The sequence below is a fragment of the Tauraco erythrolophus genome, chromosome 24 (genome assembly GCF_009769465.1).
Source record: "Tauraco erythrolophus isolate bTauEry1 chromosome 24, bTauEry1.pri, whole genome shotgun sequence".
NCBI lineage: Eukaryota > Metazoa > Chordata > Aves > Musophagiformes > Musophagidae > Tauraco > Tauraco erythrolophus.
Window position 1 is genome coordinate 103,894 of NC_141488.1, and position 72,089 is coordinate 175,982.

Here is a 72,089-nt window from a genome sequence, read left to right on the forward strand (position 1 = left end):
AGATAGGATTTTTTTTTTTTAAATAATTAAAAGAGAATGCCACAAATAAAAGAGGCCACAATGTGAAACTTAAAGCAACCAGTATTTCAAATACAGTACCAGCTATGTTGTCATAAAAGCATTTTTCAGTGATGTTTTTCTTGTACTTGTTAAGCCAGTCAGTTCCCTCTCTAAGATGCATTCAGCATCTTTTGTCCCATAAAACCAAGGAATTGACATTTGCAATTACAATTGCAGCAGAGCCTGCTGAAGTAGGACACTCCTGCTCACCTGCTCCCTACAGAAGGGCAGGCGGTGCTGCTGCGTTTGTAGTGAGCAGGAAGCTCTGTTCTGAACTGAACACCTTCACGTCACGGGAACACACCAAACGTTTGCGTGTAGATCCCCTCGATAAAGGCATTGCACAACGGGGATCATCTCCCATATCCTGGTCATTAAAATGACTCACTCTTGCGTTCAGCATCCTCTCAGATACTGCACTTCCAGCCGAAGCCCAGTGTCCCTGCAATCTGTATCCAAGGTTACGGTATTTTCTACAGTGCGTCGTAGCAGACGACGTTCCCCTGCTCCCTTTGCGTCCAGGCTGACGGACATGCCGCCTTTCCCTTCGGTTGTGTGGAATTTCAGAAATGAGACTCCTTTTTCTGCATGTATGTTTCGCTAGAAAAAGCGAGAAACATAGTTTTCTTTTTTATTTAATATATGTGTTCTCTGGAGCTGCCTTGGGATTACCTATGGGAAGTGATTTTTCTATATATCTGTGCATATTTGGAATTCTAACAGATGATTCGCTTGGTTATTTAATGTATATATGACTTTACCCAGTTGTACTCCCAGTGCTTCTGTGCTGTCTTTGTGTGTTGCAGCTTTCCCGTGGTGCTGGCCGTGCTGGGAGCACCCGGGCTGCTCCAGCCTATTCCCCTGCCCATGCGGCGCCGTGGTTTGGTTTGAGTGTCTCCCCAGCCTTGCTGACCCGTGTCGGCCGTAGCTGCTTGGAGGTTATTTGTGGTGTGGGAATTGTTACGTTCTGCACTTGACCATTCCACTGGCATTTCCTCTCTGGCAGCAGCTTCTCTCCACCTGGGTTTGTTCTGAGCAGCTCCTTCCTTGAAATTTGTGCAGGATATAGTGATAGTGAAGTTCAACCTAATGTCGAGAAGCAGCTCAGGAAAACCCAAGGAATGCTCCGATTCCTAGCTAGCCGTGTGTCAGATTAATTAAACTTTCCTTTTCAATATAAACTCCTATTGTACAATCTACTTCTTCTGAAAGATTTTTGGGTTTTGCTTTCTGGACCTGTATTTAATTCCAATATTAAAATATAAATGTCGTAATTTTATGAAGAAAAGTGATCAGAAAACTTCTCTTTATATTGTGATTCTTTACTCTGCCCTCTGGGTGAACAGTATTTCTCTTCCAGAAGTTGTTTTGTGATGAGTAGTTGGAGCTGTTTCGGTTTGCGCTATGCTGGAGACACTGCTGGTATTTTACATCCAATGAGAATCGGTGTTACTAACTGGCTTTAGTACATTGTTCACTCCCTTGATTCTTGCAGTGATTTATAAATCCTTTGTTGAGATTCAAACCTTGTATTCAATAAAGAGCTCATTTCATATCTGACCAACCCGTGAAGTGGCTCGTTCCAGGACGCAGCTAGAAAAAAAAAGTTGCTTTAAGGTTGGCCAAAAGGGCCTTAAACATAGTGAAGCTGTAAGAGCGAAACCATCTCCATGGCGAGTGTTTGAAAGATGTCTCACCAAATAACTTATAAAACGTTCCTCAAACAATTAAGGGATCGCCCATTTGGAAGAGCCTATGGGGAGCAGGAATCTCCCCCTCAAATCCAGCTGTGTGCTCACAGCAATCTGAAGTTAAACTGTGGCTCTCTCTCATTTTTGGTTTCTATGGATTTGAGGATGCCTGAAAAACTGGATTTTGAGGGGGAAAAACCACTCACATGAAATATCTTTTGTTGGAACGAACACAGGAGGAACTTGAAGTACCTACAAGTATTAAAAGCATTGGATTTCTCCGTGAGATAATCTCTAATGAGTATTTCAGGTGAATTCTTTATTTCTTAATGTGCTTTATTAGGCAATTACGTTTTTAATAGGTCCAACTTTCCTTTTTCTTTAAAAGTCAGTCTTGATACTTTCTTGGCTGAACGTTACCATCTTCCTCACCCATAGGTAGGAGGGCTGTGTGTGTATAAAGTACAGATAATTATCCAAAATAGAGAATTTTTACCTTCCAGTTTTTATATAGAAAATGCTGTTAAAGTATACATAGTCCATTTTTAGGTAAAGTTTAATTTCGAAAGCGGATTTCAGGTTTTAGTATTTTTTTCCCCTTTGAAATGTCATGCTTTCAGAATGTCTTCAGACTAATGATCAGTCTTGATTTTTAATCCCCAAGGTCCTTTTCTTACCATTTCCCTCGTTGCGGTTTAACTCCTGATAAAAATAGTGAGATGAGTAGAATGTATTTTTTTAAAAACACAGTCAGTCTCCTACATCTTGTTTGCCACCGAAACCGGGACACAACCGTGAACAGCACGCTGCTGGGGGCAAAACTCACCTTTTATTTCAGACGGCCAAAACTTCATTCCTGCTCATCTGCAAAAGCAGGAGGAGACCTGGGGCTGCGCTTTGTCCTTGTGACGCTGAAGGACACCGGGATCCATGTGTTGGTATTGTTGGAAAAAAACAGTGGTGAAGTATTTTGGGTTTTTCATGGACAGTTTTGTTTAAGTGCATCCTGGCTAACAGATAAAAGATGGGTTTGCAGAGGGAATGGGCTGTGTGTAAGTGCATCCAGGAAATGTCTTTTAGCCTTTGGATGCCTTTCCGACGTTGAGGGATTTGCGGTGACTCATTTCACAGCCGTGTCGCCGGGCGCAGGTGTGGCATCGATGCAGTTGAAGCCGTGGCCAACCTCGTGACTCCGTGTCGGAGTGCAGATCCTTGAAGAGACTGCACGAAGAAAATCCTGTGTAAATAAGGACTGGAGCTCTAAAGTTAGGCCTCAAGGGCAGAATGCCCTTGAAGCTAAGGATAAGAAAACTATGCTGTATGATAAGGGAGTAGTGTTTGCTTAGAGCAGAGCTTCGCTAGGCGGGTGTCTGTTTGAAATAAGCTGTTAAATATGACAAGCATATGTATCATCCAATAATGGTGTAGAAAAGGTGTGGTCTCGGGATTATTGGCAAATACTGTCTATATAAGCAATAAGAACTGCGCAATAAACGAGACTTCCTGCAGCTAACTCATATTGAGTCGTCTCAGTACTTCTCCAAATCCCTTCTCCGCAACTCCGTGCCATGGGGCTTTGGAGCGCTCTCGCGTGCCCGTGTGCCACCAAGCCCCCCCCGAAAGTGGCCCTGGGCCTAATTTAAATCTGTGAACTCCCTCAGTGGTCCTCACTGGCCCTGCTGGACCTCTGACTGGAGCCTGGAAATTACCAAGCACTGTTTCCATCCCCTGGTGAGTAACTTTAAGTGAGTGGCATTTGCCCACCCTGGTAAAAGGCTCGTCTGCAGTAGATTTGAAACCTGACTTCTGGGTCGGAGCTAACAAAGCCTCCGTATCGGATTCACTCCAATCTAGACTTTGATTCCAACCGGGTCTGGTTTTGCTCCTGATCCGAATGAGGCTGAGGCTGTCTGCGCAGTTCCATATCAGCCGTAACCGTATTTCAGCCCCAGTGCCTTTTGGTCTGGGAAACCAGAAACCTCCTGGTGCTGCAGTCTGCACGCAGTGGGTCAGTCTGGAGAAAACCTTGAACTGCATCTGCTGTTCCTTAAAGCCTCAGCTGTTCAGCAAGGACTTTGGAAGATAAAAATTTGGAAACAGTCAAATTAATTGCCTGGCTTTTGTGATGAGGCTCAGGAATTGCGGGACACCTGGATGGACTGATGTAAACCGATTTTATTTTTTTTAAAAGTATAGAATCTCATTTAAATCAGATAGCTATCGGCATCCAGCAATCTGCGTATTCCTCCTTCAGAGATGAAACAGAGGACACAAACGTCTCGTCGAGGAACGGACTTGCCTTGCTCTCCTGCTGTTCCAGTTACACTTCGACATCAGTCCCTTCCTGTCCGCAGGGAGGGGAGCGACGGCTGGGAGGCAGCGCCCCGGGAAGGCTTCTCCCACATCTCGCGTTGGAATCATTCTCATCACACACAGAACAAGGCAAAGCCTTCTCCCTAAAGCCATCCTTGTCCGAGAGGTTGAACAGATCGCAGAAGAATTCTAGAAAGCAACATAACCTTGAGGACATAATGAAGTGATTTAGAAATGGGCTAAGGCAGATCACAACTGTACTTAGAGCTGAGTAATCAAGCAGATTTACCTACTTCCAATTTACTGGTTGACTGCATATTAGAAAACACAGCTCGGCCCCTCTGGAAGGTGGCCACACACACGCAGTCTCCTAAACGTTTCTTTGGCTGTCCGGCGCGGGGAGGGTTAACCTCTCGCTTCTGTCTTGAGCCACATTTGGACAAGATATCTGTTTACCTTCCACTCACAAAAAACACCAGCGCTTTTCAGTAGTGTGAGGGTAGTCCAGGACTATTGCCCCGGCATGGAATGAGTGAAAAAGGATCTTGTATTTCTTTGATTTGAATAATCCAAATTTTATTTTACTTGTGGCTGACACGGACTGATTTCACTCCTTTTTTTTTTTTATTTTTAAACTTTTAATACAGATTAAGAGCTGACTAAAAAATCTCAAACACTATATACTGAGAGTCACTACGGATGTTAAAAGAAAACACCAGCACTAGCACCATGACCCTGCACACCTGCCTTCCCGGCTTTTGGAAAAAAACCCTGCCTTAGCGTAGGACCTCGCTCGATCCATGCTAGTGCCACTCCCTAAGCCGCTACAGGATTTTGCAAGGAAGCAAACAAGCTATTAACGAAATATCCAGGCTACCACATCACAAAGCGCACTTTATTCATTAACTCTGCCAAACGCCTTTTGGGCCTTTCCTCGTAGGATACTCATAAACCGACTGAAAAAGGGAGGGAGGCTTTACGAAAGGAAGAAACTGATAAGGAGAACTCATGCTGCTAACCCAGAGAAATGCGGATGGGGGAATCTCTGTAGAGAGAAATGCTTTGAAGGGAATCGTTGGCCTTGCAGGTTAGTGAGGTGAGAATTAGTTGAGATTCTGCTGTATGGTAAAGAACCAAAGTTGGCTGTAGAAGGAGAAGGGGATGTCTCCAGTCTGGTCAACTCAGAACAGCGTGTCCCTTCTGTTATGCTTCCTGTCTGCAGTCACATTAAATTCCCCAGTAAGGCATCAGGGGTCTCCTTTCTCGCTCATAAACATCTGGGATGCTGCCATATGGTGTCTGTACCATTTTAACCATTGTCTTCCCAAAGAGCTTCCTCTCGTAGTCTATCAGTTGCCTCCAGAAGCCCACGTTGGGGCGTATAATGGGGCGTCTCGATTTGACCCAGTTGTATGCCTCAAAGAGGGTCACCTTGTGGTACTTCATCAGGTAGGCGATGCAGAGGGTGGCCGACCTGCTCACGCCCGCGGCACAATGGACTAAGGTGGCCCCGTGCTTCTGCACCACGCTGTTGATCTTGTCGGTGACACTGTCAAAGTACAGGGAGATGGGGATGTTACTGATACTTAGAATTTTAGTAATTAGAATTTAATCAATAGTTTGTAATTAATATAGTTTGCAATTGATTTTAATAATATAAAGCTTTAAGAAATATTTCAATGAAAAGTAAGCTCGTAGAGTAACCAGACGCTGCTATGAAATTCCTTGTATAATCCTGTACCAAGACCGAAGGGATAAGTTAGAATCATGTAGAAATTAGATAACAAGTACAAGTTGACCTACCAATTGATTTATGATACTTACATAGAACTAGAAGAATGCACGTAGCTATCAAGGTTTGGGTTAATGAGAATGAAGAAGGCCAGCCGTAACGATTTATGGGTACCTGCCAAAAAACCAAAAGGTAACTACCAGAAACCGCGAACTTAAGCGAAAGGTAATTCCGGCAGGGGGAGATCACGACCACTGACTCACAGACCACCTACCCATATTACACCCCAGACTGATTTCCAGATGATTCTAACTTTTATTGCGCAGAATCGGAAATAGGGGAAGAATATGCTAATGATTTTTGGGAAATAATTGGCTTATGTATATGTAAGCTCTATATAAGAAGTTTAATTTCAGTGCAAGGTGTGCACGCTAGGAGGAGATATCCCCCGTGCACCCTGCACCGCAATAAAGAAGTGTCTGCTTGTGGAATCATACACACAGTTACCGTTGGGGCCTGACCTTGATGATTTAAGCCTGTGTTCTTGAGGAAGCTGGAAAACACCGATAAAGAGGGTAAAAGAGAAAAGGGAGTGTGAACAGCTGGTGCAGGGAGTGTGAGAAGCTAGTGCAGGAGTGTGAGAAGCTGACATGGGGAGTATGGGAAGATGATATAGAGTGTGTGAGAAAATGATGTTTAGTTTAGCAGGTGGAAAATAGCTCCTTTTAGGCATAGCCAATAGTAAAGTTAAAAAGGGGGGATGCAGGATGAGCCCCTGCAAAACAGGCTTAACAAAGCTATATACACCTTGAATTACCTAAATTTGCACGATCGTGATGCAGATCCTCCTATTGTAAGACATTTTCACTCTCTCCCAAACAAAGGGGAAGAAGGTAACGAGCAAAAGTAGGGGTAAAATCATTATTAACACAGAGATGGAAGGGACCATTTGAGTTATTAACCTGGGGTCGAGGATATGCTTGTGTTTCCACAGATAACGGCGTTAAGTGGGTCCCTGCGAGATGCGTGCGACCAGCCTTGAACTGCAATGATGAGACCACCTCGGACAACGTCAGGTAGACGCGGAAGAGTCTAGTGGATGCCAACAACCCTGTGATTCGGAATAATCATCTGGAACATAGCATCACCAGCATTGGACTGGGAACATCACAGACCAGAAAGTTTGGCACTGAAAGGACAAGTGGGAGATTGGGTTGCTTGTTTGATCTGGGGGACAGGGTTTGAGATTAATTGGGAAAGAACTAAGATACAGTGAGAAGAGAACTTGGCTGAAGGCGACAATGAATGTTTATTATCTGTTGCTGGGAATAATTAGCTTAGAAATATGCTCCACAGCTGGAGCTGTATGGGTCTCAGTTTCACAGGGAAGGAACGTATGGGTGACAATGGCTAATGCCATAGGTCAGGACACTATCTGCTTGTCAATATCCTCAGCAGGTAACCCTTTCCACACTTGCCTGATCGGACTGCCTACAGTTAAGGTAAAGTTGGTATGTATTAACACCATGCCAGGCAGCTTAAGCGACAAGTTATGTTCTTCATGGCACAATAACTGGGATAAACGGGTTAAACACCTACTCTTGCTTGGATCAGAGCCGCAAGAGCTAGAGCTCCTAGGATCGGTAAAAATGGATTATTGCCTGTACTTTAACTACTCAGGACCAGATCAAGCAGGAGTAGTTAGTGTAAATGCCACCACAGATGTGTATTGGAGTGCGGCTGCATGGTGCAATATTACCAGTCGCACTATCTCCAAATCTGCTAATGCACGTGCTAATGCACGCCTGCCACAAGGATTGTTCTTGATATGTGGGGATAGAGCTTGGCAAGATATTCCTTCGCATATAAGGGGAGGTCCGTGTACTATGGGGACTTTAGGAATGTATTTACCTAATACCACCATGATGCTAAGTCATAGGCACACCCGAAATAAGTGAGTGCAGTTCTGGAGCTGAATTTTGGAATCCAGCAAAAATGGTTGCAGCTTCAATACTTGCACCCGGAGTTGGAGTGGCACAGGTGATAACTACACTGAATAAATTAGGTTGTTGGCTTGTGAAACAGACTAATGCTACAGCTTCTGCTTTAGACATGCTCTTAACTGATGTGAGTTCAATCAGACACGCTACACTGCAAAATAGAGCTGCCATAGATTTCTTATTGCTAATTGCAGGGGCATGGTTGTGAGATACTAGAAGGAATGTGTTGTATGAACTTGTCTGATCACTCAGAATCAATTCATGACACAATACAGAAATTGAAAGATCGGGTGAATGCATTTCAGGTTCATCAGGATTGGTTGGGTAGCTTGTTCAAGAGTTGGGGAATTACAGGTTGGTTAAAATCTTTAGTAAAAGCAGGCATTATATTATTAGTAGTTCTTTTATGCGTAGTAATAATCATCCCCTGCCTATTGTCATGCTTCCAACGGATGGTACAGAGTACGGTTCATCGAGTAATGATCATAGAAAAACGAAAAGGAATTGTGGAATCATACACACAGTTACAGTTGGGGCCCGGCCTTGATGATTTAAGCCTGTGTTCTTGAGGAAGCTGGAAAACACCGATAAAGAGGGTAAAAGAGAAAAGGGAGTGTGAACAGCTGGTGCAGGGAGTGTGAGAAGCTAGTGCAGGAGTGTGAGAAGCTGACATGGGGAGTATGGGAAGATGATATAGAGTGTGTGAGAAAATGATGTTTAGTTTAGCAGGTGGAAAATAGCTCCTTTTAGGCATAGCCAATAGTAAAGTTAAAATAGGTGTGTGCACTATTGTTTGTAACCAATCACAGCTGGGTGAGGGGCGCGTGGGCACATCGTGGCTAGAGTGGTAATCTATAAAAGCTGTCTGTATAATAATAAAAAAGGTGTCTCTGCTATCACATCTACGGAGTCCGTGCATTCAGCCGTCGCATCTGCTTATCTACATCCCATTGGTGTTGGTAAGTTTCTTATTCCGGATTTTCGGCAACAGTTTTGGCGACCCAGATGGGACCTCGCTGAAGGAGACCGGAGGAGTCGGGGACCTGATCGGTTCCAGCCGGCACCGAGGATTTCTTGGGGACACCCATCGATCCCCGATCCATAAGGCTCTTAGCGACGTCCCCTGGATTTTGGGTAAGACACTTCTTTTGTCTTAAACGAGTGTGTTAGAGTCCTATGACATAGAGGGGTTCGAGTCCCGTCTCTGGAAAGTGGGTTCGAGTCCCACTGCGAGTGGATTCGAGTGCCCTCGCTGTACCTGCCTGTCAGTCGCGGCGAAAGCTGCGCAGGGTTGGGCAGAGGATCCTCGTGGAGTGGAAGCCTGGGCGTCTGCCCGTGAGCCATAAGCGAAAGCTATTGCAGGGTTGGACATAGCGGAGACTTGGAACCCATATGCTACCTATAGTGTTCTATAAGTCGTGCCTCTAATGTAAGTTAGAAGTTTTCTTGTGTGCTATACTGTGGAATTGTTTGTCTTGACTGGGTACTGAGGCGCTGAGTTTAGTGTTTATTGTGTTACATACTTGTATTCTAGGTGATAATTGCAGAACTGTGCGAGTGTGACCGTGAGAGAGAGACGTGCAATTGAACACGAAGCGAGTGCAGAGTTGTCCTAGTTTTAGCTGGGACAGAGTTTTTAACAGCTAAAAGAGCTCCATGTTTTGGTTTTACTCAGAGGCTCACTCTGAGAAGAATGTTGATAGCAAGACTCCAAGGACTTTTCAGTGTGCCAGAGTGCAGAAGCACGGCAGGATAAGGAGGGAGCAGAGCTGGGACAAGGGGGACACGATTCCCCTTGTGATTTGTGGTGGAACTTAAGATTGAGGGCCAAACTGGCCAATTAGTATTCCATATCATGCAGCGTCATGCCCAGCATAAAAGTGAGGGTCAGCCGGGAAGAAGGGCTTTGGCTCTTTTGCGCTTGCTGCACTGTTGCTCTGTTGTTTTTCTTTCTTTTTTCCTCTCTCTGCCCCCTCTATTTCGGGGCCTCGCATTCGTCCAGGATTGCAGCTTTGGGACGAGATGGGCTTCGCATACGAGAGGGTGGTGAGCACCTACACTGTGTGTTAAATCATCTGTATTAAATTGTTCTTATCTCAACCCACGGGTTTCCCGTTTAGCCTTTAATTCTCTTCCTCATTCCTGGGGGTGGGGGAGGGGGAGTGACCGGCTGTGTGTGGGGAGGGGGTCAACCTAACCCACGACAGTCTTAATTGGTGCCCAACGTGGGGCCCAAAGGGATTGAGATAACGACGTTGCTGGCTGGAATGCTGTTTGTTATGTTCGCATACATGTTACCGGACATTCATAATTTATTGCCCTATCTACCCTATATGATGTTAGGTGGAATGTTTATGTGGTTTTCTGGCTCTGGGTGTTGGACCGGCGTGAAAAGTCTGTTATCGGTAATTAAGGGTCTTGCTATACTGTAGGGTGTAACTCTGATAAGATCATTGGTGCTGGGACCGGCTCAGTCTTTGTATTCAGCGGTGCAGAGGGGGATGGTGATGTGGAGCTCGTTTATTAATTTTGAGCGTCACCTGGTGGATGTCATCGCCAATTATACCGGGGAATTTTCATTCACAAAAGCTTATGTTGATTTTGATAATGCCGAACATCATTGGAATAATTTAACCGGTTTGATTGTCCTGCAAGATTTCCTGAATATATATTTATTTATCTATATATTCAAAGGGGTGCATACCAATTTATTCCTCGGGTTATTGTGCTTGCCTTCTCGACTCCCATGACAAGCACTATAGCTACTCAGACTAGTACGGTATCAGTTGCCCCCGTAAGGAAAAGAAAATGTATACAAAAGTTAGAAGATGAAGAAGAGCAATCAGGGCCATCAGAGCAACCAAACAAAGAAGAGCAACCATGTCCATCACAACAATTGGAAAAAAGAGCAACCGAAGAAATGTGTACGAAAGTCAGAACGCAGAGGAGAGGATGATGATGATGAAGAGCAACCAGGGCCATCATAAGAGATGAAGCAGGAACATTCTGGTTCGCCCCAGAGAAAATTTCAATGGAGGAGAAGTGACATCATAGATGAGACGATAACCACCCGATCTCTAAAAATGAGCGAGCTGCAAGATATTAGAAAAGATTATGGCCGTCTTAGAGGTGAGCCCATTGTCACTTGGTTGCTCAGATGCTGGGACATGGGAGCCAATAGTATGGAGTTAGATGGTAACGAAGCCAGGCAGCTGGGAGCCCTTGCCATGGATGGAGGCATTGATAAAGCAATTGGAAGGCAGACACGAGTCCGCAGCCTCTGGAGACAGCTCCTGGCAGCTATAAAGGAAAGGTAACCCTACAAGGACGAGGTGCCATGTAATGTAAGCAAGTGACCCAACATAGAAAAAGCTATTCAGTACCTGAGAGAACTGGCTGTGCGAGAGTTGATTTATCTTGACTCAAGGAGGGGACCAAGACTCGAAGATCCAGATGACGTCCGGTGCACACGACCAATGTGGCGGAAGATTATACGGAGTGCACCACCAGCATATTCCACCTCATTGGCAATAATGGACTTCGGAGACGATGATACACCACTATCCGTAGGTAATCTGGTCACTTACCTCCGACAATATGATGATAATACTTCTATACGAACCTGTGTTGCAGCTGTGGAAGAACTGTCTGAACAGGTCAGAGACTTAAGAGAAAAAGTAGATTTCCCACCACCTGAACGTTCTAGAATTTCAGCTGTCAGAACCAGGCATTACCCTCCTCGAGAGAGACAAGAGGGATGGTACAGGTCGTGGGGTGAGCTGTGGTTCTACCTCCATGATCATGGAGAAGACATGAGAAGGTGGGATGGAAAACCCACCTCCGCTTTAGAGGCCAGGGTACGCCAGTTGGAAGGAAGAACCAACAGAAATAGAACTTTCTCCAATTCCTCCATGACAGCTGTTGCCCCGGTCTACAGTGAGCAGTCCACTAGTCAAAATGGAAGGGCTGATCGTCCTAGCCACCCTGTCTCTAATCCTGCTGATTCCTATGATGAATACGGTAACAGGCATTAGAGGGGCCCTGCCTCCAGCCAGGTGGAGGAGAGGGATAATCGAGTGTACTGGACTGTGTGGATTCGGTGGCCTGGCACATCATACCCCAGAAAGTATAAGGCTCTAGTGGACACTGGTGCCAAATGCACCTTGATACCATCGAACTTTAGAGGGGCAGAATCCATCTGTATTTCTGGAGTGACGGGGGTCTCAACAACTGACTGTGTTAGAGACTGAAGTGAGCCTAACTGGAGAGCAGTGGCAAAAACACCCTATTGTAACTGGCCCAGAAGCCCCGTGCATCCTTGGCATAGATTATCTGAAGAGAGGGTATTTCAAGGACCCAAAAGGGTATCGGTGGGCTTTTGGCATAGCTGCAGTAGAGACAGAAGGCGGCAGGCAGCTGTCTACTTTGCCTGGTCTCTCAACGGACCCTTCTGCTGTGAGATTACTGAGGGTCGAAGAAGAACAGGTGCCAATTGCTACTACAACAGTGCACCGACAGCAGTATCGTACCAACCAAGATTCTCTGATTCCTATCCATAAGTTGATTTGTCAGCTGGGGAGTCAAGGAGTCATCACAAAGACGCGCTCACCTTTTAACAGCCCTATATGGCCTGTACGTATGTCCAATGGCGAGTGGAGGCTGACAGTAGACTATCGTGGCTTGAATGAAGTCACACCACCATTGAGTGCTGCCGTGCCAGATACGCTGGAACTTCAGTATGAACTGGAGTCAAAGGCAGCCAGGTGGTACGCTACAATTGATATCGCTAATGCGTTTTTCTCAATTCCTTTGGCACCGGAATGCAGGCCACAGTTTGCTTTCACTTGGAGGGGCATCCAGTATACCTGGAATCAACTGCCCCAGGAGCGGAAACACAGCCCCACTATTTGCCACGGACTGATCCAGACCACACTGGAACAGGGTGATGCCCCAGAACATTTGCAATACATTGATGACATCATTGTATGGGGCAACACGGCAGAAGAAGTTTTTGAGAAAGGTGAAAAGATAATCCAAATCCTTCTGAAAGCAGGCTTTGCCATAAACCAGAGTAAAGTCAAGGGACCTGCACAGGAGATTCAGTTTTTGGGAATAAAATGGCAAGATGGTCGTCGTCAGATTCCGATGGACGTGATTAATAAAATAACAGCTATGTCCCCACCAACCAACAAAAAGGAAGCACAAGCTTTCTTAGGCATTGTGGGTTTCTGGCGAATGCATATTCCCGATTACAGCCAGATTGTAAAACCCCTCTATCAAGTAACCTGAAAGAAGAACAATTTTGAACGGGGCCCAGAGCAAAAACAAGCCTTTGAACAAATTGAACAAGAAATAGTCCGTGCGGTAGCCCTAGGACCAGTCCGGACAGGACAAGATGTCAGAAACGTGCTCTACACTGCAGCCGGGGAGAATGGTCCCACCTGGAGTCTCTGGCAAAAAGCGCCAGGGGAGACGCGAGGTCGACCTCTTGGGTTTTGGAGTCGAGGATACAAAGGATCCGAAGCCAACTATACTCCAACTGAAAAAGAGATCCCGGCAGCATATGAAGGAGTCCGAGCTGCTTCTGAAGTGATTGGTAATGGAAGCACAGTTGCTCCTGGCACCCCGATTGCCAGTGCTCGGCTGGATGTTCAAAGGGAGCGTCCTGTCTACACACCATGCAACTGATGCTACGTGGAGCAAGTGGATCGCGCTGATCACACAAAGAGCTCGGATAGGAAACCTCAATCGCCCAGGAATTTTGGAAGTGATCACTAACTGGACTGAAGGTAAAGACTTTGGAATGTCACCAGAGGAAGAGGAGGTGACACGTGCTGAGGAAGCTCCACCTTATAATGAACTATCAGACAATGAGAAGAAATACGCTCTGTTTACTGACGGATCCTGTCACCTTGTAGGAAAACACCAAAAATGGAAAGCTGCTGTATGGAGCCCTACTCGACGGGTCGCAGAAGCTACTGAAGGAGAAGGCGAATCAAGTCAGTTTGCAGAGGTAAAAGCCATCCAACTGGCTTTAGACATCGCTGAACGAGAGAAGTGGCCAATGCTCTATCTTTATACCGACTCTTGGATGGTAGCAAATGCCCTGTGGGGATGGCTACGACAATGGAAGCAGAGCAGCTGGCAACGCAGAGGTAAACCCATCTGGGCTGCCCCATTGTGGAAAGACATTGCTGCTCGAGTAGAGAAGCTGGTTGTAAAAGTACGACATGTAGATGCCCATGTGCCCAAGAGTCGGGTCACTGAAGAACATCAAAACAATCAACAGGTGGATCAGGCCGCCAAGATTATAAGTGGCTGAGGTGGATCTTGATTGGCAACATAAAGGAGGAAAATTTCTAGCTCGTTGGGCCCACGATGCCTCAGGCCATCAAGGAAGGGATGCAACATACAAATGGGCTCACGATTGAGGGGTGGACCTAACTATGGACACTATTGCAGAGATGATCCATGAATGTGAAACATGCTGCAATCAAGCAAGCCAAGCGGTTGAAACCTCTTTGGTATGGAGGGCGTTGGTTGAAATATCAATATGGAGAGGCTTGGCTAATTGACTATGTCACACTTCTACAAACTCGCAGTGGCAAGCGTTACGTGCTCACAATGGTGGAAGCAACCACTGGATGGCTGGAAACCTATGCCGTGCCCCATGCCCCTGCTCGGAACACTATCTTGGGCCTTGAAAAGCAAGTGTTGTGGCGGCATGGCACCCCAGAAAGAATTGAGTCAAACAACGGGACTCATTTCCGTAACAATCTTATAGACACCTGGGCCAAAGAGCATGGCATCGAGTGGGTATATCACATCTCCTATCATGCACCAGCTTCTGGGAAGATTGAACGATATAATGGATTGCTAAAAACCACACTGAAAGCAGTGGATGGTGGAACCTTCAAACAGTGGGATACGCAATTAGCAAAAGCCACCTGGTTAGTCAACACTAGAGGATCTGCCAATCGAACTGGTCCTGTCCAATCAGAACTTCTACGTACTGTAGAAGGAGATAAAGTCCCTGTAGTGCACATGAGAAATATAGTCGGGAAGACAGTGTGCTCTATTCCTGCCTCGGGTAAAGGTAAACTCATTCGTGGGATTGCTTTTGCTCAGGGACCTGGGTGCACTTGGTGGGTGCTGCAGAAGGACGGAGAAGTCCGATGTGTACCTCAAGGGCATTTGATGTTGGGTGAAAATAGAGGATAAAATGAATTGAATTGCATGATATTAATTGCTGAATAACCCTGTCCCTGCATACCGTCATTGCTATGGTTGTCACATTGTACTAATGTCATTATATTAAGAATCATCCAGGTTAATGAAGAAAGAACTTCGTCAGAATCAGAACTGATTCCAAACACCCAGCAACTTCATCTAGATCAACATCTTCAACCTGCAGACGGCAGCTGGATACACCAACTATGAGCTCCTAGTGCCACACGCGAGAAAGACTACATGTCATTCGTTCTACTGACTGAGCGAATTCCACGTCATCTTTCCTGCCCTGAGAGACTGCTGTAACAGATGAAGACACATTTTGGAAGGCTGACCCATGGCTAAGGGAATAGTATATATGTAAGGTTTGAGCATGTCATGCATGGTATGGAATAAGGGGTGGATACTGTCCTAGTTTTAGCTGGGACAGAGTTTTTAACAGCTAGAAGGGCTCCGTGTTTTGGTTTTACTCAGAGGCTCATTCTGAGAAGAATGTTGATAGCAAGACTACAAGGACTTTTAAGTGTGCCGGAGTGCAGATACACAGCGGGATAAGGGGGGGAAGCATAGCTGGAACAAGGGGGACACGATTCCCCTTGTGATTTGTGGTGGAACTTAAGATTGAGGGCCAAACTGGCCAATTAGTATTCCATATCATGCAGCATCATGCCCAGTATAAAAGTGAGGGTCAGCCAGGAAGAAGGGCTTTTGCGCTTTGGCTCATTTGTGCTTTGGCTCTTTTGCACTTGCTGCGCTGTTGCTCTGTTGTTTTTCTTTCTCTTTTCCTCTCTCCCTCTCTGCCCCTCTCTATTTCAGGGCCTCACGTTCGTCCGGGATTACAGCTTCGGGACAAGACAGGCTTAGCACATGAGGGGGTGGTGAGCACCTACACTGTATTAAATCATTGTTATCTCAACCCCCGGGTTTCCGGTTTATCCTTTAATTCTCTTCCTCATTCCTGGGGGTGGGGGAGTGACCGGCTGTGTGTGGGGGGGGGTTTACAACCTAACCCACGACAGACTGGAATAAACACACTCGATAGCATCCAAACACTCATGTTCCAGTTGTCCTTCTTCCTGTGTGGAGCTTAAAAGCAGGATTTACCAGGTTAGTTGTTTTTAGAATCACACGTTTGTCTTTCCCAAAGTCAATTTGTGAGCTTCCTGTATCAGCAGCACTGTTGCTGCCACCGCTCGCAGGCAACTTGGCCATCCTTTACTCACTGTGTCCAGTTGTTTGGAGAAGTATCCAACGGGTGGCTTCCAACTGCCCATCTTCTGGGTCAACACTCCCAATGCTATGCGTTGCCTTTCATGGACAAAAAACTGAAAGTCCTTAGTCAAGTCTGGAAGTCCTAAAGCAGATGCTGACATCAAAGCACGTTTTAATTCGAAAAAAGCCTTTTGTTGATCTGGTCCCCACACAAAAAGAGAAATCTTCTGGGCTTCATACAAAGGTTTAGCAATCAGCCCGTAATTCATGATCCAAAGGCGACACCACCCGGCCATTTCCAAAAATGCTCTGAGTTCGTGAATATTTTCTGGTTCAGGTATATTGCAAATAGCTTCTTTTCGACTTTTTCCCAATTGTTGCTGCCCTTTAGAAATTCCAAAGCCCAGATATATCACAGTCTGGCAAGCTATTTGGGCCTTTTTCCTGGATACCTTGTACCCATTTAGTCCCAGAAAGTTCAAAAGATCTTTTGTTACCTGGATACAAGTTGACTTCTCCTCTGTAGCAATCAGTATATCATCCACATAATGTAGCAGTAGATGTCCAGGTCTTGATTTCTCTTGTTTCCATATCTCGAGTTCTCTCGCCAACTGATTCCCAAAGATCGTGGGACTGTTTTTAAATCCTTGGGGTAGCCTTGTCCATGTTAACTGCATCTTTCGTCCAGTCTGTGGATTCTCCCACTCAAAAGCAAACAGTTTTCTACTTTCTTTTACAAGGGTATACAAAAGACAGCATCTTTTAAATCAAGCACTGTAGTAATGTGTACGGGTTTGCTACGACTGGGTAAATACCTTTGACTATTTGATTCACCACTCCCTCGTATGCGAAGCCTGTCTCGTCCCGAAGCTGCAATCCCAGATCAACGCGAGGCCCCGAAATAGAGAGGGGCAGAGAGACAGAGAAAAGGAAAGAAAAGCAACAGCGCGAAAGCACAGCAAGCGCAGAAGAGCCAAAGCACAAAAGAGCCAAAGCGCAAAAGCCCTTCTTCCCGGCTGAACCTCACTTTTATACTGGGCATGATGCTGCATGATATAGAATACTAATTGGCCAGTTTGACCCTCAATCTTAAGTTCCACTACAAGTCACAAGGGGAGTCGTGTCCCCCTTGTCCCAGCTATGCTCCCCCCTTATCCCGCCGTGCTTCTGCACTCCGGCCAGAACACGGCACACTGAAAAGTCCTTGGAGTCTCACGTCAAACCACAAACATCAGCTTGCTATCAACATTCTTCTCAGAGTGAGCCTCTGAGTAAAACCAAAACATGGAGCTCTTCTGGCTGTTAAAAAAAAATTCTGTCCCAGCTAAAACTAGGACACAGTCCTGAAGAATTGAAGGATGTACCACTGGAGCAACCAGACTGGGAATTGTATACAGATGGCAGCAGTTCAGAAACTAGAAAAAGTAGCAATCATGAGCTATAAAGCACACCAAATTGGAAGCACAAAAGAAATTGTTGGAAATACTTTAGCAGATAGGACAGCAAAGAAAGTAGCAAAAAAACCAAGCATTCCAAATGGCATTAATTCCCTCCAAAACAGTAGCCCTTCCTAGGGAAAAGCCAAAATATTCAGAGGAAGATGATAAGTTAGGCCAGTTATTAAATGCTGAAAAAAACTTAGCTGGATGGTGGGTAAACCCTAGTGGACAAGTAGTGATTCCACCTCTTTCGATGAGAGAAATAATTCGAACAAAGCATCAGGAATGTCACTGTGGAGTAGAAGCTTTAGTGACTTCTTTACTGAAGCAGGTGATATCAATTAAAATTCTAGGATTAGCTACAACGATAACAGCAAAATGTGAAATATGTTTGAAAAATAATCCAGTAATCAAGAAAAGAGCCCAAATGGGTAAGTTAAAATCTGGTACAGAACCTGGAGATTATTGGCAAGTAGTTTTCTCAGAATTACCTAGACAGAATGGGTACCGGTACATCCTGGTGGGGGTTGATACTTTTACAGGATGGCCTGAAGCCCTTCCCTGTTGCACCACACAAGCAAAAGAAGTAGTAAAGTAACAACTTTAAGAAACTACTGCAAGAAATAATTCCAAGATTTGGAATTCCAATTGGAATTTCATCTGACAGAGGTCCATACTTTGTTGCTGAAGTAGTCCAAAGCATTAGCAAAGTATTGGGCATTGCCTGGTACTTACATGCATCCGGAGGCCACAATCCAGTGGAAAGAAAGAGTCAGAGTCTAAAGAGACAAATAAGTAAAATTTGTCAAGAAACAAATTTAAAATTGCCTCAAGCATTACCTTTGGCATTACTTCGAATCAGAGTACAGCTAAAGAGTGGAACCCCTATCAGTCCTTATGAATTGGACTGGATAGTCGCACTCAAAGAGCTGTGCTCAATGGTTCAATGTCCACGTGGAGGCCAGTGATGAGTGGTTTTCGTCAGGGGTCGGTACTGGGACCAGTGCTATTTAACTTCTTTGTTGGTGACATGGACAGTGGGATCGAGTGCACCCTCAGCAAGTTTGCAGATGACACCAAGTTGTGTGGTGTTGTGGACACGCTGGAGGGAAGGGACTTTGACAGGCTGGAGAGGTGGGCCTGTGAGAACCTCATGAAGTTCAACAAGGCCAAGTGCAAGGTCCTGCACGTGGGTCGGGGCAATCCCAAGCACAAGTACAGGCTGGGTGGAGAATGGATTGAGAGCAGCCCTGAGTAAAAGGGCTTGGGAGTGCTGGTGGATGAGAAGCTCAACATGAGCCAGCACCGTGGGCTGGCAGCTCAGAAAACCAACAGTATCGAAAAAACCAACCGTATCGAAAGCAGCGTGGGCAGCAGGTTGAGGGAGGGGATTCTGCCCCCCTACTCTGCTCTCGTGAGACCCCACCTGCAATACTGTGTTCAGCTCTGGAGTCCCCAACACAAGAAGGACACAGAGCTACTGGAACGAGTCCAGAGGAGGGCCATGAAGATGATCAGAGGGCTGGAGCACCTCTGCTATGAAGACAGGCTGAGAGAGTTGGGGCTGTTCAGCCTGGAGAAGAGAAGGCTCTGGGGTGATCTTATAGCAGCTTTCCAGTACCTCAAGGGAGCCTACAGGAAAACTGGAGAGGGACTTTTTAGAAGGGTGTGTAGTTATAGGACAAGGGGCAATGGATTTAAAATGAAAGAGGGCAGATTTAGGTTAGATATAAGAAAGAAATTTTTCACTCTGAGAGTGGTGAGGTACTGGAACAGGTTGCCCAGAGAAGCTGTGGATGCCCCATCCCTGGCAGTGTTCGTGGCCAGGTTGGACGAGGCTTTGGGCAACTTGGTGTAGTGGAGGGTTTCCCTGCCCACGGCAGGGGGGTTAGAACTAGATGATCTTTGAGGTCCCTTCCAACCCAAACCATTCTGTGATTCTATGAATTGTTATATGCATGTAAAAGGAAAACAAAATGTATATAACTATTTGCTTTCTCTAGGGAAAACCTTGGTTGCAATTCGGAGTGCTGTGATTTGGAATCGACCTTTATCTTTAGACACGCCAGTGCATGATTTCCAACCAGGAGATTATGTAAACACGTGGACTTCTGAACCTCTGCAGGAGCGCTTGAAAGGACCTTTCCAGATACTGTTGACAACCTTCACAGCAGTCAAGATCGCAGAATCTACAGCCTGGATACATTACACTCGAGTGAAGAAAGCACCAACACCCTGGAAAACTGTGAATCGTGACCCAGAGACTTTGAAACTGACTCTGAAACATGTTTAATTTCTCATATCTGTTTTTGATTGTTCTTTGGATCTTATGCTGGAAGGTAGCACTGGTGAAACCGTGGGCTGACTTGGTGAGTAGGAACAAAAGACAATTAGAAAGAGAACAAGTGATTGAACTTCCAAAAAAAACACCTGAGGAAAATTTGATATTAGTATTAATTAAAGGATTTGCCTATTTACAGAATGTTACACAGATTACTGCTTGTTTACCAATACCAAGGGCAGCAGGTGAATCTAATCCCTGGGGAATCTTAACTATGAATTTGACTAATCCGGAACGTAAAAATGAGACCATTCACTGTGAACAAAGACCAGTGACTCAATGGTATGAACAAGTGAAATATATTAGAAAAAAATGGAAGTTCCCAGGAAGTAGGGCTGAGTGTACAATATTATTGAATTTAAACTTTGTAGGTATTAATGGAGGTTTGACAGGACTAGATTCAGGATATGATTATGGATGGTGTTCTTATGATGAAACAATAAGGAAAAATACAAGCTGCATAATAATGGAATGGGAATGTAAAGAAAATATTCAAACTTCACAAAAGGAACAACTCACTTGGGAATCAATTTAGTCCATGGCTATATTCTCCCAATTTCAATACATGGCAAAAGCCCCTTCGTGTTTTACATGGGTAGGGTCAGTTAATTCAGTTTGGCCAACAGTGACACATAGAGGAACTACGTCACTAGAAAAAGGGAGTTCAATATCCTGGTGGAAATGTGAAAAAGTTTACAGTTGTAGTACTGTAAGTAAAGTAATACAAGAAATTCCCCCTTAGAAGTTAAACAAATTACCTTAAGCATGCCAACATTGTGTCCAATTTGGAAAATATCACCATTTAAAGGACCCTTAGAAAAGCTAAACCTAAAACGAACTAAAAGGTCCGAGACAGATGACACTTGGAACGAACCATCAACAGGACTGAAAATCAGCTGGACTCTTGAGTCTCTTCTAAATCCTATAGCCTCATATAGAAACAGAGAATGACTGTATCATTTAACAAGTCAAGTAGAGAAGTTAGCAAATGTTAAAAGAAAGGGTTCAAAGAATTGAACATTCAATTGCAGGCAACATCTAGAATGGCACTTCAAAATAGAATGCCTTTAGACACGTTTCTACTCAAAGAACATGGAGTATGTGGATATATCAAGGATAAATTAGACCACTGCTGTATACACATGCCAAATGTTACTCAGAATGTAGAGCATGACTTGGATTTGTTAGGAAAAATTGAAAAAGAAACAGAATCAATCCGAGAAGACGTGTCGGAAGATAGGATAGGAAAAATTTTCAAAGGGAAATCTAAGCTCTTGGATCCAATCTTTGATTAAAACGCTGTTTCTGTTGCTAATTGTCTTCCTGGTGATCATGCTGTTATATACTTGCTTGAAGAAACAGTTTGCTAATAGAATTGCAGTCGCAGAATCATGAGAGTGTTACCTATTATTCCACCAGACTAAAGTTCATCACCAAAATATGCTGAAAAGAATCGTAGCTTTGAAAATGATAATGAATAAGTGCTAAGCAGTAAAGAATAGTTTTCAACACTTTCAAAGGGGGAAATGTTACTGATACTTAGAATTTTAGTAATTAGAATTTAATCAATAGTTTGTAATTAATATAGTTTGCAATTGATTTTAATAATATAAAGCTTTAAGAAATATTTCAATGAAAAGTAAGCTCGTAGAGTAACCAGACGCTGCTATGAAATTCCTTGTATAATCCTGTATCAAGACCGAAGGGGTAAGTTAGAATCATGTAGAAAGTAGATAACGAGTACAAGTTGACCTACCAATTGATTTATGATACTTACATAGAACTAGAAGAATGCACGTAGCTATCAAGGTTTGGGTTAATGAGAATGAAGAAGGCCAGCCGTAACGGTTTATGGGTACCTGCCAAAAAACCACAAGGTAACTACCAGAAACCGCGAACTTAAGCGAAAGGTAATTCCGACAGGGGGAGATCGCGACCACAGACTACCTACCCATATTACACCCCAGACTGATTTCCAGATGATTCTTTTATTGCGCAGAATCGGAAATAGGGGAAGAATATGCTAATGATTTTCGGGAAATAATTTGTTTATGCATGTGTAAGCTCTATATAAGAAGTTTAATTTCAGTGCAAGGTGTGCACGCTAGGAGGCGATATCCCCCGTGCACTGGCACCGCAATAAAGAAGTGTCTGCTTATCTACATCCCATTGGTGTTGATAAGTTTCTTATCCCGGATTTTTGGCATCAGGGACATTGGTCCTGTCAGCCAAAGGCACTTTCACATATTCAAACCGGGGCCAGTTGAAATTGGGAATCTCGATGGTGGTGTTGATGACGCAGGTGATTCCCTGGGAGAGGAGCAGGTGCTGGTTGGAGGTGACACTGCCCCAGCTCAGGTACAGCGAGGGGGTGATTTGGGCGAAGCACCCGAGGGCACCTTCGGAAAGGAATCGTGGAGCCCTGAGAGTCCTCGGTAAGGAGTTGTGGCTTCTGGAGGTCATGGAGGAACTTGGCACTCACACTTCCATCATGGGAAGAGATCCAGCAGGATCTTCAGCCAAGGGAAGGATTGTCTGGCCTGGTGATGCTAGGACAGCAAGAGCTTCCTCCTCTCACTCACTGCATAACACAAGCAACGCCACATGAGTGGGGCAGCTGTCCGAGGAGACCACGTCTACGCAGGAGAACAGGGAAACCCAACTCACCCCCGCCTTGGCCTGGGCAACCTCCTACTGGGCAACCTCCTACTGGCAAACCTCCACGGGGCAAGGTGGTTCTGGGTTTGCATGGTGCTCATTACTGTGGGGCCCCCAGGCATTGTCCAGACCGATATTAATGAAAAAAGTCTCCCAGCCTAATTAGCTCCAATTTCTCGTCGAGGGTTTGGGCAGCCTACCCGTGGGCCTGGACCATGTTTCACCCGGACTAGCTCGTGGAAGATTAGCTACACCTTTTCCACGCTCAGAAGCAGCAACTTCACAACTGGCCCAAGCCCGAGGGGGTGGTGAGAAACAGCTCACCGGGGCTGGATGCAGATGCTAGCAATTTAGATCACCCTGCCCTCTCCCACCCGTCTCCTTTTTTAGGTGTATGCAAGGCCCCGCCAAAGCACATAAAAAGATGAAATTTGCTCATTAGAAAAGGCAGTGAGTCATGTCCATCCAGATCGGTAATCGGCTCCCATCTAGGCTGGGGAAGTGTGGAAAGAGTGACCTGGTTATGTCAGAAGCCGAGAGTCAATCCTAAGCAGAGGCTGGGACTAGGGAGGCTCTTTTCCTGCTGCTTTTATAACGGACGAAGGCGTTGGAGAAAAACACACTCTGCAAAGGCTCGGCTTCGCCCGTGCGAGCCATGCGTTTCCACCTCCTTCTGCTGGGCTCCCCAGCAAGGACCCCGCTTTTCTTTCCTCCACTCCTTCAGGATTTCTCCGAAGCCAGTGGAGAAGCCACAAGCAAGGGGACGAGCCCTGGAGCATTAATAATTTGCAAGTCCCTTTTAGTTTTGCAGTCTCCAGCTGGAGACATGCCATGGGAGAGGCTCCGGTCAGCGTGGGCTGGGAGTCCCTTCTCTGCCCAGGTCCGTCTGAGTCCACCAAAGTGTCCCCGGGCTTCGCACGGAGGGGATCGGGGGTGCTCAGCACCTCGGGTGACGGTACGTCTGGCCCTCGGGCAGCGAACCCTCTGGGTCAGAGCGTCCTCGAAGGGCTGAGAGACCCCGACTGCAGCCATCCGCCTCCATCCCGCACCCCGGGAAACACCTGCAGGTCTCGGCAGTGGCTGGAAATGCTGCCAGTGGATTTTTGGCACGGCTCTGCGGTACGGTAACTTAATGAGCATAACGTGGCTCCTCTGTGCTCGTTCCCTGCTGGCAGCTGCTGGAGCAGCTCCTGCAGCCACGGGCCCAACGTGCCGGCACTGCAAGATTTCATGCCCCAACAAGATTTTTGCCGCAGCTGTGAGTGCTCGGCTTCCCCTGTGGACAGCCCCACCACAGCCACCCAGCTGGAGTGGCAAGGAAAGGCACGGTTTTCAAAGGACTAAAGTCCTTTGAGGAGGGGAAATCCCTGCTCTCAACTGGGTGTTACTGACAAGGCAAAGGATTCGGGCACTTGCACTTGATAACGATCTGTCCTGCTCCGAATCACCGGCCGGCACATGGACACTGTGCACTGCTGGAGCTGAGACGTCTCATAGAGCGTGTCCAACGCTGAGCTGGGGAGAGAAGAGAGTGTGGGGTTTACTGGGATCTGTGCCGGACCCAACCGGGACACCGGGCAGTCCCCCTGCTGCGGTAGGCATAAGCCACCCAGTTCAGGTGTTGTCCGAGGACCAGAAGGGAGGACTACGGCTCCATGGGGAGAGACAAAGGCTATGGGCACAGCGTACCCTCCCTGGAGCTCATTCATCTGCCTCTGGCACCGTGGGGCCACAGCCAGGGGCTGCCGGTTGCTCTGTGTGCCTTTCCCATGCCAGCGGAGAGGCCGGTGGGTGCCACGGCATGTCGCCCCTGCTGGTGCCCCGGCCTCACCGGGAGCACGACAGCAGCATCCCTGCTTCGCTCCCACAGACCGGGGCACCCGGATCTCTGCCCCAGCGGGACCCTGACATGTTGCCTGGGTTGAGCATGCTTGCCTGCCCTGCCCGCCCCATGGCCAGGCTGCTGCCCCCCACACTCCGAGTGCTCCCCAGGGAGATTGGGAGCCCTGCGGGAAGGGCTTTGCTGCTTTCTACAAGGTGGTTCCCGTTTGCAGGCAGCAACTTATCCTGACATTTGCATGCAACAGGCTCAGCTCGCTCTGCCAACGCTGCCGGGCTGGCAGCAAACCACCTGCACGCCGTGTGTGGCCCGCTCCCGAGCAGTCCCGCGTCCTAGTTACGTGCCACTGCCCCGGGGCTCCAAATGGCAGCACGGCTGCTGCTCTGGCCAGAGCAGCTCCTATCAAGGAGGAGTTAATGTTTCGGACAGGAGTTCATGCCACAAGCGAGAGATAAGGCTGCCGTGCTCCGTCAGACCCAACGCCAGTAGCTGAGATGGCTGTGGCAGGAGCAGATCCCAGGGGACGGGCACAAAGGGCATGTTTCGTGGCACTGGCAGCAGGAGCTGGCTGGGATGCCACCGACTGCGACGTGCTGTCTCCGGCGGGTGCCGAAGCCGCAGTGCCACTGCTCACGCGCGCTGGGCTGAGCAGCTGCTGGCGCACGGGGAGCTGCAGACGGAAAGGGCCTCAGATGGCAGAGGCTGCGTGCCAGGCGCGGCGCCTTCAGCTGACGATGAGGAGCTACCGCCGGGCTGGCGGATGCCAGTCCTGGTAGCTGCATCTTCTCGCAACCGCCTGCCTGGCCCCAGCCAGCTCCTGACAAAGGTTTCCCTAAAGTCTGCCGTTCCACTCCTGTGAAACTCCATTTGCCTCCCTCAGCACAGCCGGGTTATCCTGCCGTGTCCCTGCTGTAATCCTAACCCTAATGCTCTTCGTGCAGGAGTTCCCGTCATTGTGCTGGGAACCTCAAAAAGAGAGGAAAGCCTCTTCCCAGCCATTGCTGCGTGCAAGAAGTTAATCTACCCTGACCTCAATCTCTGCCTTTAGCTCTTTTAGGACACTTGTACTCAATACTCGAGACAGGGGATTGGATGGGCCAGTACATATTATACAAGCTGGAGACTATATATATGTTGTCTCTTACAGGAAAAACTTTGGAACCACAGTGGGAAGGACCTTTCCAGGTACTGCTTACTTTGTACACTGCTATCAAGGTTAAAGAGAAAACTGCATGGATTCATCATACCCAAGTTAAGAAAGCCTGTAAAACACCATGGAAAGTCATGCAAGTACAACCTACCAAATTGCAATTATCTTGATTATAATTACGCAAATTCCAGGATGGCAGACGAACACACATCTAAGTGTGACACAAGGAATTGCAACATCATTAAATAGAACCGATTGTTGGATCTGTGCTCGGATGCTTAGAGACGGAGAGCCTCCCATATCTCTTATAGGAATACTGATAAATAGCAAAAAGAATAATCCAGATTTATGGGTCAACACTAACTGGGAAAAAAGTATAGATCAGCAGATTAAGATAGTTATGACGAATCAACTAACAAATGCTACATGTTACCGGAGATGTAATCTCCGTACTGTGGAGAAATCTTTTGACTGCTCCAGCATGGGCCTAACTTCCCAGCTCCCGTCTTTATTCACACAGGATTTTCTTCGTGCAGTCTCTTCAAAGATCTACACTCCAACAAAAAGGCTTCAGAAGAAATTTTGATTTAGACCATCAGGTCTGAAACAAAACACATATGCGATTTCCACAACCCTTGAGCTGGCTGGCTGAGAAACATGACGTAGTGATGCAGCACAGCTTTAATCTGGGTAAATTTGGGATAGCAGTGCGCATTAGTCCAACTTTGACGGCACGAAGCACAAAGGGAGCTACAATTGCTTTAAAGGTTTGCAATTGCTTCTTTAGGCACAGATTTCACATCTACAGTGCCTTATAATTTGTTCTTCCAAAATTGGAGGTACAATGACTGTCTCCTGAAGCGTGATTTCCAGCTTCAGAGACAAATGTCCTTTTACTGGAGCAAAGGCAAGAGATGGACTGTAAACTTCAACCCTGGGAGCAAGACGAAGGAATTTTCCCATGACAGCTTAGATTTTAAAAATGAGTTAACTCCTAAGTTTGAAATGCTCCTGACAGAATCAGAGAAATCAGCACTCAAAAAACACGTAAGGTATTTAAAAGCACATGCCAAATACGTTTGTCACAGGTTTCGGCAAATGTCATGTGGGGATTCGATAAACACCTGACTTTTGGAAATGAAAAGAGATTATCAAAGTTGGGCTTGTCAAGGTCAGGTTGGAATTTGCTCTGTAAAATCCATTACATTTTCTTTAGTGTATATAGAATATCCCTGTCCCATGTAGAGAAGACTTTCTGAGAGCGACATCAGCATTTTTGTGTCATTTTCCAGATTTTTGTCCCATCCTGCTGTGGAGACTTTACAAAAACTGACACTGACTTCAGTTATGACACTTTCTTTTAGTATGACATGATTTTTCAGAATGGAAATTATACAACATAAATTTTTTTATTTATGAATGACAAAGAACCAGGTCAATAGGTACCAACTCTTACCTGCAATTCAGCAGAACTATGTTGTATTGTGAGAAGGAATGCAGGAGTCTTACTCCAAATTACTAATTCTTCCAGCAGGGATACAGCAAGATACAATTTTAAATATTGAACAAAGTATTTGAAAGTTATAATAAAATTGAATTTAATTAATAGATTGAGTCATTCTAAAAAGCTGTTGAAAGAACTGAATAAATTATTCAAACTCACGTCAGCAATATAGTTATCTTCATTACACATTTTGGAAAATTAACTTGTGGACCACTAAGAATTAAAAATAATGACGCAAATATTTTGATGGAGAAAGTGGAGATCTAGCAATCAGTAACACACTGACAGCTTTTGGTTTTTCCTCCTAAAGCAGAAAATGAATATGCGCAGTCCTTCAGCACTACATGGGGAACAAAAAGATTTGCCTTTTTCTGGCTCCGAGCTCTAGATCCGTGAGTGGCTTCCCAGATATTATTTCAGCTTTGCATTCTGCAAAACAGCTACACAATCTCATAAGGTGTGCTGGAAGCATAGTTATTTATGTGTAACTGGATTTGGGATAGTAATATGGAGAGAAATGCGTACGTAATTTTCATGCACTAAAGAGGACTGGACAACAGACTTTTCACAATTAATAACTTGTGTTATGACAAATATGGTGTGTAGAGGTCCTTTGTCAGTCATGGGTACAAATAAGTATCAGGGTCTGTTAATCTGTGTTTTCTGGGCTGGAAGCATTCCTAAAGCCATGTGTCTGATCCTAACCTGTGCAGAGGAGAACCACGCATCCAAGATGAAGCCTGTCATGCAAATCTCGGAGCAGAAGGTCTCTGTGCATGGGAATCATCTGGAAGGATAGTACAGGAAATCAATTATGTTTAGTATTAGGACAACACTGGGGAGCAAAACATGGTAATAAAGCAAAGGAACACCATTATTGCTTGCAAACTCACTTTTTTCTTCTCTGTCTTTCCTTTAACCTGGAATAACAGATATCTACCACTGCGATCTTCAGAGCTGAAAAGTAACAGAAAAAAAATAAGATCAGAGAACTGTATTAGGCTAATTTTGGTAGCAGCAGTATGTGAAGGTAGTCGAAGAGCTTGGGAGCCAGATAAGCCACGACTCCCTCGGGTTGGCAGGCCACAGCAGACTCTGAAGGGGCGGGAGAATAGGGAAGAAATAGAATGTTATTATTGTTACAAGAAAGGACACGAAGAAGAATTGTAATAAGAGGCTGAATGATGAGAAAATTTTAAGGAAGATTAGAGGGCTCAGGGGCTCTATCTGCTGGGGACTCTGAAACAAACTGAGCCCTTGATAAAATTAAAATTGGGTCCCCAGCAACAAGAGGTGGAGTTCTTAGTGGACTCTGGGGCAGAAGGATCTACTGTCCAAACAGTACCCTGGGGGTGTAAAACTTCCTCGGAAAAAGTATCAGTTACTGGAGTTAAAGGGGAGCCTTTTACAGTTCCCGTTATCAAAGACGTACCCATAGAAACTCCCTCTAAATACGGACTGGGATCATTCCTACTAGTCCCAGAGGCAGAATATAATTTATTGGGAAGGGACTTAATGGTAGACTTAGGAATTGAACTAAGAGTGCGAGATAAAGAATTAAAAGTGAAAATATATGCTCTAACGGCAGATGATGAAGAACGGATTAACTCCGAAGTATGGTATAGCCCCGACTCAGTGGGAAAATTGGATATATCACCAATTGGAATAACTATTAAAAATCCTGAAGAGCCGATAAGGGTAAAACAATACCCTGTCCCGTTAGAAGGACGGCAAGGATTACAGCCTGTAACAGACAGACTGTTGGAACAGGGGCTGTTAGAGCCTTGTGTGTCACCTCATAATGAACCCATCCTCCCCGTAAAGAAACCGGGTGGGTCATACAGAATGGTACAAGACCTGAGAGCTGTAAATCAGCAAACAATCACTAAAATCCCTGTGGTAACAAATCCTTATGCTTCACTGAGCCATATACCGCCCCCAAACATACTTGGTATGGCGCAATAAATGTGAGAGATGCCTTTGGGGCTGCTCTCGGGATGCAAGACCCAGGAATCATTTTCCCTTGGAGCGGCAGCCCGGCTGCCCGCGGCTGCTCGCGGAGGTGGCGGCGGGGCCCGGCGCGGCGCACGGCCACCCCGGGCCCCCATTGCCGCCGGCGGCGGGACGGGACGGGACGGGAGGGGGGCGGCTTTGTGGCGGCCGCGCCTCCCCGTGCGCGGGCGGAGCGGGTCCGGGCCCGTTCGGCTCGGCCCGGCCGGCGCCGGGGGCCGCCGAGCCCGGAGCTGTGAGACACGTTGGGGAGCGAAGGCGTTGAGCGATCGCTGCCCTGAGCAGTTCGGCTGTAGCGGGATTTACGGAATAACGAAGCAAATCGCACAAAGCTCCGTAACTTGCAAAAAGATAAATCAGAAAGTGTTTCGGCAAGTGGCTTTGGAAAAAAACTTACAGACCTTTCGAGAGAATATAGATTGATATCACTGAATTGCCCAAGGTGGGAAGAACAAAATATTTGTTAGTACTAGTAAATCATTTAACACGATGGGTAGAAGCTTACCCTGTAGCACGAGCTACAGCACAGATGGTGGTAAAAATTTTGTTAGAACGCTTGATACCTCAATATGGGATAATCCAGTACATCGATTTTGATCAAGGCACACACTTCACTTCTAAAATAACAAAACTGTTATGCCAATCGTTAGGTATTCAATGGGAGAACCACACTCCGTGGCATCCACAAAGTTCGGGAAAGGTGGAAAGAATGAATCAAACAATAAAACAACAATTGGCTAAATTAGTGATTGAAACTCAAATGCCTTGGAAAAAGGGCTTACCTTTGGCACTTTTAAATATAAGAACAAACAAAACCACACAGTGAGACTGGATTATCACCATATGAAATGTTATACGGTATGCCTTATTCCCGAGGAGTGCCCTTGGCAAAGAACGTAATTGAAGATCGTAATATCCAAAAATATATAATCACTATTGGAAAAAGATTGAAGGAGCTCAGAGAAATTGGAATGATAGCTCAAACACCTTTAGGGTTTGCAATTCACCAAATAAAACTGGGAGATAAAGTTTTGATAAAAACATGGAAGGAACAAACCTTATCTCCCCTCGGGGAAAGACCTTTTCTTGTTTTGTTAACTACAGAGATAGCTGCAAGAACTGCTGAAAAAGGATGGACACACAGGTTGTGAGTGAAAAGTCCAGTGAAGAAGTGGAAAATAACATCTGAACCAAGAGAAACTAAGCTTACCTTCAGATGAACTTAAAAGGGACTCCATTAAAAAAAATAAAATATATAAAAAATAAAATATATATACACATACATGCGTTAAGTTACTGTGGGAATTTCATAGCAGTAACTCCAATGAAGCTTAGCTGGAGGAAATATTTCTATAAGCCTCTGGAAAGAAGTTGGCACTTGTGCCTGTTGATTGTTTAAATGATGTTGTTTGTTTTTTAGTGTTGTTTTCTGCGCGTTTAATATTTACATAATTATTCAAATTTTTCAGAGCATTCACTGTGGAGCTACCACTCCCTTGATATAAATAGAGAGTAGGACGACAAAAACTGAGTAAAAGATACCAATTAAAAAGAGCTAACCTTGTAATCCTGCAGGTGCTAAAAAGGACCACCCCTTCGAGATTAAGGAAGAGGGCAAGACTGGATAGGGAAACAGTGGTGCGGCTTAGAAAGTCTGAAAAGGGCTGCAACCCCTTCGGGCTGTGACCGCCGACACTAAGGCCCTTACCGGACCTCTTCTAGGCCTATATGGGGTGAGTTTCTTGACTGACTGCAGCAAACAATTGCAGCTGATATGTGGTCATTACTAGAAGGGGACGGGTAAGCTCCCAAACCTTGGTATATCATATTATTTATGAAGGTAAGACTAACCTAACTCAATATGATTTATCCAAAGAAGGAAACAGAACTGTATATTATGATCCGAAAGAACTCCCCTATCAATATTGGATGGAAATAAAAACAAATTCAAAAGAAAGCAAACTGATTGGAACAAGTGCGGATCATGAAATAGAAACAAGAATAAAATATGAAATTCCCACAATGACTAAGAATTTATTTGTGAATCTTGTTAAAAACATTGCTAAGTAGTTACACGTAACTAACTGTTATGTTTGAGGTGAAACAAATCAAAGTGATCAGTGGCCATGGGAGGCTATGAAAAGTAATATAAGTGGTCCTCAAATATGGAAGAATGAAAATATTACAACAAAGAGTAACCGAAAGCAACAATGGATACTCCAAACAAGTATATTTGGAAGGAGTTGTGGGCAAAATCTAAAATACGGTGAAAGGCAAGTAGGTAACCTGGAATGTGAATGGGGTTAGTTACAGAACGAAACAAGAAATAAGTGGGACAAATGGGGAAATCCACTAAAGATGAATAAGAAATTTAAAAACTGGACCGATGGAACAAACACAACAAATGGGTGGCTAACCCCTGAAGGACATTATTGGATTTGTGGCAAACTAACCTATGCATATTTGCCAAAAATTGGACAGGATCCTGTATATTGGGAACTAGCACTTTACAACTTCTAACATTTTACAGCAATAATCCATACAACACTTAATGTAAGAGTTAGTATTTAAATGATAATTGGTTTGTATTTAATATTTAAACAATAACTAGTATATATCTTAGCTAGTTCCTGAGAGATGGTGGTTTCTATTTGATTGGCATATTCTAATATATCACTTATTACAGCTCTCTGCCTATGGCTTCTCACGTAGCGAGTTCAAAAACGATCCCTACTGAGGGGATTAATTCTTTGTTCCCTGCCCACATTAACAGCCCTTTCAGAGCCGAGGATTCATATTTAATTGCTCTCACAGAGAGCATGTGTTGGAGAAGATTTAGGACAGCCTCTTCTTCCTTATCCAACCCCATCTGTCTCCCCGACCGCTCACCCCTTCCAGGCGAGATTCCAGCGTCGATCCAGCAACTAAACAGGTGCACCTTTTTCCACTTAGTGACTGGGCAGGTCACTGCTCATTCCGCCGGGGCAGCGGATCATTCAGCTGGCCTTCCACCCTCTTCCTCGCCAAGTCTCGCAACTTTGCCGTGAGGAATCTGAGGGTCCCTGTTCTGGGCTCCAATTGCGGGAGATGAGTGAGGACACCTGACGCGATCAATGTGATCAAAAAAGTGAGCCTTTATTTGCATACACTGAGCGTGCTTTATAGCTTTCTAAACGAGACTTGGCAATCTATGATTGGTTACAATACAAACAGTAGCCCACCCCTTAGTATGATTGTTGCATTGTGGAGGAATGGTTAACTGAGAGAGGTCACGCAGACATTGGCCACCTAGCTAGACAAGACCTTGGGAAGCAAAGCACCCAGCTAGTTTAATTGGCCACCTAGCTAAACGAGACCTTGGGAAGAACATCCTGTTTTCCAGATGTCTACAAACAAACAGGATGCCTGCAGATAGATAAGGTACAGCAGAAGGGAGAAGGTAACCGCAGATAGGACCCAGGGGAGAAATTGATTTCAAATATATCAACCAATCATGAGCTTTCCTTTTGCAATACGCATGAGCTAATTAAAGCGATTATAAATGTAGTATTGTTTAGCAATAAAGACGAAGCCTGTTGATCACTCATATTGAGCGTCCTGGTCTTCCCTCCGTCGCAACAAATGGCAACAAATGGCGCCCGAACAGGGACCCTAGAACAGCGATCACGGAACAGGAACACTAAAACGGGACTTTGACCACGAGCCACGGTACGACGGAGTCCGGGAACCGGTCCTGCTACAGCAGCTCAGGAGGCGACAGCGAAAGCCCCGCGCCCGGGAGGAACTAAAGAGGGTCCCGCCGGCCACGCACCGCCGAGGTCTTGCAAAGGCTGCAACAGCGCTGACGTCAGGTATGGATAGACAAGCGGTGTACGATTTGCTTAAATGCTTTTTAGAAAAGCGAAGCACACAGAGTATAGATTATAAGAAGGAATTGCCAAGTCTATTAGCATATGGAGTCGCGAGAGGCTATTTCTTAAATCCAAATACAGTTTTCGACCAATTAGAGTGGCGCAATTTCGGTGATAAATTGTTTGAGGAAGTTATAAAAGATAACAAAACAGCGAAAAAACTTATGAAACCTTGGCACGCAGTTTTTAATGCTCTCTTACAACATCGAGCAGAGCAAAAAGCTGCCGCAGCAGCTTCGGCGAGGCTGAATGATCCCACTGGGTCTGGTTCTGCCATTGCTTCCCCAGGAGAAAATATTAGTAATCAGGCGAGTGAATGCCCTTTACCCCCCTCAGTGCGGTCGTTAGTAATCCCCAAGGGTTCCACGGAGACATGGAGTCAACCTCCACCGTCTCTTGACTCTGATCCATCAGCCCCCCCATCGGGGGAGGAAAGGAAATCTGAGGAGGGACAGGACAAGCACCCGCCAAGCAAAGACAGCGTCAACCCCTCTCCGGATGGAGAGAAAATAGCTAATGAACGGCAGCAACTGTGGCAGCAGATCGCAGAGAATGCCCTTCTTGACGGCGAGCGAGAAGTTGCCACAGGCATTGTTCAAGAAGCCTTTCCCGCGCTGTATTCACCACCGGATGCCCAGGGCAACATTAACGTAGCTCTCACTAATCTAGATTGGAAATTATTGACTCAATTGCGGGCCACGGTGAATGAATCAGGCATAAAAGGGGAACCCACTCGACAAATGTTAGATTATATTTGGGGAACCAATGTTTTACTCCCAAGCGATATTCGTAGCATAATGAAGCTGATTCTGACTCAACACCAGCAACTCCTGTTTAATGCCCATTGGCAGGCTGCCTGTCAGGAGTCAGTGGCAGTAGTTAGACAACCAGGAGACCCGTTACATGGAGTTACTCTCCACGAACTGCTGGGTCTGGGACCTTATTTCCGAGCCGAAGCGCAGGCACTGCTGGGGCCAGATAAAGCAAAAGAATCAATGCGACTGGCCAGGCTCGCTCTTGATCGTATTAGGGAGCCGGGAGGAATTCCCTCTTATATGGGTATTAAACAAGGAAGGGAAGAACCTTTCGGAACCTTTATCGATCGTGTCGCAAATGCAATACAAGCAGCAGGAATGTCCGATTATCTTAAGGGTACTATATTGAAACAGTGTGCCATACAGAATTGTAATCCAACCACACGTAACATCTTAGCCACATTACCAAGGACATGGACCATTGAAGAGGGATTAGAAAGAATGGCTCAGGTACCAGTAGGGCCACAAGCTATGTTAGCTGAGGCAATTAAAGAGCTCGGAGTCAGCTTACGCGAACAAGCGAAGGCTACTCAGAGCCAAGTTCTTGCAGCCCTTGCTCCTTTGCAAACCTCAGCGCAGCGATTAAACAACCGCGCCCCCTCCCGTCTTCGATGCTTCCGTTGCGGAGTTGCCGGACACATGAGGAAAGATTGCGGAATTAACCCTGTATGGTGCAGGAATTGTCGATCGGATACTCACAATGATGCTGCTTGTCGTCGCTTCAACTCGGGAAACGGACGATCCAGCGGGAGGAACCGCCCCACGACGACACAAAAAGCGGCTGCCTATCCAGCAACCTGCAATCCTTTTCTCTCCGACCCGCAACCAGCGGCAGCCTCGGACTGGACCTTGCAACAGCAATAGACTGTACATTGATGGACTCTAAATGGGCAACCTGCAATGGCTAAAACCAGTAGTTGGTATTCCTAATGAGTTGCTAAACCAGCTACGTCCACTGTTAAAAGGAACTGATCCTGCGACACCTGTTCAACTCACTGCACAGCAAAAAATGGTCCTACAACAGATAGCAACTCTGATTACCACCCGCGCTACCCACCGACGCCTTGAAGACCTGCCTATTGATTTAACCATTCTCTGTGGGGACCAATATTTAATGGCAGCCTTAACCCAGCAAAAAATAAAAACGGGGGAGAAAGGAGGGACCACCGTGGTGTTGGAATGGGTCGCTCCTCCGTTGCAGCCAAGGCGTACAATACAAGAGAAGGTAGCTACGCTAGCAGAATTAATCAAAAGAGGCCGGCGCCGTATCTTGCAAGTGGAAGGCGCCCCGCCAAAAACGATCTGGGTACCCATAAAGCAAACAGACTTAGAGTGGTATCTGCAGAACTCTGAAGATCTTCAAACAGCCCTACTTTGTGACGGAGCTGAAATAGTGACAAAACCACTGCCGTCACCCATCCTCTCATGGATGGAAAATGTGGGTTGGATAACTAAGCCGAAACGGTCTAAACATCCTATTGCCAATGCCCTCACAGCCTTCACCGACGCTGGTCGTCGGTCTCGGACGGCTGCGATCACTTGGAAAGAAAATCAAGAATGGAAACATCAAATTTTGCAAACTCAACCAGAGGACTCCTTACAAACCTTGGAGCTTTCCGCAGTGGTATGGGCATTTATCAGTTGGAGGGACACACCATTGAATATCGTCTCAGACTCTCTTTATGTCGTCGGCGTAGCCCTCCGCATAGAAGATGCCGCGCTGCGAGAATCGAAAAATCGACGCCTAACGGAACTGCTAGTCAGCATGCAGCTAGCGATCGCACACAGAACTGCTCCTTATGCCGTTATACATATACGGAGTCACCAGTGGGAAGAGGGCCTCGGGGAAGGCAACACTAGAGCAGATCGCCTCGTAACAAACGTTATTGAGGCTCCTCTGTCCCCGCATTCTCGGGCTCGAGAAGCACACTCTATTTTCCACCAAAATGCAAAGGGCCTAGCCCGAGCCTATAAATTATCTATAGAAGCAGCTCGAGCCATTGTTAAAGCTTGTCCTACCTGTAGCTATCACAATTCCGGCCTAGGACTCGGATGCGGAGTTAACCCCAAAGGTTTGAAATCTAATGAAATTTGGCAGATGGATGTTACCCATGTTTCTGAATTAGGCCGGCTAAAGTATTTGCACGTGACAGTAGACACATACAGTCACATGATTTGGGCTACTCCGCAGCCGGGAGAAAAGGTGCGGGATGTCAAGCGACACCTAACCAGCTGCTTTGCAGTGTTAGGGGTACCAAAAGTAGTTAAAACGGATAATGGTCCCGCGTATAGCAGTAAGTCCTTGAAGGACTTTATGCAAATGTGGAACATTACCCACACTACCGGCATCCCCCACTCCCCTACAGGGCAAGCAATTGTAGAAAAGGCAAATGGGACGATCAAGCGGTATCTGACAAAGTTCAAGGATGTTGCAGATGTCAGAGAACGGGTACAGAAGGCACTTTTTGTCTTAAATCATTTATGCATATTTGGGAAAAGTAATGACCCCCCTGTGGTCAAACACTATTCTAAAGACAAACCACCCAAACCGTTAGACATGAAGGTCTTTTATAAAGACGCACTCACGGGTCAATGGTTAGGCCCCGTAAAAGTGATATATCTAGGACGTAGTTATGTATGTGTTTCTACCACTACAGGTAACATCTGGGTTCCGAGTCGCTGGGTAAAGCCTGCGGTGGGAGCTGCTGGAAGCCTCGGAAGTCAACAGTCTGGGACCCCCGTAGATGACTTTACCCCTTGAGACGCCAAAAGCACAAATCAAATGCCACGTCTGTGCCACCTGTGACCCTTGGGTTCTGTGCGTATGCTACACCTGTGAACGGAAGTGGTGGTGTCGGCTGTTGGTGTGAACAGTGTTTAGTAGAGGAAGAAAGAGCAAGTAGAATTTTGTTGGTTACAGGACACGAGTTACCAGATACCCGCAATTATTGGGTTAGTTGCCATAATTGGTACCACATAGTACGTAACCAAGCTCGGGAATTGCTACTCTTGCAAAAAGAGTGTAGCAGAGAGTGCTTGGTGCCCGCCTCTTGGTCAGTTGAGAAAGAGGAGTGGGAACAGACGAAGCTAAAGTGTGCGAAACGGTTTAAGTGGAAACGAAAGAAATGGCGTCGTTAGTAAGCCAATTATATCTTATTTGCTCAATAACATGCAGCATTTATACGCTTCAAAATAGTATCTTTGATCCAAGAGAAAATCTCTGGGTCACCTTAGCCCGCTCACTTAATACGACTAGTTTTGCGCAAGCTTAGCAAGCCCCTCTTCTCCTTTTGTAACTTGCCTGATAGGTGTACCACTGAATGGGAGCCTTGAGCCCTTTAACCATTCCATGTCGGAACTAAGAAAACAATATAATATAAAAAATTCCACGAAGTTTATTTCTTTCAACCAGAATCTTAAAAGCATATTTGAAAAGTATGATGATTGGGTTTGGAGACTCCCGGTAGGCCCAGAACCCCAAGAGATTGATCTGGTAGACTCGCTCAATGCTGGCTTCTGCATATATATTGGGAGAGGTGCAGATTCAAACAATAAAACTGCACCAACCATTCTGTCTCCTATTGGTAGTAAGACACAATGGCAAACCACCTGGTGCCAAACAGTGGTTCTTAACAAAACCCACCCTGCCTTTGGCACATTCTCACCCCGACGCCTTCCACAAGGGTATTTTTTGATATGTGGCAATCGCGCCTGGTCCGGTATCCCCACATACCCGCGAGGGGGACCGTGCACATTTGGGCAACTCAGTCTGGGAGCTCCATTGCGGCACCCTAACGCAACACACAGGTACCGCTATAAGAGGGACATCACTGAAACTTTATCTTCCGACTGTAATGATGGAGTCGAATTGTGGAATGCATGGGAAACCATATTTGCCTCAATTTTTGCCCCAGGTATAGCTGCCGCCAGGGCACATAATAATATAAACACATTGGCATGCTGGGTAGTTAAGCAAGCAAATGCGACCAGCAGAGTCCTTTCACTCCTTGCTCAAGATCTCTCTGAAGTGCAGCATGCAGTGCTGCAAAACAGAGCTGCAGTAGATTTCTTATTACTAGCCCATGGGCATGGGTGTCAGGACTTTGATGGTATGTGTTGCATGGATCTGAACGATCATTCTAAATCTATTCACAAAGAAATTCAGGACCTCGTTCAACACTTCCAAAAAATCAAACAGGATACCGGACTTTTTGGATTAGACGCGTTAGGAAATTGGATGGAGTTAAGCGGATGAATCAAAAGCCTTTTACAAACAGGAATAATGATCCTTGTCATAATAATAATAGTACTCCTTTGTGTAAGTTGCACCCTTTCTTGTATTAAGACTCTCTTTCTGAAAACAACCACTCGAGCGTATGTTGTGCAAAATAAAAACGGGGGAATTGTGGAGGAATGGTTAACTGAGAGAGGTCACGCAGACATTGGCCACCTAGCTAGACAAGACCTTGGGAAGCAAAGCACCCAGCTAGTTTAATTGGCCACCTAGCTAAACGAGACCTTGGGAAGAACATCCTGTTTTCCAGATGTCTACAAACAAACAGGATGCCTGCAGATAGATAAGGTACAGCAGAAGGGAGAAGGTAACCGCAGATAGGACCCAGGGGAGAAATTGATTTCAAATATATCAACCAATCATGAGCTTTCCTTTTGCAATATGCATGAGCTAATTAAAGCGATTATAAATGTAGTATTGTTTAGCAATAAAGACGAAGCCTGTTGATCACTCATATTGAGCGTCCTGGTCTTCCCTCCGTCGCAACAAATGGCAACATTGCATCCCAGAAGCAACGTCATCATAGTGTCAAATTCCCTTTCTGCATCCAGGCACGTGGTCCCAAGAAAGGCTGGATTGTTCACGTCTGTTGATTCTCAGGTATCCTTCCACAGGCATGTACCCAGCCAGATCCCTGGAGAGCAAGGAATCAAAAGTAGGCCGTGGGGCATCATCAGCAGCTGGAAAAAAAGGCTTTTAGTTGTTGTGTAGGTCTTGGGGCCTTTTTTAACACGAAACGATCTGTAAATAGGTGTTTCTTTTGCAGGACAAGTGGGAATAATTAATTGAAGAAAAACATCCTGATTGGATTTTAGTCAGTGTTATATTCAGAAAAAAAGACCAAGTTCATCTAGAGAAAAACGCAGTCATCTCAAAAGTCCAACACAGAAATTTAAGGTAATAAATAGGTTATAAAATGTAAACTCTCCATTTCAGAGCTCAGCATCCCCCCAGCAAACCTCCGCAGCTCACTCGATCCCAGCGTGCAGGTTCCTTTAGTTAATAGCAAGAGGGGTGTTAAATCTGGCATCCTCTGGGTGCCGTTTGCAGAGAGCTGCAATTAACACTCTGCAACTCTGGAGTTTCCCAGCCGAGGAGCTGTGTGTGACAGACAGCAATGCACCGAGCCTCACAACACACTTGTGGAGGAGCTCAGCGTTGTACGTCCCGTGCTACAGCTAAAGCAAGCTGAGGCACCGGGAATTTTTCTTGGCCCAGGTCACATAAAAAATCAATGACAGGCAGGGACAGAACAAAAATTGTCCAGTTCTTACTGCTTTAGCACTAAAAACACTTCATTGTGAAATTCAAACATTCAGATACCAGGCAATCTTTTCACCCAGCCGTTTTGGGGTACAGCTGCTAGACTGGGGGAATTCTAAAGATGTTAAATTTAAGGAAAACTGAATATCCGTTAAATTGCTGAAATTTAACATAAACTTTGAAAAAGGCAGTTAAAGAGAGAGGTGTGAAATCACCACAGTTTAAAGGGAGTGATTTTACAAAACGTTTTACAGGTAGAAACCTGTTCTCATTTAACATTGCTACACAGGGTCTGGCACCAAGTAACCACCCCAGCATGAGGGAGAGGACTCACACTGGTATTTACCATGAAGGACATGCTGCTATATCGCGCCACACGTGAAGAAGCTTTGAGGTGGTGTGTCCTTTGAACGAACACACACATGCAGGCTTTTGCTGTGGTGATTTCTGTGAGTGACTGTTTGCACTGGCTGTGCAGGAACTTCTGGTTTTGAGAACCTGCTGTCTGTATGAGACCACTCTTCTTCTTCCCTTTCCCTACGGAACTGACAGTCTTGTCTGTTTGATACACCAGTGATTTAATACAATGTGAAGAAAACTCTACTTCTAACGTTATTAAAGTTACCAGAACAAGCACTCCTTTTGGGAACGAAAGCAAACTCCGTGTGTGCTGCCTGCCTTTCTCCAAAGGCTGCTCACTCCAGTTTTGTAAGAGCAGAGATCTCGTGCGGAAAGTCCCTGTGTGTGCCAGTGGGCAGAGGATACTCACGGTGGAAAGGAATGGCTGTTTCTTTGTGCTGCGCCGCCTCCGCCTGCTTCAGGTTCAGTAAGGTGGATGCAAACAAGGGATTGTTGATAAAGTGCTTCATATAATTTTTCTCACACTCCTCCTTGGATTTTGTACATATCTGGTTGGCTAAATCCTGCCTGAAGTGCAGAGAGGGAGAGGCTTAATGTGAAGAATACAGAAATTTTGAGGCTTTTTTTCTTTCTCTAGTGGGAAAAGGTAATTTTGGACAAGAGATTGATTGCACTGTGTGCAGAGAACTATCAGCGACCATGTCTGAATTCACATTTTGTGTACTAACAGTGAGCTGACACATGTCTGGTACAGTGCTAGGGAGCCCTTTTTTGGTGAGATCATGAGCAATTTACTGTCTTTACATGAGAAACTCTCTGGCTGACAGAATGTACCAAATCTTTTACATGTTTGAAAATTTAGTATTGTTATTTGAGAGCTTTTTATACATTTGACTAACTCCAGGTAATGATAAATTCTAAATCCAGAACTGCATTCTGCTTCTCAAGTTTCTCCTGTGATTTTAAGTGGTTTTATCTTTCATGTAGCCACGTTAAACATGTTTTTTAAACACTGAAATGGTTGTACAAAGCACGTGCTAGAAATCTTTGCCAAACGTTCTCGGAAAAGTGGTTGACTAGAAGCACGAAGTATTTTATCTTAATAATCTGGCTATGTAAGCTGAGGCCTTGAAAAAAAATTCACCAGCAGCAATAATTTTACTTTCTGTTAAACTAAAGACTGGATGCAAGGGATTCCAGGAAGAAAAGTCAGTTTTTCCTTTATTTGGCAAAGGCTGAAAAAAGCCAAGTGTTCAAGGAGAAAGTTAAGGAACTTGTATTTCTATGTAGAGCAAAGTATACCAGACAGCATACATGCAGAATGTAACTGCAACCAGTTTTCAGTCTTAATTTTGACAGCAATGTACACATAAAACTCGCAGTTCTGTTTCAGTGAAGTCTTTTTCTACAGCTATTTTTTCATAAAGGAGAAGAGAGGTAAGTCATGACCACAATCGCCTTTATTTGCAAATGCATAAAATCCTGTAGCAGCTACAGAAGTTAACAGAACACAACATAAAAACACTAAATATTTCCAATGCTGCATCCTAAATATGCAGGAAACCCCCCAAAAATAACACCACCTTGCTAGCCAACTGTGGGCAAACCAAAACCACACAGGATAAGAAATTCCGTAGTTTGTTTTTACACGGGAGTAAACTGAGGCACAGAAAATCTTGTGCAGCAGTTGAGCTCCTTCAAAACCTAGTGACTTTGATGCGAACTGAGGGAACTTTGTACTTCACTGGAGGTGCCCTGCATCTCACAAGAAGCCTTTAACAATTTCCTTGTATATCTAACAGCAGATCTGAAAACAGAATCTGCTATTCCAGTCTTCCGCTTTAGCTGCTAAACTCGTGTCTCACCCACAACAAGTCACTGAAAATCAGTGTGCACTGCTGCATTGAACAGTGAAATGGAAAACCACCCATCATTCACAGAAGCTGGCTGAACCACTAAATTCTCACCAGTTTCCAAATCCGCAGTCCATCACAGCTTCTAGGAGTGCCATTTCCTCTTGAGCTGTCCAGTTAGGATCCAAGACACGGAAATCAGAAGTCTAGAGAAGAAAAAAGCAAATCAAACTGCTGTGGTCGTCTGGTATGATCACATGAAGAGCACAGAAGTTCTAAGCTACAGGGCAATACTGGTAGTTTTAAACTTTTACTGTGTCCCATGGAACCTGATCAAGTAATTGTTGGATTTTTTAGGGCACGGAATCATCAACTACAGTAAAAACCAGTTTGTCTCTACAGATCTGAATATACTGTTGCATATCTACCATCTGTAATTCAATAATGTTACGCTAAGAAACACAATAAAAATTACTAAAGATTTTAAAAATCATTAATTTTGGGGAAGAAAAACCAAGAATAGAGAAATAGAAGTTGATCCACATGGTTAAACAATTGTCAGTCCGGTGAGAGACGTTTTGCTATCCAGGCATGATAAAAAAATAGAGCTTTAAATGTCTCCACTATTCCATTATGTTCCAGGTGGACGTTTTCCTTTGCTCTCAAGGAAGACTTTTTTTAATAGTTCTAAACCTCTGAATCAAAGAATTGTATCACTTAACTTTTCAGTGTAGTATTAGTAAGCAAGGATCTGACTTCTGTGAAGTTATGAAAGCTCAAGTTCGAGCAGGTTTTATCTAAAAGGAATACTTACCATTATCTCATAGGTATGATCACTTTGATGTTTCTTGTATTCAAATCCTGGTGTGAAAGAGTGTAGAACAAAAGATTGCCAGTCTGTTAGTCTCTTACTTCTGCCCTGAAAACATTTTAACTGGTCCCCCTTTCCCTTTTATTCTCTGACCACTGGGTATGCAAAACTGACACCTGATATGCTGAAAAAGATAATTTTTCTGGTTTCATTTTAGATAAAACATAGAATGGCAGAAATATCTGTGTTAAAACTGTGTTAAATCTGTGTTTGTGTCTGATTTGTCTTTTCCACCAAGACATAACTCATCTGAATCTAAACACTTTTTTGTTAGGTGTGTAGGTGAAAGTCTGTTTGAAAGTGGATTGTTCCAAGAAGACAGTACAGAGCATTTCTGATATATTGAAAACACAGTTTCCCTTTAATCTTGGTGGGTTTTTTTAAAAAAAAAACAGTATGGTTTGCAGCTATTTTCAACAGTTAAATTTCTGGTTTTTTAAGTACAGGTGAATGAACAAAAATATACTCAATATGCAAATATGGTTTTGTGTATTTTGAACACATCAGAGCACAAGGCTAAGCTCCTTTTTCAGTTTTAGAGATTATTGCCATTTTTTCAGTGATAAATAATGCAAACTTGTTTGTTTAATAATTAAAACTACCAGTACTTTCTGTGGTTATCAGATCACAAGCAGAGTTTTTAAAGAAGTATATCTGGTCACAAACAACTACTGTCAGTATTGCAAACTACCCTCAAGTTTTCTTTTCCATTTGGGAAGAAAAAAACAACATGTGGGGGCAAGGAAAGGGTGTTTCTTGATGGCTTTTCTTTTTCATGCCATAAAAAAATGCCAGGCACTATACTTCTCTGGACGCGCAGCAGCATGCTCCGTTACAGAGTCAGGCTGACTGAATGTCTTTAGGTAGCTTTGGCTGCCTTCACAAAGATCTCATTCAGCTGCTCATGCCTCAGTTCTTCAGCCTCCAACGTTTTCTTTGTCATTTCCCTGTCCCTGAGCAAATAAGTGTGTTGGTACAATTTTACAGAGACCAGTTATTAATGTGAAATTGGTCTTCAAATCACCTGGGAGCTAGTAATGCATCTCTGGAATTTAGTTTACCATGTGATTATTGAAACGTTTAATCAAAGCAAGCGATGGAACTCGGCACACCAAACACAAACTCTGGCTGTCTGATAACTGCTTGTGAATTCTTGCAGCGTCACTGCCGTGTTCCCCACCCGCCCCCGTGGACCCTCTGGCTGTTTGTGCCCATCCTGCAGCTCCCACCTACGCCCACTGCAGTGTTTGCCAGGTGAGTGTCGCGTACGGAAATCGAGGGAAAGCGGAGGAGACTGTATGAATGAGCTGTAGGTTTATGGACTTGTGGAGTGAAGGCTATAAATTTGGTCACTGATCTGCTTAAGAAAGTGAAAGTAATGCAGTTTATGTATATCTAATTCAAAGAAACACTGAACATTAAAAGGGTAGTTTGGTAATTCTAATGAGGCTTCAGGGTAGCAGCATAGTGGGTGTCCTCATCAGTGGATTTTTTTTTGCTTGACTTCACCACAGTTTCTTTTAGATAACAAGCCTACATTTTTCTTTGGGGAATGTCCTTGCCTGGACAAAAAGAGATTCTTTAGTATTATAAAAATACTGGGAAACAGCTCCACGGTTTTGTCCCAGACAGCTTTCTGCAGTCCTGAGCTTCAGTTCATGAACGAGAAAAACTAAGGTGCCTTTCAGAATTGGCTGCACGTCAGAGATGTCTTATTAAAGAGAACTACAGTACTTCCTGTGAACACTTTCTAGAATTCCAGTGGAAACTGCACCTTATTTGGAGGCCCTGGCTTATCAAACATCAAAAAATCTGCAGTAAAACTGCAAGGACTTCCTTTTGTATTACAGCATAATGCAGACATATTTTTCTTCACAGAGGACAAGCAAAGTGAGCTATGCTCATGCGTGTTGAAAAAGAGTTGACCTCCCCAAGCTTGACCATCCAGTTTCCTGTCTTGTAATTATCATCCCTTGTCTTTTATTCTATTTCTTTTTTATATAGAAGCTTATCCAAGATGGCCAAATTATGGCCAGGATCACATGCTGGTGTAAGGCTATAAATAGCTACTGGCCAATCATGCCGTTGATACTCTAGTATTTATTTTTCACACAGTGCATCTTTGTCCTCTCTTTCATCATGAGCTGCTTTTTCATCCAGGACATGAGGATGAGTCTGAATGATGGGAAGTCATAATCCAATAACTTCTTGTCTCAGAAGGCTGAGCTCAATGTCTGGGACAGCAGATCATTCCAAAGGAGTCATCAAGCGTGGTGGTGTGGATAGATTGAAAGATAGTATAAATACACTGTCCAAATGGTCTAGTAAAAATCATTGTTTTGAGAAGCAAGTCCACGGGCAGCGTGTGGAGTCAAAGAAGATTTAGGCCACTTCCTAGTGGATGGATGCTTCGATAACACAGCTCTAACCAGGGAACTGCCAGTCAAAAACTGCTGGTGCATCTGGGCAGAGATTGCTGGAAGGCGACCCTCTGTGTTAGCAGCCCAAAGGCAAGCAGTGCCATGGAGCAGTTCTGCCGGGGCGGTAACTGGCTGTCTCTGAGCAGGAGAACACAAATGCCGTACAGAATGGATCAACAAGACTTCTGGAGATGTCCGAGTCATAGTGTAGCACAGATCATTTTTCCTGGCACATAGCGACAGGGGCTGTGCAGATGGTCAGGAAGACAGCAGTTTGCCTGTGCTTAGCACAGAGCTGTGGAGAATCATCTGTTCACCTTCTGTGTGCTGTGGGGTATATACTTCCCCAAACTGCTGAGGGTTGCAGCCACCTACAGCATTGATCATCTTGCTCTGCACAAATCCTCAAAGCCAGTAAAATCCATCAACCCTGGCTGACGATTTTCTATTTTCTTTACATAAAAATAGCACTTTTGCATTGTGTTTTTCCACTCAATATCTTCCACCAATTGCAAGAATTCAGTGCAATGCTTTGGAAAGGTGGTTTCCAGGGCATTTTAGGCTGTTGGACCATGCAGTGGCCTACATGAGACTACTCCCAAAGTCTATGCAAAGTCTATATTTGATCTGCTACAGCTTTCCTAGTCGGTAGTCCTGTGGCTTCTTGTTCTCTAACTTTCTCATCTAGCAACTAGCATTTTGCTGACTGTTACCTCAGCTAGAAGGTCTGAGGAAAATCGAGCACTAAGGACTAATCCTTCATACCACACCTCTTTCAAAATAATATGGTATTTTAAATATACCTGAATTTCTGTTCTAAATCATATGACTCCTGTTTGTCAGAAGACATTACCCTTCCAGAGTCCTTTAACTCTGAGTCATCTCCAGAAGAAGTAGCAGCACAGGCTCTGGCTGTTCAAATGTGATTTGTCATTTCACTTGGGCAGGACTTGCTGCTTTTGAAAAACTCTTCATTGTCTTCTTTCTGCTTTAAAAGTTCATTGATTTATACAAATTGTACTCAAAAAAATATCATTGGATTGCTGACTGTGTCCTGTCATCTTGTGATGTCTTTACAGTGAAATATTTCAGTAGCATTCAGATTTGGTTTGCGATGACAAAGGCAGCCTCTACAGGTTCTCCAAGAAGTGTTTCTGACCTGAGGAGCTATAGGGCTTTCGTGTAGATTTATGTAGACTTTGAGTGGTGCATTTGTGGGATACTGTGTCATGACAGGTGTGTCCAGATGTGAGGCAGTTCCACAGTATTTTTTTCATAGGTGTCTGACCTCCCACTCATTTTGGGCCTGGAGCATCCCTGGGAGTTACTCATTGTGTGTATGCTTATGTGGGTGACCACTTGGAGAGGAAAAAGATGTTAGCAGTAAGTAACCGTGAGTTCCTCCGGTTGTGTTGCCCATATGGACATTCACAGCATGCATCCCTTTTTCTCTTGCTCAAGAGTCTTGTGGTTTGTGCTGGTTTTGTACCCAAAGAGAATGCTTAAGTTTCAGAAGAGCTGAAAGCAGGTAGGTTTGCTCTGTCATTTTCTATGCCGTATGTGGCCTGTGAAGGGAGGGGTTCTAAGGTATCCCCACCGTCCTACTAAGACGAGGAGTCTCTGGTTAGAACTCTTGGGCATGCTTACACCTGCAGTGCAAAGGGTGTGCAGACAAAGCAGCTGAAGGAGCACACAGCTGCTGGTAAGTAGCTGCTGTTCTCTCCAGGATGGACAGCCAATGGAAGAAAGCAAGCGTTCCAAGAGTGAGGTGGTCAATGAAAAACAAGACAAAGCAGTAGCCTCATCACACAGCTCTGTCAAGTTGTTTGAGCCAGGTCTGTCGTTACCGATACATGTGTTGGTAACAGTGAATGCAACTGGATTTGTTCTGGCTTGTTTCTTACAGCTAGTTTGATAACTGAGGGCAAAGCTCCAGCTGTGGGGACACGGACCCTAACTTTGGATGTTGTAGTTTTCTGATTTCATGTTTTGTTTAATAGGACATCTTGTTAAGAGCTTGAGTTTCAATGTGGCAACCTTAATTCTGAGAAAAAAACACTTACTACGTAAAGCATCTAGGCAGCATTCAACACTTGTTAGATGTCCTTTTGGAATAGAGAATAGTTGTTATTTTTGTCCCTACAGTGATTACAAGAAAACATTGAGTGATCTTTGGTGGTTTTTCTTTTTTGTTTTGATTTTTTTTAAGGAGAATACTAGTGTTAATTATGAATCCAGTACGTCAGTGGCAGAAGAGTGCCAACGCTTTTCAGGAATTGAGCCTTTGAACAGTTCTGTGGAAGAGATGGATTCATTTGTAATACCTAGCAGGAAAAGAAAATTCAGTTCAGACAAGGAGGAGTAACTTTGTAAGAAGAGATTCTACACATTTTTTAGAGATTACTGAGACAGCTATGATACCTGAAAAAGAAACCGAACTTTCCAAGACTCGTTCTGGAGTTTTAGAAAACAGGTATTCTTTATTGCAGCGCCTGGTGCACGGGGGAATTCTCCTCCTAGTGTGCACACCCAGCTTCTGGACAGAAAATTAGTTATACACTACAATTATGCATAATTCATAATATATTTACATATTATGAAACAATTTTTTCTCGCTTTACATGTAAATTACTTTGCATGCTCAGTTTTCCTCCTCTGCTCCTTTCTTTTGGGTCTGGGGCATATTTAGTGTAGATGGTCCGTGAGTCGGTGGTCGCGATCTCCCCCTGCCGGAATTACCTTTTCCCCCAGGTCACTGCATGTTCACAGCTCAGAAAAACATGGGAACAAAGTTTATGCAGTTTCTGGGTTGTTCCCTCCAAGGGCAGACAGTTCTTGATAAAGAGTCTCTGTTTTAATCACTGCTGGCAGCTTCAAGGATGGCCGTCTTGTTAGTTTCTTTACGTATGTGTAAATCACCTACTGCCACTGAACCCTTCATGAAAAAGTTACACAAAACATTAACCCCTTTATCTTTGGGTAACAATTCCCCCCCTTTCTTTATCCTTGCGAATTCTTTCGCAAAAATTCATCACGTTTAAGAATTGTGAGTAGCACCCAAACCCTGCTAGTCAATTTGGTTAATTTGTACCAGAACATAAAGTTTACAATTGTTAGTGTTGTTACTGCTACTAGTACTACAAGCAAAGGAGGTATTAATAAGTTCAACACACTACTTTCTGATGGTGAATATCCTACAAAAATATCCCACCAATGAAGTTCTCCATCTTTCTTCACTTGTTCCAGGACGTGGTGTATTTCTTCAGCATCATGATGGACAGTTATCAGAGTTTTTTGTCCGTTTTCTTGGGCTTGCTTCAGCAGTCGTCTTAAGTCTTCATGTTGCACCAGTCTTTTCAGCAACGCTGAGTGCATTCCAGTAGGGGGAGGCCACAGGTCGTGCTACAATGTCTAGTTAGATTTCAGTCATTGATAAGATGTGATGGGAGCTAAATAAGTAAAATCACATCCTGTGATAGTTACAAAATTACAGATACAAAGGTTAGAGTGATCATTCATATTTCTAGTAACATTATCTACCAAAATGTAATTACAGGAAATTCTCATGCAAACACATCCATTACCTCTATATACAAGAACAGTTTTAGGTTTTTCGTCAGGATGTATCTCAAAATGACAAACGTTCTGTTCAGTGTCAAGACAGATGTCTTGAGCTCTGATGGTATTGCTTTCACAAATGACTCCTTGTTGCTCTTGCACAACACGTGTTAATGTCAATTTTTTTCCATTTATTCTCACTTTCGTGCCCACATTCTCTGTTCCAAGGGATACAGTGTAGTTCCATTATGATTACAAGGCATGATGGTTACAGCTGTCAGAAGCTGAACTGCTTCTCAAAGTTGAGTATCGTATCGGCATGTTTAATACCTTTTCCTTGTGTGGTTAAAAGTCCTTGTTCTTTCCAGATAGCTCCATGAGCATGAACTACACCCAAGGCATCCTTTGAATCTGTCCATATATTTACTCGCAGTCCTTCGGCAAGCTCCAGCGCTATCACCAAGGCAATTATCTCTGCCCTCTCTGCCCACGTACCTTTTGGGAGAGATCTTGCTTCTGTTACCTGATCAGCTGTTGTCACCGCATACCTGGCCATTTGGGCTCCATTCTTCACAAAGCTGCTCCCGTCTGTGTGTCAGGTATGAGCTGCCTCTTCCAATGGTTCTTCTTTCAGGTCCGATCTGCTCGCATAGACAGGTTCAATTGTCTCTATGCTCTCATGTACGATGGGGTAAGTTTCTTGTTTATCACTCAGGAAAGAGGCAGGGTTAACTATTGTAGATGTAACAATTTCCACATCATCCTGCTCCATCAGGATCGCCTGATATTTTAAGAATCTTGATGATGATAACCAATGTCCGCCTTTCTGTTCTAAAACAGAAATTACTGTATGGGAAGTATAAATGATTATTTTCTGCCCCAGGGTAAACTTGCGAGTCTCTTGAATGATTACGACGACAGCCGCCACTGCCCGGAGGCATCCTGGCCATCCTTTGCTGACTTCGTCCAATTGTTTGGAAAAATACGCTACTGCAAATTCGGAGGGTCCCAGCCTTTGGGCTAATATTCCCAGGGCCACTCCTCGTTTTTCATATACAAACAGCCAAAAAAGTTTCGTCACATCTGGCAAGCCCAAAGCAGGGGCTCTCATCAGTTCTAATTTTAATTCTTTGAAGGCTCTTTTGGCATTGTCAGTCCAGATTAATTGTTTCTGATTGTCTTTCAGTAGTTTGTATAAAGGTTTCACTAACAGTCCATAATTATGAATCCATAAGCCTCACCAACCTGCCATTCCCAGAAAAGTTCGAGGTTCCTTTACCGTAGCTGGTTCTGGAGTCTTGCAGATGGCCTCCTTCCTTTCACTTCCGAGCTGTGTCCCTTGGAAATCCGGTATCCCAAGCAGATCACTTCCTTCTGCAGGATTTGGTCTTTCTGTAACGCCATTCGATAACCAGTTAATCCAAGGAAGTTCAATAGATTCACAGTCCGTTCTTTACACTCTTTTCTGTAGCTATCAAAATATCATCCACATATTGTAAAAGAATGCCATTGCCTGGAGGCCTTTCCCAAAGTTCCAATTCCATTGCTAATTGGTTCCCAGAAATTGTAGGGCTGTTTTTAAATCCTTGAGGTAACACTGTCCAAGCGAGTTGAGTTTTACATCCCGAATCAAGGTTTTCCCATTCAAAAGCAAATAAATTATGGCTTTCAGGGGCCAAGGTGAGACAAAAGAATGCATCGTTTAAATCCAGAGCTGTGAACCGTTCATATGTTTCTTTCAGGCTGGTTAACAAAGTGTACGGGTTTGCTTCTACTGGATACAGATCCTCCACAGTTCCGTTTATTGCTCTTAAATCTTGTACTGTTTTGTATTTCCGATCCAGTTTCTTTACTGGTAAAATTGGGGTATTATATTCTGATTCACATTCAATCAGTAACCCAAACTTTTGGAATTTTTCAATTGGTTCTTTTATGCCCTTTCGGTCTTCCAACCTTAAAGGATATTGTTTTATTCTAACTGCACCAGAACCAGGTTTTACTTCCACCTTTATCGGTACAGCGTTCTTTGCTTTACCTGGAATCTCAGAAGCCCATACCCCTGGATACACTTGATCTAAAATTTCTTCAATCTCTGAGGTACCCTCAGTTTGTTTTTCAATTTGGATCATAGCCAAACTTAAGACTTCGATTAATCGATCATCTTTTACTTTGAATTCTACTTTACCCTTTTCAAAAATTATTTGTGCCTCCAGTTGCTCTAATAGGTCCCGTCCAAGTAAAGGTTTTGGAGATTCTGGTAAATAAAGGAATTGGTGAATCCCTGTTTGTTTTCCAATCTAAAATTTAATTGGCTGTAGAAAAAAAGCCTTTTTCTGCTGGCCAGTGGCTCCTATTACAGTTACAAAATCATGATATACAGGTATTGGTTCTTGATTCAATACAGAATATGAGGCACCCGTATCTATTAAAAATTCTACCTCCTCATTCTTGTTCCCTAGCTTTAATTACACCAGTGGATCCGCCAGGGTAGATTCCCCAGGTCCCCATCATTTAGCTTCAGCAACTCCAATGCCCTTGTTTTCCACACTAAGCACACTGATTGGATCGTAATGTTGTTTGGAAACTCCCTCGAGATCCCCGGCGAGGCCCTCCTCTGCCTCTGCCCCTGCCTCTACTTCCAGGGAATCCTTGGGGTCCTGCACTTTGTTGTTGTAATGCCGAGATTGTCGCTCTGGCTAATGCTCTACTTAATTTTCTCCTTTCATTGCTTTCTCTGTTCCTGTACACCCTCCATGCTTCTTCAATTAATTTCTCTAAATTCCGCACTTCAGGCTCTTTTAGTTTTTGGAGTTTTCTTCTAATGTCTTCTGATGACTGGCCCAAAAACAACGATACCAATTGTTGCTGCCCTACATCAGATGAGTGGGTCTAAGGTGCTATATTTACGCATTGCCAATCGTAATCTGTCTAAGAATTCTGTGGGGGTTTCAGTTTGCCCTTGCTTTACAGCATAAAGTGCTGACCAATTTACAGCCTTTGGGATCGCGTTCTCTAATCCAAATTTTATCCCATTTTGATATCGCTTTAATATGTGACAGTCTGTATTATCATTCGGATCCCAGTGCGGGTCAATCAGGGGAACACATTGATCGACTCCCCCTGCCAGTTTTCCGGCTGTCATTTGAGCCTGCACATGAGTTCGGGCTGTTTTTAGAATTGTTTCTCAGTTTCAGTCATTGCGTCTGACATTATATCTATATCTTTCCAGTCTGGGTCTTGATTTTTAACTATGAATTCAAATCTTTTGGTAATTCCTGATAGATCGTCTCTGTAATTTTTGACCACTTCCCTCCAGGCATCCAAGTCTCCCATATAAAAAGGGACTTTAATTGTCATCGGTCCTGCCAGCCCCAGAGTTTCTCTAAGTGGTGCCTGGAGAATTGGTCTTGTTTTACTATGTGTTCGGGCAGTAATCTGGGTTGATTTCCCCCACTGCCCCCCCTTCCTGAATTATCGTTCCCATTGTTCTCATCAGCAGGAGGTGTTGATGCAGGAGGTAATGCTGGTGTTAGTGTTGGTGATGTAGGAGGTGATGTTGGTGTTACTCTCCCCACTGCCCCCCCTCCTGATTTACTGTTCCCATTGTTCCCTTCAGCAAACCCCATGGGTAATGCAGGAGGTGGTGATATATAATCTTCAATCTTTTCCTCACCTTCCCGATCTTTTGCTTTCAAACACCTTTCTCCATTACTACATGCTGAACAACATTGCTTCAGCTTTCCTTGTTCCTTCTTTTTATCTTTTTCTAGTGTCAAAACAAAGGGGTCCTTAGGGGCTAAATTTATACCACATTCCTTTTGCCACTCAGGATGATCTCTTAAAGTGAAAAACATATCAGCATATAACACGTCATTCCATTTTTCATTTCTTCTGAGAAACAGCATCAATTGCAGTAGAGTATTATAATTCAAAGTTCCATTATTTGGCCATTTTTCCCTCTCTTCCAATTTATATAACGGCCACCACTGGTTACAGTATTTAACTAAACTTTTCTTTTTTACATTTCCTCCCGGGGGACCCCCAATATCTTTCCAATGTGCTAAGACACATCCTAACGGACTCTTTTTTAAAATTTCCCCGCTCTGTTGGTTACCCATTATTTGCTGGATTATTATTATCCCAATCCTGTTGTTACCAAAGAAACAACTAGAACTAAAATACGCCTCCTAGATATAAACAATTACCATTAAAATAACACGTTCACTCTTATTTTCTATCACTTTGTCTATCTCCATCTGTTTCCATCGCGGGAGGACAGAACCGTAGCTCAAGACTCCGCACTCGTTTTGTATTAAAAGTATGTCTCAGTCACACACACGACAAAAACAAGTTTTACAATCACAAAAATATCCAACCATACAAACAATTAATACAACTCATGGAACCACACAAACAATCACATAGGATTCAATCATTAACATTTCAGCTTCCAGATGGTTTCTGGTGGGACTGGTACCCACAACTGTAACCAAAGTATACCTTTAAGGCACCGGCTGCCCAGTATACGCTGTCCTGCACAAGTCTCAGCTTACGGCTTACGGAGAGCTACCCTAATGGACCGGTCCCCAAACCAAAAGAATACCTTTTCTAAGATGATACTTGTCTGCTCCCGCAGTGATCTGATTGAGGCAAGGAGTCCCTCCGGGGATATCCCCGGAGGTGTCCAAGGGTGTCCTTTTCTCAGCAGGTCCTGCAGCCGAACAGAGAGGGTCCCATCTGGGTCGCCAAATCTGATACCTGAAAAGGAAACTGAACTTTCCAAGACTCGTTTTAGAATTTTAGAAAGCAGCTATTCTTTATTGCACGCTAGGAGGAGAAATCCCCCGTGCACCCAGAGCTGCAATAAAGAATACCTGCTTTCTAAAACTCTAAAATGAGTCTTGGAAAGTACAGTTTCCTTTTCAGGTATCAGCTACTCTGAAACTGTTACAGAAAGGGGAGATCAGAATACTCTAGTTCTTGTCTGCAGTGTAAGTACTCCATTGTGCCTTCAGTTAAAATATTCTACTTGTACAACCTCTCAGTATACTTACCAACATGTTTCTATAGATATGCTCATGCTAATTACTCTTATGTGGAAAAGGGTACAAATTATATCAGTAAATAAACCCTGAAGTTCTGTGAGTTGTGTCAGAAACCTGGATATCACAATATTGAGATGAAGGCCATCGATATATTTGCTGGAGGGTGACAGTGCTATGAAGGAAACACTGAGTTTCTGAACACTGAGACGACTGGAAGTAACAGGGAAAAAACCCACCAGCCTGATGAAGTTAGCGTAGAAGTCCAACCCTTTTGTCTCAGATCACTAACTAAATTTTGTACCAGGCTGCTGATGTGCAAGCTGAAATACACGAGAAAAACAAGCAGCAGAACATCTGAGGCCAAACAATTCACCAATGTAGTAACTAAAGGAAAAACCTAAATGTCCCCAGAGCAGAGAGACACAAGAGGACCCAAAAGTGCTTTGGATCCATTCTAGAAGAAAAGTTGGTGCAGCCTGCAAGTCTCGCAAGAAGCTATTTCGAAGAGCTGATTGCAGAGTTTGAAGAGCTGTTGCTCACTTCAAAGGGTAGTTTTTGGGTTCCAGATAATGGTGCTAGTTAATAATTCAGCTCATAGTATTCATCAGGTTCAAACATTTAAGTAAGGAATTAAGTCTTTTTGTCAGGAAGGTGAGAAAAAAGGTTGGATGCCATCTTGAAAGACGACAGGATTTTGTTTAAAACACAGAATTGGAAGATCTTGTTCAATTACTTCCTGGTATCATGGGTAATTAGCAAACTTCTCAGCTTTCCTATCTAAAGCAAAACATTTGCTTAATATGCCAGTTGTAAAGTTATGGACAGGAACATTCTGGAAAGCATTTCCATGGGACTGTTTAACAGAGATGAAAGGCTGTTACGCTAAAGCTAATTAGCAACAATTAGCATAGAGTCTGCTCTCTGGGAAAGGTGATAGTCGTCCAGGTCTGTGTTCCCATTGTTGTACCTTTCAAGCTTGGTGTGCATGTAAAGGGCAGAGACAGACAGCACACGTGAGCCAAACGTGGTCAGGCTCAAGTTGGCCCAGAGTAAATCGTGCACATTATCCAAGCCTGGAAGCTGGCCCAGCCCATCTCCTGCCTTTCCGCGGTAGGGCTGAAGCAGACAGGTTTAGATATGAGCTGACTTCTGTTCCTCTGACTCTGTCTGTCAGCACCTCCTTTCCTCTGTGAGTCTTGGGAAACAGCTTCTTCCTTGATCTGTCTGTGCCTGTGCATTGTCATCAAATTGTCACGATAACAATTTCCAGATGTTTCTTCACAACTTACCCTCTGAATGGGATTGAGTTCTGCCCTTTTTCCTCTTTTCCTCTGGGCACTCATTTGCAAGTTTTCTTAGCCCACACTTTGATGTGTATCATGGTATAGAAGAGGCTTTTGTTCCATCTATTTCAGTAGGCCGTTGACATGAGTCACTTTTCTTTGTTACGTGGTGACACCAAGTTCCAGATATCACACAGCGAGAGCCAACGTAAGGTGGTACCAAAGGCCACTGCAATGAAGATGGAAGGAACAGTCACTTATGTGACTGGGAACAACTCTGGGCTGAAACCAATGAGCCAAGAATCAAACCCTCTCTTGTGGAGACGGCGCTACTTTTCTTTGAAGAACTGGACAAGGTTTCTTTGTCTTTTTGCAGCCATTCTGTAGCAACAGAGATGTGTTGCCTTACTAAAACACAGTCCCCAGGATTTCCTTCCATAGGTGTCAGCCCATCTCTGCAGCACCATAAATCACTGAAATAGGTTGTCGGTTTTCTTCAAATAGACAATAGACTTAACCAACTTTCTCAGCTAAATTCTAGTTTACTAGTTTTAAGATCATTCTGCCAACCAGGGTCAAGAGGAAAGGTCTCTCTAATCCATTCTCCTGTCTCCATCAGTATCTTGGACATTTTTGTACTATTAAGTAGAAAAGGCCTCAGTAAACTTTTCTTCAGTTAATTTTTCAAGTCACTTTTTGGAGCCATGCGAACATTCAGCACCCACTGTAGGTTTTGTAAGTTAATGTCAGTAAAACAGATTAATTCCACAGTGGGTGAAGAACCCTCCTCTTTGTTGGTTTGCAATGCAAGTGTTTGCTTTAGCCATATCTTTGCTTCTACTGCACTAATTGTCTTTGTAGCTGACAATTTGGCAGAGGGACCTCGTTTTATTTGGAAGCCACAGCACAACTATTTGTGAGTCCTCCTGGGAGTCAGGGGCTGCAACAGAGGGTGCAGAACTTAATTCAGCACTAAGAGACATCATTGCAAATGAGTACAGGCTGTGTCGTGTGTTCCTTTTCCATTCTTTCTGTTAGGAGACAGCAGGTATGGCTCTCTAGTTCCTGGGGTGTTAGTCACATTGAGGTGTGAGGGATAGCTCACCTTTCAGAGACTGCTTTTTTCAGCCCCAGGCTCTTTCTCAGGACATAGATTTGAAGGTGCTTATGATGCGTCTTCTTTTTTTGCTCCTTTCTAGTGAGCTCATCTATCAAATGGGATTTTTGGAATAAATCCATCTGCTTACGTTGGCAGCATCCACACTTGCAGCAGGAGTCCTTTTGGACTTCACAAAGGATTGACCGGAACTCTCTAAGTTCTTTTCGCAGCCTTCTCCATCTCCTCTGCGTGGCGCTCCACTCAGCTGTGAGCACAGCTGTACTGGCCCTAGTGGCTGTGGTTTGTGCTTCCCCTTCTGAAAGAGCACATAAAGACCAGATTCTGATTGGAGAAATTTTTGTTCGCAGCCCTTCTTTCTGGAAATAGGCATCTCAGAGTGGAGCAGGTGGAATTTTTTACTTCTGGTTTTAAGTGCTTAAGCTGATGCCGATACACTAAGGAAAGAGCTTCCTTTCTCAGTGGCTGGCCATAGATTTTTTGGTGAGTTGTCTAGTCCTTCAAATGATCTGGCAACTTCTTCTATTTTTTTTTTGTTACAAGTACACAGACATAATACTGAGATGCTTTTGACTCAGATCAATCCATCATTCTCATGCTGCAAGGTGCCCTAGACATTTACCACCCACTCCCATGCCACTGCAGTTGTGTCACTGTGCATTCCCTCTCATTCAGCACGAGGCACATAGGTTTATAGATGCAATGGCTAAAGGCAAATCTTCATTCGGGCAAGGTCTCCCACGCTGTCATATGTTCGCTTGAACTATTTCCTACCCCTTCCAGACAAAAATAATTTCATTAAGTTCATTAGTGTTCCTAGTAGGTCACAGAGAGATCTCCGACAAAGGAGTTAAGGGTTAATGTGGGCCAGGCCTAGCCCTGAAACTTTTCAACTTCTTCTGTCTGAAGCCTCAAGTGAAGTTGCTCTCAGGAGTCTGAACTGCAGCTTCTTGCTCCAGCTCAGCTGCCGTCACCTTTACTCCATCGTGCATTCAGTGAAGGCCTTTTGAATTGCCTGTCCTGACGGTCTGCTGGTTTGGGTGGGTGGGTGTTAGAGGCTGTCTGCCAGCTGTACGTGATCCACAGTCGCATTGTTACTGCCCTCCTCTGCATTTTCACGGTTTGTTCCCAACGGAGTGTGCTTTGGCAGCTGGTGCCTGTTGGGTGGGAACTTTGTAGTACAGAGAAAGAAAAAGGGCTGGAATTCTTTTCCTGAGATGTGGATGTGTCTGTTTAGAGATTAGAGTTCCCGTGGGTGGCATCGGCAGTGGTAGTGCTGCTGTGACTTTGTCAGGGTACTTGTTCGCTTTCTTGACCTGCGAGATCTGGCCGTACATTGGAAGTAACTCAATTCTGCTGTTGATCAAGGTCATTTTCAAAACAGGAGTCTCGTTTGTCCTGTCTGTGACACCATGAGTTTTCTCCAGGATCTTGGCACCAGCTATGGCATACTTTGAGGCGCTTATGCCTTTTATGGATAAATGAAGGAATATGTCACAAGCAGAATGGGCATTTCTGCCCAGGGTTTTATAGTAATTAACATTGGGCAGTTGGTATCCAGGGTAATGAAGGCACATAGAAATAATATATCTTGAAGAATGAGAGCGATTTTCTTTATAAATAGTTTTGTTATTGTTTTATATTTAAAGTTTTGCAAAATGAGAATAATTCCTGTTCTTTAAACAGTAGACCTCAAATTCTCAAGTTACAGTCTACCTTTCAGGCTGTATTTTGCAGTACCTGAGAGTACAATCGTTATGTGTGCTGCCAAGCGAAATATATACGAGGACTAATATTCACTCGATATTCCCTTTTGTCATGGGTTAAGCCGCTCCGGCAACCAAACCCTACACAGTTGCTCACTCGCCCTCCCCCAGCCCCAGGGATGAGGGAGAGAATGAAAGGAGAAACAGGAAACCCGTGGGTTGAGATAAGAACAATTTAATACAGATGATTTAATACAGTGTAGATGCTCACCACCCCCTCTGCTCCGCAGCCCGTCTCGTCCCGAAGCTGCAATCCCGGATGAACGTGAGGCCCCGAAATAGAGAGGGGCAGAGAGAGAGAGTACTCCGAGAGTGGGAGTACTGGGAGAGAAAGAGGATGCAAGAGCAAAAGCACAAAAAGCCCTTCCTTCTGGCTGTCCCTCTCCTTTATACTGGGCATGATGCTGCATGATGTGGAATACCTCATTGGCCAGTCTGGCCCTCAATTCCAGGTTCCACCACAAATCACAAGGGGAATCGTGTCCCCCTTGTTCCAGCTATGCTCCCCCCTTATCTCGCCATGCTTCTGCACTCCGGCACACTGAAAAGTCCTTGGAGTCTCACGTCCAACCACAAACATCAGCTTGCTATCAGCATTCTCAGAGCGAGCCTCTGAGTAAAACCAAAACACGGAGCTCTTCTAGCTGCTAAAAAGAAGAGTTGACTCTATCCCAGTTAAAACCAGGACACCTTTTCTTCCTAGATTTCAATCTTATGGGAGAACCGCCTTGCGAGTTGGGGCACTTTGTCCAGGAAGAACCGGTAGACTGAGAAGTGGATGACAACTCTGTGAAAATGTGCAGCAGCTGCCAGCTGGGTTACCGTGTCAGCCTCCAGCGGCACTGCTTTGCACGCAACAGACACTTTGGATTGCTTCAGCTGTGTTGTTTTTAAAAACTTTTGCTTTCATTTTAACTTTCTAGGATATTAGTCAATTCATGTTTTACACCTCTTCCTTTACATATTTTACCTGTCAAGTTATAAAGCATCTAATGGTCAGAGTATTTAGTAGCAACTAATAGAACTAATATTGATAGTAGATCTTAAGTATTTAATAGCTATGCATTTGTGTTTACGTTAAAATACTGTTTGCGTGATTCTGTGTTTGTGCTGTTATGGAAATACATGTGAAAGAGCAATTAAAACATAAATTTAATTCCTTCAGGCATGTTCCTACCTTTTATAATTAGAGCAATCTCTGAGCAAAACGCACAAGAAAGGAGCAGAGACAGTTTATCAGGCAGTTAAAAAGTGTTGGATGACATTGCTACAGCTTTGTCACCTGAGTTTGGTTTGTGCTCCCCAGCTGACATGGCTTGAGGCCGTTGGATGCCGTGCCGTGGAAACAGCGGACGGTCTGTGCCTTGGGGTAGTTTGTGCCACTGGTTGTAACAGGGGTCGAGAGCATTGGTCCAGCCATCCTGGTTTCAAGGAGTAGGGAGATGGAGATCCCAGGAATTCCGCCTTACCAAACTGGAGCTGCTACCTCTTCGATTCAAATGAAATACAAAGGGAACTTCCTTGCTCATCTCTTGCTTTTGTTTACCACCAAAAGATGAGATACTTTTGGAGATTTAAGTTAGGGGAGCCTTAGTGTCTTCATGCGCTACGATTCTAAAAACTAATGATGAAATCTTAGATTTCATAGATTTTCTAGGTTGGAAAAGACCTAGATCAAGTCCAACCATCCCTAATCTCCCATTAAACCATATCCTCAAGTAGCTCAGGATCACTTCCCTGTTCCTGCTGGTCACACTATTCTTGATACACGCCAGTATCCCATTGGCCTTTTTGGCCACCTGGGCACACTGCTGGCTCATATCAAGCTGGTAGTCAACCAACACCCCCAGGTCCTTCTCCGCCAGGCAGCTCTCCAGCCACTCCTCCCCGAGCCTATAGCGATGCTTGGGGTTTTTATACCCCAAGTGAAGGACTCTGCACTTGGCCTTATTAAAGCTCATGCCATTGGCCTCAGCCCAACGATCCAGTCTGTTCAAATCCCTCTGAAGGGCCTCCCTACCCTCAAGCAGATCGACACAGCCTCCCAGCTTGGTGTCGTCCGCAAATTTACTGAGGGTACATTCAATCCCCTCATCCAGGTCATTGATAAAGATGTTAAACAGAACCGGACCCAGCACTGAGCCCTGGGGAACCCCACTGGTGACCGGCCTCCAGCCGGATTTAGCCCCATTTACCACCACTCTTTGGGCCCGGCCATCCAGCCAGTTTTTAACCCAAAGGAGGGTGTGACTATCCAGGCCAGCAGTTATCAGTTTCTCAACCAGAACACTATGAGAAACTGTATCAAAGGCTTTACTGAGGTCAAGGAGAACTACATCTACAGCCCTTCCCTCGTCAACCAGGCGGGTCACCCCATCATAGAAGGTGATCAGGTTTGATTGGCAAGACCTGCCTTTCATAAACCCATGTTGACTGGGCCTGATCACCCGGTTAACCTGTATGTGCTCATTAATAGCACTCAGGATAACCTGTTCCATGACTTTGCCCGTCACCGAGGTCAGACTGACAGGCCTGTAGTTCCCTGGATCCTCCTTCCACCCTTTTTTGTAAACGGGCGTAACATCCGCCAGCATCCAGTCCAGCGGAACTTCCCCAGTGAGCCAAGACTGCACAAAGATAATGGACAGGGGTTTGGCAATGACATCCGCCAGCTCTCTCAGGACCCTCGGGTGGGTACCATCAGGCCCAATGGACTTGTGGGCATCCAGCTGGCAAAGCAGATCCTTCACCCATTCCTCTTGGATCACAGGAGCTTCAATCTGCTCTCCCTCCCTGCCCTCAGACATCATAGGCCAGTTCACCTGGGAATTACTAACCTTATTATTAAAGATTGAGGCAAAGAAGGCATTAAGGACCTCAGCCTTGTCCTCATCCCTAGTGACTAATGTAGCCCCTGTGTCCACTAGGGGCTGGAGGTGATCTTTAGCCCTCCTTTTGTTATCAATGTATTTATAGAAGGGCTTTTTGTTGTCCTCTACGGAGCAGGCTAGTCTAAGTTCCAGTTGGGCTTTTGCCCCTCTGATTATCTCCCTACATGTCTTAACTTCCTCCCTGTATTCCTCCCTGGACGCCTGCCCATTCTTCCAAGACTCACAGACTTCCCTTTTTCTTTTGAGATGTTCCCAAATCTCCTTGGTCATCCAAGCCAGTTTTCTACCCCGGTGGCTCGATTTCCGGCACACAGGGACAGCTCGCTCCTGTGCCTCCAGAATTTCCTTTCTGAGGAGTGACCAGCCCTCCTGCACCCCCTTACCCTTGAGAGCTGTCTCCCATTGGACTTTATTAACCAGACTTCTAAACAGCCCAAAGTCAGCTCTCTCAAAGTCCAGCTTGGCCGTTTTAGTGCTCCCCCTCCTAACTTCCCCTAGAATTGAGAATTCTATTATCTTGTGGTCACTATGCCCCAGGCGTCCTCCAACCTTCACATCTCCCACGAGACCTTCTCTGTTCACAAACAGCAGGTCTAGGGGAGCACCTTCTCTACTCGGTTCACTGACCAGTTGCGATAGGATGTTGTCCTCCACACACTGGAGGAATCACCTAGACTGTTTCCTGACTGCCATGTTATACTTCCAGCAGACATCTGGTAGGTTAAAGTCACCCACAAGGACAAGGGCTAGTGAGCGCGAGACTTCCCCTAGTTGTTTAAAGAATAGCTCATCAGTCTCACCATCCTGATAGGGTGGTACCTGTGATAGTTTGATGTGTGGGGGGGTGTTCTGGTGGCAGGAGAGGGGATTTGCTCCCTGTGCCACCAGATCTGAGTCCCATCCCCCTTGGGGGCGGCTGAGCCAAATTGGCGCCTCTGCGAATTGCCCTATGGCAATTGTTGCCCCAGGAAGGGAGCAGACCTCCCTATGTAAAGGGTCTGGTCTACAAATCAGGCCCTCCACTCCCCTCAAAAGGGAGTCGCCTAAACCAATCACCTGCCTTTTCTTCTTAACTGAGAATGTCTTAATGGCATGTATGGATCTTGGGAAGGATACTAGCGTGTGTGTTTTGTCATCCTCCCTGGGGGTTGGTTCCACTTGCAGAGCTTCATATCTGTTATGCAACAGAACCTGGGAGGTAGATGTGGGAGCAGAGGGGGCAGGCTTGCTGCGCCGGGCAGGGACCTGCTGCCATTGCTCATTCCCACCTGGATTCCTCTTCCCAGCCAGGCGGGGAGAGGGCTGGGGCTCCTCAGTCAGAGCAGCTGTGGTGCCTGTTGGGTCTGCGGGAGGGAGCACAGGGTGCTGGTCCATTGGTCAGTCTCCCTCTCGCACTCCCTGATGGCCCTCAGCCTGTTCACCTCCTCCCTGAGCTCGTCACCAGGCGGAGGAGTTCCTCCACCCTGGCACAGCTCCCGCAAGTGACTTCTGCAGCTCACCTGGGTGGCAGCGCGCACCCAGCGGGGGGCTGCCTGGGAGGCTGCATTGGTCATGGCTGGCTCCGGGCTGGGGGCAGCCTTCGCTTTGTGCCCAGTGACCACCATGTTAGACAGGGACTCCCGACCGGGCTCAACGCTCTGCCCGCGCGAGCTGCCGCGCGAGCTGCCGCGCTGCGCCCCTGTTTGCCCGCTCTGGGTCGCTGCGCTCCTCAGGGCAGTTTAAATCTCCCGCGCCTGTTCCCGGGGCCGCCCCTCTGCGGCAGCAGCACGTGGGCACTGCCGGCACTGGGGCACGGGAGATCCCGGCTCCCGCCGGGCGATGCCTGGCTTTTAGCTCACTCGACACTCGCTTTTTCCACCTCAATCCACCCCCCGGCCACAGAACTTACCGTCCGTGCTACCGAGGCGCGCTGAATGACCGTTGGTGCTGACTCACTTAGTACGAGAAGTTTTGAACATGCTGATTTTAAAAGATTATGGAAGTGAGTCTCCTCAGTAAAGCACTTTCAGCATACGCGTGCACGTAACCAACTCCCGGACGTACCGTGGGGGAGCACAGCAGAAAGGGCACCTGCTGCTGTGGGGACTCAGGGTAATATTGCTCAAGGCCTCACCACTCTCAGGTGACTCTGGATTGAATGTCGAGCACGTCAGCACTTCAGCGTGGGTGTAGTTAGGTTGGTCAATAGCAAGCGGCAACTTCTGTAACTAGACGTTGTTGTTATGTTGTTCCGTGACTAGAGTGTTGTGAATGGAAACGCGGTGGGATTTGGTTTACCTTGGGGGTGGTTTTTTACATGTTTTTAGGCAGCAATCTTCAAGAAGTTAAACTTTTACATTGAAATCGGTGTTGCGTAATTTGTTAATTTCTGTGTAATTTGGTTGCACGTGTAACAAAATCCTTCACTCATCTGTTCCCTTCCCTGAACACACTTTTCCATGTGCAGCCGGAACGATGGCGAACAACTCCCAGAAACACTGGATGGATGAGGCACTTTCTGCGCACAGCGCAGTGTTTTTGCGTTAATTTCTGAGTGCCCCCATGAAGCTCCGCTCCGTCACGTGCCGATTTCCAGATTTCCAGTCACAACCTTCCTTCGAGGTCATAGGTCTGACCTACAGTATTATTTACCGCTCAGTAACGTCAGAGCAGCAACTCGAAAAGGGCTACTGAATCAAAAGGAGCGAGGGCCAAAGAAAGGCAACAAGGGACGTGGCCAGAGCCCTGCCCAGGGCCGTGACACCCGAAAGTCGATGCAATTGAAATCAAACTTTCCAAGTCTCATTTCGGAGTTTCAGAAAGCGGCATTCTTTATTACAGTGCTGGGTGCACAGGGGCTATCTCCTCCTAGCATGTACACCTGGCTTCTGGACAGAACATTAGTTATACACTACGATCACACATATTCATAACATATTTAAGGAACTGGCAGCTGAAGTTGCTAGGCCACTAGCCATCATATTTGAGAAGTCCTGGCAGTCTGGTGAGGTTCCTACAGATTGGAAAACGGCCAACATAACCCCCATCTTTAAAAAAGGGACCAAGGACAACCCGGGAAACTACAGACCAGCCAGCCTTACCTCTGTGCCAGGTAAAATCATGGAACAGATTCTGCTGGTAGCTGCACTAAGGCACATAAACAATAAGCAAGTGGTTGGTGACAGCCAACATGGCTTCACTAGGGGCAAGTCGTGCCTGACTAATTTAGTGGCCTTCTACGACAAAGCTACAGCACTGGTTGACATGGGTAAAGCAACAGATGTCGTTTTCCTGGACTTGTGCAAGGCATTTGACACTGTCCCACATGACATCCTTGACTCTAAAATGGAGAGACACGGATTTGACAGATGGACCACTCGGTGGATAAAGAACTGGCTGGATGGTCGCACTCAAAGAGTTGTGGTCAATGGTGCGATGTCTACATGGAGACCAGTGTCAAGCGGTGTCCCTCAGGGGTCTGTTCTGGGTCCAGTGTTGTTCAACATCTTTGTCAGCGACATGGATGACAGCATTGAGTGCACCCTCAGTAAGTTTGCCGATGACACCAAGCTGTGTGGTGCCGTGGACTCACTTGAGGGAAGAGACGCCATCCAGAGGGACCTTGATAGGCTTGAGAATTGGGCCAGTGCAAACTGCATGAGCTTCAACAAGTCAAAATGCAAGGTCCTTCACCTGGGTCGGACCAATGCTAGGCACGAATATAAACTGGGCACAGAGTGGGTTGAGAGTAGCCCTGAAGAGAAGGATTTGGGGGTGTTTATAGATGAGAAGCTGTGATAGTTTGATGTGTGGGGGGGTGTTCTGGTGGCAGGGGAGGGGATTTGCTCCCTGTGCCACCAGATCTGAGTCCCATCCCCCCCGGGGGAGGTTGAGCCAAGGCGGCGCCTCTGCGAATGGCCCTATTTAAGTTGAGACAAAGGGGCGGGAAAGGGGCTTTTTGCTCAGGAGCGAGGAGAGAGCAGGAGGCCGCTGCCCTCGCTCCCGGCTCCCGGCCGGGCGGCTGCCCGGGCCCGGGCCGGCGCCATGTGCTCAAGATGGCGCCGGGGAGCCGCATGGGGGACTCGGGAAGCGCCCCGCTCCCGGGGTGCCCGCCGGGCCGAGCTCCCCCAGAGAGGATTAAGATCTAAGAGAAAACAACCACAACGACCGGGTCAGCCAAGATGGAGCAGGAGGAGGTGTACTGGAGCTGAGGTTTCCCTTGCAATCGGTGTGAAGATGGCAGGTGGCCCCCCTGCAGCCAGGGTGTGCTCGGCGGAGCAGAGACCCACTCGTGGCCCGTGGAGAAACCCACGTCGGGAAGGAGATGCCTGAGCCCGGGAGAGGTCATGGAGCAGGGGATGCGCGACCAGGTACTGTTAATAATGGGGCATGGAATGCACGACGAGGTCGTGGAGGTATCTGGAGACCGTGGGACGACCCACGCCGACGCGAGTGGCAGCAGCTCCCTAAGAGGCCGAGACTGGTAAAGCCCGAACTGGTGCGATCCATGGGGAGGATTGCAATCCTGCGGGCAGGACTTATGCTGGAAAAAGTTTGGGGACTTTTTCTTCATGAGTAGGGGATCCACCAAAGCAAGGGAAAAATGGTGTAAAGACTCCTTCTCCTTTAAGAAAGGAGTGGCAGTTAACAACATGGATGAACTGACCTGCACTCCCCCATTCCCTGTCCCCCTATGCCGCCGGGGGGGAGGTAGAGCCAGGAAGGAAAGAAAATAGGGGGTGGGGAGGTTGTTGTGTTTAAGATCTGGCCTTGTTTTCTCTTTTCTCCTCTCAAGTAACAGGTTTCGTTCCCTTATGTCTCCTGTTAAGTAACTGTTAATAAATTGTTTTGTTTTTATGAAGAAAGCCTGAGTCATGTTTTGCCCGAGACCATGGTTGGTGGGTGCTCCTTCTCGGTTCTTGTCTCGACCCTCAGTCCAAAACAAAACCACGACAGAAGCTCAACATGAGCCGGCACTGCGCTCATGCGGCCCAGAAGGCCAACCGCATCCTGGGATGTATCAAGAGGAGCGTTGTCAGCAGGTCAAGAGAGGTGATTCTCCCCCTTTGCTCTTGTGAGACCCCACCTTGAATACTGCGTCCAGTTCTGGTGTCCCCACCATAAGAGAGACATACATCTGTTGTATGAACACCCCGTGTTCAGAGGAGGGCCACAAAGATGATCCAGAGGCTGGAGCACCTCTGCTACGAGGACAGGTTGCAGGAGCTGGGATTGTTCAGCCTTGAAAAGAGAAGACTTCCGGGGGACCTAATAGCTGCCTTCCAATACCTGAAGGGAACTTACAGGAAGGCTGGGGAGGGACTTTTTACAAGAGTGTCCACTGATAGGACAAGGGGAAATGGGTTGAAGTTGAAGGAGAGCAGATTTAGATTAGATCTTAGGAAGAAATTCTTCAGTACGAGGGTGGTAAGACTTTGCAATAAATTGCCCAGAGAACTTGTGGATGCCCACTCCCTGGAGGTTTTCAAGGCCAAGTTGGACAGAGCCTTGAGTAGCCTGATCTAGTTGAGAGGCGTCCCTGCCCATGACAGGGAGGTTGGATTAGATGATCTCTGAGGTCCCTTTCAGCCTATGCCATTCTATGATTCTATGATGATTTTGTTATAAGCAGCAGTGACGTTTTATTCTTCATTACTCTTTCCACACCAATAATGATTTAACTATCGTATCTCTTCTACAGTCATCTCCACTTCAATCTAAAAAGTCTTTAGTGTTCTCTCGTCAGCAAACTCATTATGCCAGCTATTCATCCTGCTGTCCTCCTTTTGATACTATTTTAGGTCTATTGTTTTTGAGACAGGCTCCTGACCTGACACGTCAGAGGTCTAGGTATCAGAGGTATGCTCAAGGTTAAGAGCCACCTAGGTCATAAGGCACAAAGAAAAAGCAAGTCAGCAGGGCTAGGCCTTAGGTTATTGCTGATACAGCATTGACAGCAGACTTCAAAGTCATCTAAGAATTGTTTGCGAGGATGGAGAAAACGAAGAGCTGTATCCTGAACTTCTTCCTTCAGCATACTTGACAAGGAAACCTGTCATATTTTCCAATTCACGCATGCAGTGTGACCCACTTCTCACTGGAAGTTTCCGGAAACTTATATTTATATATAACAAGTTTTGTTACAGATGCTTGTGGCAGGATACAGATTCGAAGACAGCCGGTGATAGGGCCTGACTGTGAGAACAGATTTGATTTGGAAAAACATGAAACCAGAACTGATCAGTGATATTAGTAAATAGCTGCAAGGTGTTACTAAGTAAATGTGCACAACACAGAGCTCTTACCCAACAGGCGTCCCTATGGGGGGGGAAGAGAGGTCCAGCCCGTCGGCTGATCCCAGACGTTCCGATGGAGGGCTTCCCCAACACCCCCCTTCTCTTTTGCCATTTTATACTATTTCTTTACTTCCAGGTGGAGCTTGAGTGACTCTAGTCATACATACCTTTGTTAAGATTGGTGTAAATTTTTCTCACTTCGATTTAAAGGTATAGGCAAGAAGAAATTCAGGGCGCCTGCTCAGTGAGGGGTGGTCGCAGCCCAGAGGCGGGTAGCTTTTGAGGTGGTGTGTTTTGGTATTATAATGCCGTTATAATGAGCAAAGTTCAACTAAAGGACAAGATTTTACCATTATTGCCGAGGCAACAGTTGCGATCCATCTTTCTTGATGGCAATTAGATGGTTATCTTCACCAGATGTTCTTTATCCCTGATAACAGGGATGAGCCGTGGTACCTCCGTATCACTCTACTCCCCACTTCAAGGATATTGCACATTCCATTCGACCAGCAGGCCTTGTCCGTTCCAAGTGCACTCTGTTCCTGGGAGCAGCAACTGTATCTCACCTCAAAGCCGCTCCAATACTACAGCCTGTGAGCTGAACTTTGAGAAGCCGTATTTCTCCACTTTCCCCAATTTCAGTTATTTTCCCACATTACCAAACAAACGACAAAAATTAAAATCCCACCTCCTAGGTAAAACTAATTATCATTAAAATAACTCATTCACCCTCATTTTTCAATCGCTTTGTCCATCTCCGGCTGTTTCCCTCTTGTGAGAACAGAACCACGGATCACAACTCCACACTCACTTTGAACGATAAGTACGTCTCAGTCACTCACACACAAACAGGACAAAAACAAGTTTTACAATCACAAAAATATCCAACCATAGAAACAATACAATCACATGAGCTTCAGTCATTAATATTTCAGTTTCCAGATAGTTGCCGACTCCGGTGGCACTCGCACCCACAATCTCAGTTGATTAAGGGTACGCCATTAAGGCGCTGGCTGCCCGGTATACACTGTCCTGCACAAGTTCCACCTTGCGGCTTATGGAGAGCTGCCCAGTGGACTGGTCCCCAACCCAAGGAATAAAAGAAAACCTTTTCTAAGATGGTCCTTGTCTGTTCCCGCAGTGATCCGATGGAGGCGAGGAGTCCCTTCGGATCAATTTCCAGGGTGCCCAAGGGAGTCTTGTTCTCAGCGGGTCCTGCAGCTGAATGGAGAGGATTCCACCTGGAGTGCCAATTCTGATTCAAAGAAACGTTAACAGCCAATGAGACTATTCAGCAGGTATTCTTTATTGCAGCGCTGGGGATTGTTCCAACTTGAGTGCTCCCCCAGATTTGCAAAATCGTAGAGATTATACGTTACACAATCCTATGTATTCATGAAATTTCTGAGAAGTAATTTACTTAAACATGAGATTTCCTGGAAATCATTACTATGTATAAATGTCCATCTTGCATGTGCAGTTGTCTGCCTCGGTGGTCTTTGGGGGTCCTCTGGTGGTCTTTCATAGTCTTCCTCACTTGTCCGTTAGTTGACCTTTTCCTCGACTCTGCAGAGTGAGAAGTTTTCTAGGTGCTTTAGTCAGCATGTTTGAAAGAACGTTTGTTAGCAGTTTCGTTATCTACAGTGCCTTGATTATCTTCCTTTAACATAACCAGTGTTGCCTCAGCAGCCTGAATCATGTGCGAAAGGGTTAAAAGGCTTTCTGAGGGTATTTACAATATCATTTGCGTCCTTGGGCGGGTGTCACCTTCTGTCATTCATTCCTAAAGCAAAGCACAGTCTTTCTCAGTAAAGCAGATTCTCCCTATTGTGACATCGTGCCAAACGAGCGGTTCTACAAGGCCGTGTTACGCAAGCTCAGCAGTTTAACACACGCACCGCTGCAGCAGTCTATATGAAAGACAACGCTCATCCTTTGTTCCAGAAGGACCGTCCGGCTGACGAGCGACGGCCGCGCTTTTCCTTCCGCTCCAGCCCGCCTGGGGCAGATGCGAAGGGGCTCTCCTCCTCTCCTCCCCCGGCCGAAAGCAGCTCCGCCCAGAGGCGGTGGCGCCGGGGGGGCCGGGCCCCCACGGCGGGGAGCGCCGGGACCGGGTGGGCGCCGCGGCCGCCCAGGAAAAGCCCCCGATCGGTCGGGAGCTGCTCCCGACCGCGGGTAGTGCACGGGCGGAGGGGGCCATCCGTGCCGCCCCTCTGCCCCCTGCCGCGGCAGAGCCGGACAGTCGGGACGGACCGAGCGGCTTTTTGTGCGCGGAGGCCGGCGGACCGAGAAGACGGGCGCCCGGGACGAGCCAAGGCGTGTGGGCCTGGGGGGTGCCCGTCGGAGCCGGGGGCCGCCACCTGTGTCCGCTCGGACCGTGACCGCCGTCGGAAGAAGGAGGGGGGAAAAAAGCAGATCTTTTAAAGGAGAAGAACAGAAGGAAAAGGACGGACGAAATAAAACAAATAATTAAATAAGTAGCTAAAGGCGAATAAAAAACAAACGGGGCGCGGGCGGGGTGTGCGTGTGTTTCTTGACGTGGAACTCTGCGGGACGGGGGTGGGAGGGCCTACGGTCAGGGACTCGAGTCCCTCGACAGGAACGACTGCAGAATAAGGGCCGGTGAACAGCACTCGACACCAGTTCTTCCGAGTACTTAATCTTTATTAAGATTATAATAAGTGCGTGAAATAATCGTTAATCCAACAGTAACGACTGAATCACAGTTAATCGAAGGGCGGGTCGGTGAAGGCGTCGCTGCTTTTTGTTAATCGCTTATCGCCAGGTCTGCCCAGAGCCCGGGGGGGAAGGGGTGAAAAATAATTTTTAAAAAAAGGAGCGCAAGAGCCAGACGGCCCCGTCACAAGACAAGAAGCTGCGCGTTCCTGCCCCGCCACCGCCTCCCACCCGAGGCGGCGCCCCCGCCCCAGGGAGGTGCCCAGTCGGCACAGGAGGCGGGGGAAGGGGGCGGGGGGAGAGGGGGGGCGGGCGAGGGTGGGGCGGGCAGGGGCAATGAGGGAGGCCAGGCCCGCGCCCCTGTGCCGCGGCGGGTCGTCCTCACGGCCGGGGCCGGACGGCCCCGGGGCCCGGCAGCCGTCGCCCCCTCCCCCCGCGCGGGGGCCCCCGACAGGATTCTCAATCGATCGTAGCGCAGGAACGACGCTGCTGCGCACGGAGCCCCGACCCGGAGTCGGGCTGTCTGCGGGCCATTCAGCGCCGGGTGCCCCACGGTCTCGCGGTGCGCGGCGGGGGAGTGGCGGCGCCGCATCCGGCCGCCCCTCCGGCTCCCGACGGCGCACGGCGCTCCGCACCGGGCCCGCCCCGCGCCGGTAGCGCGGACGGCTGGCTGGCGCGAGCCCACCAAGACGGCGACGGCGCTGCGGGACCGCTCCGTCCGGGCGGGATTCGGACTCGGAGGCGCCCAGCCGTGAGCCCGCGGATGGGCGCCGCAGCCGCGCACGCACCGGGGTCTGACCCTGCGGTTCCTCCCGCGCGGAGCGCGGTCCCTACGGCAACAGCACAGCGTCAGTCCGGTGGGACCGGCCCGTCTCACGGCGGTCTGATCCCATCTCACGTTCCGCCAGGGGGTGAACAGTCCAGCGCGTGGCGAGTTCTGCTGCACACTGACGGGGAGAGCCGACACCGAAGGGTCAGAAAGCGACGTCGCTGTGAACGCTCGGCCGCCACAAGCCAGTTATCCCTGTGGTAACTGCTCTGACACCTCCTGCTGAAAACCCGAAAAGCCGGAAGCATCGTGAGGCCGCGCTCCCACGGTCTGTATTCGTACTGAAAATCAAGATCAAGCGAGCTTTTGCCCTTCTGCTCCGCGGGAGGTTTCCGTCCTCCCTGAGCTCGCCTTAGGACACCTGCGTTACGCTTTGACAGGTGTACCGCCCCAGTCAAACTCCCCACCTGCCGCTGTCCCCGGAGCGGGTCGCGCCCGGCGCGCGCCGGCCGCTTGGCGCCAGAACCGAGAGCCCCCCTCGGGGCTCGCCCCCCCGCCTCACCGGGTAAGTGAAAAAACGATCAGAGTAGTGGTATTTCACCGCCGGCCGGGACGCCGGCGGCCGGGTCGCCCCGAACCGCCGAGCGCGCGCCCGGCCTCCCACTTATTCTACACCTCTCATGTCTCTTCACAGCGCCAGACTAGAGTCAAGCTCAACAGGGTCTTCTTTCCCCGCTGATTCCGCCAAGCCCGTTCCCTTGGCTGTGGTTTCGCTGGATAGTAGGTAGGGACAGTGGGAATCTCGTTCATCCATTCATGCGCGTCACTAATTAGATGACGAGGCATTTGGCTACCTTAAGAGAGTCATAGTTACTCCCGCCGTTTACCCGCGCTTCATTGAATTTCTTCACTTTGACATTCAGAGCACTGGGCAGAAATCACATCGCGTCAACACCCGCCGCGGGCCTTCGCGATGCTTTGTTTTAATTAAACAGTCGGATTCCCCTGGTCCGCACCAGTTCTAAGCCGGCTGCTAGGCGCCGGCCGAGGCGGGGCGCCGGCCCGGGGACCCCCCCGGGGACCCGACCCCGCGGCACCCCGCGGCGCCGACGCCGGCCGCGGAACCGCGCGGCGCGCCGCGGGAACCCTCCGGCCCCCCGCCGCTGGGGAGCGGACCGAAAGGGCCGGGGGGCGGCGGCGCGCGGCGGCCGCCGCGGCTGGGGCGCCGGGGCGGGGAGCGGGCGCCGGGCGGAGGGGGGGGGCGGGCGGCGCCCGCCGCAGCTGGGGCGATCCACGGGAAGGGCCCGGCGCGCGTCCAGAGTCGCCGCCGCGCGCTCGCGCGCGCGCGCGCGCGCCCGCCCCCCGGGGAGGGGGACGGGACACGCGGCGGCGGCGGCGCGCGGCGCCTCGTCCAGCCGCGGCGCGCGCCCAGCCCCGCTTCGCGCCCCAGCCCGACCGACCCAGCCCGGTCCTCATCCCAAAGTCGCGGATCCGATTTGCCGACTGCCCTCACCTCCGTCGTTCCGACGCGCCGCAAGCTGTTCACGGGGAGACCCGCTGCGGGGCGGGTGCGGCCCGGCGCGGGACTGACACCCGCTGCCCCGGATTGCCGCGGGCCGGCCAGAGCTCACCAGCACCGCGGCGCTTTCCAAGGCGCGGACCCCTCTCGGGGCGAACCCGTTCCAGGGCGCCCGGCCCTTCACAAAGAAAAGAGAACTCTCCCCGGGGCTCCCGCCGGCTTC

At 46.4% G+C, this 72,089-nt stretch overlaps 1 protein-coding gene and 1 pseudogene across 1 annotated transcript; both read right to left on the reverse strand.

Moving 5' to 3' along the window:
• Window positions 1–5,291: 5,291 nt before the first annotated feature.
• LOC104384670 (dual specificity protein phosphatase 14) lies at window positions 5,292–22,481 on the reverse strand. The gene is made up of 3 exons (XM_086626171.1): window positions 22,233–22,481; window positions 15,213–15,217; window positions 5,292–5,643 (listed from the first exon to the last, which is right to left on the reverse strand). Exons 1-3 carry the CDS (start codon window positions 22,479–22,481, stop codon window positions 5,292–5,294), a joined length of 606 nt encoding a protein of 201 aa, XP_086482297.1.
• Window positions 22,482–70,284: 47,803 nt separating this feature from the next.
• LOC147527062 (28S ribosomal RNA) lies at window positions 70,285–71,873 on the reverse strand (annotated as a pseudogene).
• Window positions 71,874–72,089: the final 216 nt, after the last annotated feature.

Excerpts from the sequence above, each read along its gene's own strand:
- LOC104384670 (XM_086626171.1), bottom strand. The coding sequence starts at position 22,481 with ATGACCTCCAGAAGCCACAACTCCTTACCGAGGACTCTCAGGGCTCCA.